The sequence below is a fragment of the Ziziphus jujuba genome, chromosome 1, assembly GCF_031755915.1.
Source record: "Ziziphus jujuba cultivar Dongzao chromosome 1, ASM3175591v1".
Taxonomy (NCBI): domain Eukaryota; kingdom Viridiplantae; phylum Streptophyta; class Magnoliopsida; order Rosales; family Rhamnaceae; genus Ziziphus; species Ziziphus jujuba.
In genome coordinates, this window is record NC_083379.1 from 1338164 (window position 1) to 1409013 (window position 70850).

General features: G+C 32.8%; 8 protein-coding genes and 1 long non-coding RNA gene across 14 annotated transcripts; 3 read left to right on the forward strand and 6 right to left on the reverse strand.

Moving 5' to 3' along the window:
- Positions 1-7292: 7292 nt before the first annotated feature.
- Positions 7293-10160, forward strand: LOC107423763 (LEAF RUST 10 DISEASE-RESISTANCE LOCUS RECEPTOR-LIKE PROTEIN KINASE-like 2.2). Its single transcript, XM_048467680.2, has 2 exons — positions 7293-7593; positions 7993-10160. The coding sequence occupies exons 1-2, from the start codon at positions 7479-7481 to the stop codon at positions 9303-9305; spliced, it is 1428 nt and encodes a 475-aa protein (XP_048323637.1). The 5' UTR covers positions 7293-7478; the 3' UTR covers positions 9306-10160.
- A 6-nt stretch (positions 10161-10166) lies between these two features.
- LOC107425178 (rust resistance kinase Lr10-like) lies at positions 10167-12042 on the reverse strand. Of its 3 annotated transcripts, none has more exons than XM_016035466.4 (2): positions 11601-12042; positions 10167-11461 (listed from the first exon to the last, which is right to left on the reverse strand). In XM_016035466.4, exons 1-2 carry the CDS (start codon positions 11746-11748, stop codon positions 10263-10265), a joined length of 1347 nt encoding a protein of 448 aa, XP_015890952.3. In that variant the 5' UTR covers positions 11749-12042; the 3' UTR covers positions 10167-10262. The 3 variants fall into 3 exon arrangements, with proteins under 3 accessions (XP_015890952.3, XP_015891625.3, XP_024931980.3); XM_016036139.3 differs by having other exon boundaries at positions 11591-12040; XM_025076212.3 differs by having other exon boundaries at positions 10167-11492; positions 11601-11618.
- Positions 12043-13942: 1900 nt separating this feature from the next.
- LOC132799223 (rust resistance kinase Lr10-like) lies at positions 13943-16618 on the reverse strand. The gene is made up of 2 exons (XM_060814661.1): positions 15469-16618; positions 13943-15346 (listed from the first exon to the last, which is right to left on the reverse strand). The coding sequence occupies exons 1-2, from the start codon at positions 15530-15532 to the stop codon at positions 14157-14159; spliced, it is 1254 nt and encodes a 417-aa protein (XP_060670644.1). The 5' UTR covers positions 15533-16618; the 3' UTR covers positions 13943-14156.
- Positions 16619-16771: 153 nt separating this feature from the next.
- LOC107413704 (uncharacterized) lies at positions 16772-20131 on the reverse strand. 2 transcript variants are annotated; one of them, XM_016022071.4, is made up of 4 exons: positions 19702-20121; positions 19062-19159; positions 17207-17277; positions 16772-17119 (listed from the first exon to the last, which is right to left on the reverse strand). In XM_016022071.4, the coding sequence occupies exons 1-3, from the start codon at positions 19949-19951 to the stop codon at positions 17224-17226; spliced, it is 402 nt and encodes a 133-aa protein (XP_015877557.1). In that variant the 5' UTR covers positions 19952-20121; the 3' UTR covers positions 16772-17119; positions 17207-17223. The 2 variants fall into 2 exon arrangements, with proteins under 2 accessions (XP_015877557.1, XP_060670646.1); XM_060814663.1 differs by lacking the exons at positions 16772-17119; positions 17207-17277 and adding an exon at positions 17693-18418 and having other exon boundaries at positions 19702-20131.
- Positions 20132-23978: 3847 nt separating this feature from the next.
- On the reverse strand, positions 23979-28368 carry LOC132800593 (uncharacterized). The gene is made up of 2 exons (XR_009635756.1): positions 28087-28368; positions 23979-24324 (listed from the first exon to the last, which is right to left on the reverse strand). It is a non-coding gene; the product is annotated as an uncharacterized LOC132800593 (long non-coding RNA).
- A 5752-nt stretch (positions 28369-34120) lies between these two features.
- Positions 34121-41592, reverse strand: LOC107426639 (adagio protein 1). The gene is given in 2 exon segments (NM_001323880.1): positions 34121-36351; positions 41226-41592. Coding segments are annotated over 2 exon segments (1842 nt in total). The 5' UTR covers positions 41459-41592; the 3' UTR covers positions 34121-34742.
- Positions 41593-42597: 1005 nt separating this feature from the next.
- On the reverse strand, positions 42598-45593 carry LOC107403650 (pentatricopeptide repeat-containing protein At2g18940, chloroplastic). The gene has a single exon (XM_016010557.4). It carries the CDS (start codon positions 45275-45277, stop codon positions 42758-42760), a length of 2520 nt encoding a protein of 839 aa, XP_015866043.3. The 5' UTR covers positions 45278-45593; the 3' UTR covers positions 42598-42757.
- Positions 45594-46969: 1376 nt separating this feature from the next.
- LOC107419713 (DNA-directed RNA polymerases II, IV and V subunit 11) lies at positions 46970-50889 on the forward strand. Of its 2 annotated transcripts, none has more exons than XM_016029586.4 (6): positions 46970-47129; positions 48296-48421; positions 48509-48598; positions 48713-48791; positions 49746-49841; positions 50632-50889. In XM_016029586.4, the coding sequence occupies exons 2-6, from the start codon at positions 48369-48371 to the stop codon at positions 50662-50664; spliced, it is 351 nt and encodes a 116-aa protein (XP_015885072.1). In that variant the 5' UTR covers positions 46970-47129; positions 48296-48368; the 3' UTR covers positions 50665-50889. The 2 variants fall into 2 exon arrangements, with proteins under 2 accessions (XP_015885072.1, XP_015884348.1); XM_016028862.4 differs by having other exon boundaries at positions 48327-48421.
- A 6590-nt stretch (positions 50890-57479) lies between these two features.
- LOC107403648 (homogentisate phytyltransferase 1, chloroplastic) lies at positions 57480-65426 on the forward strand. Of its 2 annotated transcripts, none has more exons than XM_048467402.2 (14): positions 57480-58091; positions 58623-58670; positions 59111-59211; positions 60058-60329; positions 60453-60536; positions 60625-60699; positions 61166-61249; positions 61992-62081; positions 62444-62545; positions 63274-63369; positions 63530-63601; positions 63754-63849; positions 64623-64727; positions 64975-65426. In XM_048467402.2, the coding sequence occupies exons 4-14, from the start codon at positions 60087-60089 to the stop codon at positions 65014-65016; spliced, it is 1089 nt and encodes a 362-aa protein (XP_048323359.1). In that variant the 5' UTR covers positions 57480-58091; positions 58623-58670; positions 59111-59211; positions 60058-60086; the 3' UTR covers positions 65017-65426. The 2 variants fall into 2 exon arrangements, with proteins under 2 accessions (XP_048323359.1, XP_024924092.1); XM_025068324.3 differs by lacking the exon at positions 59111-59211 and having other exon boundaries at positions 57521-57603; positions 58030-58091.
- The last annotated feature ends 5424 nt before the right edge of the window (positions 65427-70850 follow it).

Genomic DNA, 70850 nt, shown 5'->3' on the forward strand with positions numbered 1-70850 from the left:
GTTTTTTTTTTTTTTTTTTTTTTTTTTTTAATAATGTCTGCGAATCTAATTATTTTATTTTTCTAATTAAATTTAACCATAGCATTTGTAGCCAGTCAACTCTGAAATGGGGTTGTGGGGTTGGAAATTGCAGCAGCGTTGCTGGTTCAAATTGCAGAAAGCAAGCCACAGAAGCAACCATTGAAGTCAACGAGATTTGCAACCATTTTGAGAAGGAAAAGAATAATGGGTATGATATTCTTAATTATATATATGTAGGATTAATTTACAGTAAACATATATATATTATATTATGTTTCTAATATTTTATTCATTTTGTTTTAGCAGAAAATCAAATGACCATGTGTCTGACAAGTTTTAATAGTTTGAGGGCAGAAGATGATGATGTATCTGTGAGGTCCTTGCTTTCCGCTGGCAAAGCCAATGCAGATCAAATTAAGCAGATGATTATTGTGGTGCAAATTCTGCTGGCAAATGCAGAGACTCTTGGTATTTACATACAAAAAGAGAAAAGCTTCAACAAGAGTTTCAAAACGTTTTTTGTACCACGGGGAATTAATTAATTAGAATCGCTTGCTTTTCCATGGATATTATCATTCTCTGAAAAAAAAAAAAAAAAAAAACAAAACATATATAGGGGAAAAAATGTTTATCGCAAGAACTGATCAAATGAAAGAAAGAAAAATTAAGTTGTTGTTTTATGATCTCTCTTTGTGAAAAATAATAATCCAAAATCATATACAATATTCTTTTGTTTGTTTTCTTTTTTAAAAAATCGGGTTGAGGAAATATTCTTTTATCTCACTGTTTTTCTGCTACAATATTATTTGCAAATTGAAACATATCAATTTGAAGAAGTTAAGAAGGGCGACATCAATCAAACAATTAGACTCTTGTTTAGAAGGGAGAAAAAAAAAATTAAGAACTTTATATAATTTGAAGGAGTTGCTCTCGATGTGATGTGAGATCAGCAGCAAAAGAAAGAAGAGGAATTGGATGCCTGAGTTGATTTTGAACTCCAAAGTTAAAAGAATGAAAATAAGAAAAGTTAATGTTTTTTTTGAATGATTAAAAATAAATAAAATATAAGTCTAATTAGAATTATGCTGATTAAGATGATAATTCATTTGAAATTTGATTTCTTTTCTTCAGTTTGAATTAGTTACTTATTAGCTAGCTGACCAATGGCGGTTTTAGGGAAATTAAATCTCGACAACTTTTTAAAATTTTTTGTACAATTTTTTTTTTTAAAGATGTTTTTAGACTCTTGGTTGCTTTTGTAGAATCTCACATATATGGCATTTAAGTGGTAGATATAAAAAAAAAAAAAAAAATGTAGCATAAAAATTTATACAAAAGATTTTTTTTTTCCTCTTCCTATACCATCATTATTAATTAATCTTGAAATAATTTGTAATATCCTAATAAAAGATCAACCATATTCATGATATGAATTGACTGCTAAAATGAGTGTGATTCCCTCAAGAAAACTTTTGTAGAATATAGAATTTGAGAAAGATTTTTTGTAGATTAATAATTAGGTGGCTGATGGCATAGGGTTTATTTAGTTTTTAGCTAATAATTTATATATAAATACCCTTATTAATAATATTGTGAAAAATCATGAGTTTGACGTACATTTATGCATGGCCGGCATGCATAACGATACGCTTGTATTCGTATTCAAATGCATGTGAAATTACCTTTGACATACCTACTTACGTAAGTATATGCATGCATGCATAGCGCGACGAAGATATAGAAATTCTAAAATGTCGTATTTAGGCATATAATTATTTGTAGATTTTAAGTTTGAATCTCAATATTTTTAATGTTAACATAAATATATTTGTGTTGATTTTAAAATATCTTATTTTGGATTAGGATTTTTTTTCTATTAAGTTAAATTATTATTTTTTCAAAAAACTTAACCTGATAATAGGGGGATTATCAAATTAATTCTTTTTTTTTTTTTTTGGTTCAAAACTCTAACTTCATTGGTTGATAATCCTAAAATGGTATACAACACCTTAATCCTAAAATGGTATACAACACCTTACCTACCTATTACAGGTATGTAAGAAGTGGAAAATCCTTACACGATAAATTAAAATTATAGCTATCATTCATTATTAATTTGTTATAGAAATTTGTTTGCAAACATTATTCAGTAGTTTTATTGGCATTCATCCATGTCTATAAAAAGATGAAATAGACAGAGATTATTGTTCTTTTTTATTTGGATAAAATCATAGAATATTGTTGCAACGAGAAAAAAATATATAACTTTTTTTTTCTTAAATATCTATTAAAAAAGAGGTGAAAAAAAAAATGGAGGCCTTTATGGATAAGAATGGAGGGCAATATAAGGTAATTGGTGTTGGTGGAGACTCGAGGTGAAGAAAACTTATAACTCTAAAAACTTTAACGCACAAAATGTCATTGCTTTTGTCAGAATTTTAAAACCATAATTCATAAACCTGTTGCCTTTTTTCTTAAATAAATAGAGAAAGTCCCCTTGAGAAAAAACACACATCTATCTAGCTGTCCATCCCTTGGTACTATAAAATGATGTTGAAGAAGCAACTAGTAGAGATCCTAATTCAGTCGGATCAATGATTTATCATATTGATTCTCCAAGGTATTATGTTACCATGTCCTTTGTAGAAATTAAATTAGCCTTCTTTTAATTCCGTAAATACAAAATTAGGGTTTTTATGTTTTATTCTCAAATTATTATATTGATTTTTGGCTATATGGTATATTCTGACTTTGAATTTCTATGCAAAACCCCAGCTTTTGGAGCTAGCGTTATCCAAGATCGGCCTTTGGCGATAGAAGTTGCAGAAAAATAGATTTCGCCAAAGCCTAGAAGACTAGAAAGTCAAGCCTCCCTCAACTCCAATGAAGAGCTTGGAGTTGACAATGATTAAAATTGAGGGGTGAGAAACTCACCTAATTGATTTTATGCATATATAATTGGATACTTGGTTTTTGTTGATGAAATGGGGTTAATAGTAATGCACATTAATTCTCATGACTCCTTTTATATCTTTTACTGGAGGCTTGAATAATAAGTTGCAAAAAATTTCGAATCATTTTTTTCTCGTTACCCAAATGTACTCAAATTTTGAGCTCCACATGCTCAGAGAGATATGCACTGGGAAATCCCTGGTAATATCCCTCTTACAACAGTGAGATAAAAAAAAAATATATATATATATATATATATATATATTTATCATCCTCTTCGTCATCATCGACATCATTATCTTCATTGAAGAAGAGTTCGATAAACACCAATCCAACAAATTGTTGGTTTACATCTATATAATTTCTTTAAGAATGTTGGGTAATTAGTGTAATTAAATAATTTAAATGATATCAAACAATTTAAAAAAAAGTGGCTTCAAGCCTCCAACTTATTCTATATAATCCCCCTCTATCTTTGCAGTGAAATTGGCTAAGTGTGGTAAACTTATTCTCAAAATATCTTTTACTTGTACTTCAAATTTCTTTTTTTCAATTTGTTTATGAAAATTAATATCAGAAAACAGTGGGGGAAAAAAAAAAACTAAAATACAATATAAGGATGTTTTCAAGTTATTCCAACTTATTCCCCTAAATCTTTGTGGTGAAATCGGCTAAGTGCGGTAAAATAAGTTTCCAGAACAATTTTAAAAATAAGTGGCTCCAACTTATTCTCCAAACACATGAAAATATCTTTTACTTGTACTTCAAATTTCTTTTTTTCAATTTGTTTATAAAAATTAATATCAGAAAACAATGGAAAAAAATACTAAAATACAAGGATGTTTTCAAGTTATATGGTGAACTTACCCTCAGATTTTCTGTTGTGCAAATTAATCATCAACGAGGAAAATATTTCTTATCATCCATATTTTATTGAGAATTTTTTGATACTCTACAAATTGCTTTCAAATTCTATTCTGTACCTGATGATGGAAGAGTACAATGCTAAATATCAGGCACTAAAGAATCATGATATATATAATTATCTATGTTAGTTTGGCGAGTAGGTTTAATCTATGTAATTCAACTATCTACTGGTAATTTATTTCTTGGGACATCAATTATTTTACCTTCTGATGACCAAAAACAAATAATTCTTTATATTGATGGTCTGTATATTAGTATGAGAAATGCCATTAAAGTTAATGAGCAATTGAACATAAATTATTGATGAATCTTTGAGTTAGAAATGAAAGAGATAGCTAGCAAAAACATTAATTAGGTACTTCTTGAAACATTTTCTGGTAAATAGTTGATCCGACCATCAAGTCATTTTCATTACAAGAATTAAATGCAAAGTGACAAAGTATATATTATTCAAAATGAACAAGGAGGTTGCTATCATCCTTGTGCAATTTGTTATTATTGTTCAGAGATTTCAGGTGATGAGTTACTAATACAGAACTTGTCTGATCACTCTTCTTGGATCATAAACATATTATGATCCTATTGCTGTAAGAGTGACAGTACCAGGACTTTTCCCAGTGCCTATCACTCAACTTGTCGAAGTTGCCGGTTGTGTACTTATGGTAGCATGCATCTTCTGTTTCCTAACATCCATCGTTTAATAAGTTTTGCACATTTTTATGATAATAAAATAAAATAAACAAGTTAGAAAGCTAGCTTCTTCTTCTTCTTCTTCTTCTTTTATTTTTTTATGACTAACTAGTTAGAAATCTTGATATCTATATTTATCTCTCTCTCCAAAAAGTATATTAACCATCATTTTCAGTTTTGGATATCAAAATAATTGAATAAAGCATAAAAATCTACAAGGTAGTTAAAGATTTACTCACCACCCCTTTATTGGACCACAAGTGCCACTGCAACTTCCACCTCCAAATTACACACTTGGAGTATGTAAACTCCAAGTGCTAGGGTTTTGTCAAGAAATTTCAATCAGTATCAAATTCGATTCAAATTAAACAAAAATTAAGTAATATATAAATTATTACACCAAATAATTAAGAGGAATTGTACATGACCTAGCTAATAAAGAGCCAGTACCATATAATACATTGGAGAACCACTTCAGCTAAATTATTTATCCGGCAGATTTGAAGTTTCCTAGCTTCTTCTTCAGCATCATCTTCTTCCCGTTCCTCCTTGCATTGTTTACCAGCAGCCATGGAAATGACCACTGGTTAATAGCGCTAAGGAGTGGAAAGAGATCATGAGATGTATGTTCTTTTAAGGAAGCTGTGCCTCTATTTATATAAGAAAAGCAATTGGGGTTAGGTTGATTAGGGTTAGGGTTAGGGTTAGGGTTAGGGTTAGGGTTAGGGTTAGAGTTAGGGTTGGAACGTAGGATTAGGAAATTTATGACAAAAGTCGCGTGTGCGTTAAAGTTGTAAGAGTTATCCCCACTCAAAAATAAACTAAAATAAAAAAATCAAATAAAAAAAGTTGCAAAGTTATCCACCGACCACTAAGGCCGTGATTGGCAAATGATCTATTAGGCCCATGGCCTAACATATGTAGCGGTGCTTCTTTTTACACGCTAGCAATTTCTTCTTACACTGTATTTTATGTAGAAATTTGCCATGTCATGCTAATTTACCACTAAATTAATTAACTAATTATTATTATTTTTTTTTTTTGAAAGCAAGTTAAAAAGATCTCTTTTGTACTTCTTATTCCTGTTTTGACTATGGCTTCCATGGCCAAACAGACCCCTTTCATCTTAACACAAAAAGTACAGGATGAATTTACACACTGCGGATCAACATGTCAAAGATTTTTAAAAGTCAAAAAGGATATTTTGGCAATTTTATGTAAAATGCAGTGTAAAGAGCAATTTGGGTTGTGTAGAAAGAAGCACCCTATGGATGGAATCACAATGGGTCTCTGGATGATCAACATTTCTTATTTTCTCTTTTTTTCCTTCTTTATAAAAAAAATTTCATTTTATTTTTTCTTTTATTTCTAGTTGGAAAAAATATTCTCTGGTTGGTTTTAATGTTGTTCTGTAACTAGGCAGGTGGCATGCATGCAGGATTGCCACATAATATCACTATTTTTTTTAAGTAAATTATTTAATTACAAACTATCCAAAATTTTTTATATCCAAATTTTTTTATAGTTTTTGTAATTCGAATTTATGCTTGCGTAGGTGCTCGGCCACTTAAACTAATCCTCTTCATCACAAGTAATATCGGTATTGAACAATTAATTTTATATGGGAACCAAATTTCTATAACAATAATATATATAGAAAACCTTTTATAATTAACAATAACTGCAAAACCTAAACATGACATAATAATAGAATTTCCATGTCCCGATAGCGGATGACTACTATAGTTATATCTTCATATGTTATTTGCAATGATACAAATCTTTAAGTCTTTAATAATTTGCGTATGTTATTAATTATCACAAATTATGTCCCTTAGATATATATATATATATATATATATATATATATATATATATATATATATATATATATGTGTGTGTGTGTGTACACACATGGGTTATATAATGTATATGGATTAGGCATAGGCCCCTGTATCTTTTTCTAAGTAACCGGCAGTATCAAAACTATTTCTTTGACTTTTATTACTCCACTCACCCATGGTTTTGAACGACACAAGATCCTTTTTTTTATAGCATAAATTTCATTTAAATTTTTTTTTCAATTTTGCTACAATTATATTTATAATTTTTAAGTGTATAAATTAATTGATAAAAAATCTTATCAAGTTAATTGGTAAAAAAAATCTTATCAATGAATTCTAGGTATGATTTTTAAAAAGCATAGGATTAACTATAATTAGAATAAAATTGAAAGAATCTATGTGAAATTTTTTCCTTTTTTTATTATTCTTATTATTGAGTAAATTATAATTTTAAATTATAATAACAACAAATAATAAAGTAACTTATTTGAACAAATTTTTTAGCAGCTAACCCCCACCCTAATGCTAAATGCACAACGCGGAATTCCAAATAAATACGGCCCTTATTCTCTTGTTTGGCTTAAATATTTGTCATTTTCACAATAAAATTCTCAACTAAATATTTCAGTTTTGTTGGGTCAAACGAAAATTTAATTCTGATAACAAAGTTGGGGACGAAAATGCTTTTAAATGCAAAAGTCCAAGGTATGATTTTGCATGGAAATTTCATTCCCTTGAAACCAAAGCTCCTAGAAAAAAGAATTGAATCATCTTTGAACAGGACAAGTAGTAGTACTGAAGCAGAGAAAGAGTACAACATGAACAAACGCGTTATATGATAGAACCAAATAGCCACGGAACTAATATTCTAACAATTTTAAGTTTGAACAGAATAATCATGGAAAATCTTTCTTGGTGACCAAATATATAATATTTATTTACATATATATATATATACATGGATTCGATCAATATTGCTTTGTTCATTGACGTTCTTTTTTTTTTGAGTTGGATTGAATTTCTGTCCAACTAAACAGAGGAAACATGAGCTCTGCTATATTTCAGGACACCTACAATAGAGATCCCTTTTATGACTCGCAGCAAAAGGTTGAAGATGATTTCAGTTCTACAATGAGATGGGCAGTTGTTGGCTCTGTAGGTAAGCTTAACATTCTTCCATTTCTACTCCAATCACCCAACTTGTTTTCTATGATTTTGCTGTTTTTTCATTGCAAATTAAAGTTCATACATATGTTGATGAACTCCAAGAAATACTCAAATTCTTTATTTCCATCTGAGAGTTTAATGTATGTATTGATAGACTCCCCTTTCTTTCTTTCTTTTTTTATGTGTACATATTATAACTTCTTTGATCTATTGAGAAAATGACTGGATTGGATATTACAGTGTTCGAGAAGCTAATATTAAGATAATATAAATATAACGATGATCCACTTTCTAACAGCTTAAGCATTTTAGAAAGAGCGATAAATACAACAGGAAGCTATTATTCCTGGTCTTTGATTATCTTTTGCTTGACAATATATATTTTTTCCAGTTTCTGGCCTTGTGATGACCATTGCGATCGTAGCCATCGTATACGCCATCATCGACTGCTTGAAAAAGGCAGGAACTGCTATTCCATCTTATGCCAGAATTGCCACCAGGGACAGTGATATTACTGAAGAAAAAGCATCAAACCCAGTAAATTTCTCTTCCAACAACGAAGTGAAAATAGGCATAACACCAGATTTCCCAGTAATTTCTGAGTCACAGGTTGAGTTTGCAACGATGGAGAGGTTTCTTAGCAACATGGCAAGAGAGAAACCTGTAAGGTTCTCACCAGACCAGCTCTCGGCATTCACGGATAATTACTCTACAATTTTGGGATCCGGTGGTTTTGGTGTAGTATTCAAAGGGCTATTCCCAAATGGAGTCCAGGTGGCTGTCAAGGTTCTAACCAGCAATTGGGATAAGAGAGTGGAAGAGCAATTCATGGCAGAAGTTGGTACCTTGGGAAGAACTTACCATATAAACCTTGTTAGACTCTATGGCTTCTGCTTCGATCCCAGTATGAGAGCTCTTGTTTACGAATATATGGAAAATGGGTCTCTGGACAGGTTGTTGTTTGGTGAGAATAATCGTGATATAGAGTGGGATATGCTTCACAGAATTGCTGTCCAAACCGCAAAAGGATTAGCTTATTTGCATGAGGAATGTGAGAGAAGAATCATTCACTATGATATTAAACCCGGGAATGTACTTCTTGATAAGAATCTCGATCCAAAAGTTGCAGATTTTGGACTGGCAAAGCTTTTTAGTAGAGAAAGCAGTCAGAATAGCCTCATGGCAGATGGAAGAGGCACTCCTGGATATGCTGCACCAGAGATGTGGAAGCCTTACCCTGTTACTCACAAGTGTGACGTTTACAGTTTCGGTATGCTTCTCTTCGAGGTCGTGGGAAGGAGAAGAAATTTCGATGACAGCTTAAGTGAATCACGAACATGGCTTCCCAGATGGACTTGGGAGATGTATGAGAATAACGAACTACCGGTGATGCTTTCCCTTTGTGGGATAACAGAGAAGGACAGAGACAAAGCAGAGAAGATGGCAATGGTGGCTCTGTTGTGCATTCAGTATTTGCCAGAAGCAAGACCTCTCATGAGCAATGTGGTGCAGATGTTGGAGGGCAGCAAGGAAATCACTCCACCATCATTTCCTTTTCAGCAGCATTCTCCGATACCAAATATAACCGGAGGTAGTGAAACCAATTCCGAATGGAATACTTCGTCCGGCACAACAATTTCCAAACAAATTCAGTCCAACAGGGGATCTCAAGCAATATGTGAAATTGAGTTGGCTGGTTTGTAGATTGAAGAGAGACTTGTAAGGGAATATGATTAATTTTATTGTACTTCTTGGTTCTAATACCTCAATGAATGATTCCATGTATTTTTTGACAATGGAAGGTTTATGCAAATTGCTTGGAGATCTTCCTTTAGATCAAGATGTCAAGAATCCAATATTGTTCTGTCATTTGAGAAGAACAACAACTTCAAGAGTTGACATATTATAGTTTTTATCTTTCTTTAGTTCACAGAATGAATGTGGAAGATGAAGAATGAAGTTTAAAGAGACTCTCAAGCGAGGTCAGACCCTGAGGGCTATAGAAAACGCTGTTTACTAAATCATCTAAGTTTCAAGAAAATAGTTGAGAGTTGGGACAGCTATTACTTGGACTGCCAGAAATGAGACATATTCTTTCCTTTTAACACAGAAGTTTCTGTCTCACAATGCAAACGAAATATCATTCATCATATAATTCAGCAGCTTATACAAACTACATTAACATAGATCAAGCTTAAAGCAAGTTCTTTTCTGTTCTAATAAGAAAAATGTGAACAATCAACCGTGGTTAATTCAGATTTTTTCAGCAGTGACTAAGCTATTGTGCTGAAATCATGCTGTTTAAGATAAAATGGAGATTTTGCAGAAGGAACCACTAAACAAAAAGCCATTAGAAAAAAATGATGCTTAAACTTAAAGTGGTCTTAAACCCAAATTATCAGCTCTAAAAAATCTCCAATATCCTATCCAACAAATCTCAAGATGATGGAATTCAGACTTCATATTATTTCATGAGCAATTGATTTAGAGAAAAAGAAAAACAAAACTAAACCGAAAAACAAAAACAAAAACAAAGAAAAAAAAAAAAAAAAAACAGAATCAGTCTAAGAAAAACAAGATATTTCCTTTCTACATATATCGTAATATTTGATTTGTGTCTAGAGAATTATACAGGGAAATACCAGTATATTATTCAGGTTACTAGCATGAGGCTATTTCAATCTCATATTTCTTCATGATAGGTGTTGTTTCACATGCTAAGTTACATACTGTTGTCATTTGGGAGGAATCTGAATCCAAAAAGCTACTTGTCTGTGCCCCATGGGGAGGTAGAGCAGGACATGGATTCTCGGAAGTCAAATGCTCAAATGGGTTTAAAGGTGTAGGAATCTCCACACCTCCTTCCAACATTTTCACCACAACACTCATTAATGGTCTTGATTGTGGCTTATACTGAACACACCAAAGAGCCACTTTGACCATTCTCTCTGCCATGTCCTTATCTTTCTCCTCTATTTCACACGCAATGACCAAATCTCCCATTTCTTTGGATTCAAATCTTTTCCATACCCACTTTGGAAACCATTCTTGGCTCTCTGGGAGACTAATGTCAGTGTTCCTTCTTCTACCTACTATCTCAAACAGAAGCATACCGAAGCTGTAAACGTCGCACTTGTGCGTTATTTGAAATGGCAACCACATTTCTGGTGCTGCATAACCAGGAGTTCCCCTCCCTCCTGTCATGGTTACGTGAGTATTTTCTCTGTTGCACAGCTTGGCCAAACCGAAATCAGCTACTTTAGGAAAGAAACTCCCATCCAAGAGAATGTTACCGGGTTTTATATCATAATGGATAATTCTGTCTTGGCATTCTTCATGCAAGTAAGCAATTCCTTTGGCTGTCCCGACCGCAATTTGATGAAGAATTTCAAATTCTAACATCTTATTATCTTTGAATAAATACTTGTCAAGAGAGCCATTTCTCACGTACTCATAAACAAGCGCTCTCAGGTCGTACTCAAAGCAAAAACCATAGAGACGAACTAAATTAAAATGATGAAGTTTCCCAATCGTACTCACTTCTGCCATGAACTGTTGCTCAATTGTCTTATCAGAACTCCCATACAGAACCTTCACTGCAACAGGGGTTCCATCACTGAAAAGCCCCTTGTAAACTGCACCAAATCCTCCAGAACCCAACAAGTAGGTGAAGATATCGGTAGCAATCCGGAGTTGCTGAGAAGTAAACCTGATGGGTTTCTCTTTTTCCATATCATTGAGGAATTTATCCATTGTAAGTGTTAGAAAACGGGAGTCTTGAGTACTATCAGAGCTTTTTCCTATGATGGGTCTTTTATAGCACGCCATAAAGAAAATAGCAACCTTCACAATGAAGACCACTGCAAGATGATAAAGAAATCGACCAGATCACTGAAAATTAGTTGGTAAAAATCCATGAACATAAAAATAAAAGACAAAGGGGAAGAAAAACCGGAAGAAGATAGAGATAGAGATATTCACACACATACACAAGCTTACAATAATAATGGCAGCTACAGCTCCCGAAACCTCCCGAATCCCCATCTGGTGGACTGCTAGCCGGTGTTGATGTCCAATCCCCATCTGGTGGACTAGCCAGTGTAAATGTGAAATCCCCATCTGGACTGCTAGCCAGTGCAAATGACATTATTAAGCAAGGGATGGACAACAACAATATTGGATAGAAAAGCCTGACAAAATGTTCAGATTAGCAGCAAAAGTAAAGACCAATTTCTTTGCTTATGTCAAATTGAACCCAGGACGTGCAACATTTATACCATATAAAAGCCACTGCCCGATACCATTATTGTCAAAAGCTATAGCTTGTGAGAGGTGTAGACTGGAATTAGGTCCATATATTACATATTAGAACAGAAACAATTAATTTCTTTGACTTTTCTTAGGAGTAGCAGCTAACTCAGTGCTATAAAACGCATGGCTACAAATGCCTGATGACAACGCGGAATTCTAACTTGCTTAATAAACACGGCCTTCTCTTCTTTAGATTTTGTCATTTTCAAGCTATGATTTTGCATGGAAATTGCATCCCAATGAAACCAAATTATTAAGCTCTTAGACAAAGAATTGACTCAACTTTGATAAAAGACAGGTCGTGGTGGACCAGAGAAGAAAATAAACAAACGCGTTATGTATGCAATATGACAGAACCGACACAAAAAGAACTAAATATTTCAATAGTTTTGGAATATGTTTCAAATTAGATGTTGGAAGGCACCAAGGAAATTACTCCACCATCATTTCTTTTTAAGCATCATTCTCCGTCACCACATCTAACCGGAAGAGGTGAAACAAATTCCGGCTGGAATACTTCATTTGTCACAGTGGGTCTCAAGCAATCTGTGAAATTGAGCTAGCTGGTTTATAGATAAAGATAGGCTTGTTAAGGGGAATGATTAACTTTATAGTAACTTTTTACTTTTTGGTTGTAATTCTTCAAATAATGATTTCATTTACTGTTAGACAGTGAAATTCAATATATATATATATATACATATATGTACAAAGCTTGAAGATCGTTTTTCTGTCCAGAAAAATAAAAAAATTAAAAATAATAATAATAAAATAACAATCCACGATATCTCTGTCATTTGATGAGAACAAAGAAGAAGGCCATCTATCATTCAGGAAAAACAATGCTTGAAGATGCTTGAAGCTAGATTGGCCAACTCAAGGAATTGATGGGGCTCGTTTGCGTCTACATTCATCAGGGAAGGTGGCATTTTAGGTCCTCTGCGGTCTCAAGCATAACAATGCTGCTTCTGGTGTTGAATTTTGTTCTATTTCCTGTAAAAGTTCGAACTCTTTTATAGTTTTTGGAACAATTGGTCATTTCCATGCTATTGGACTTGGTCTAATGGCAAGCATCTTCTATGGTTAAAATTTACATGTAAGGAACACAACCAAGGGGTGACCAAGTCCTCACAAACTTGCTTTTCAAAATAAACTAATAAATTTATAGCGAGTACCACAGCAAGAAATTTTAAATCAAACTTAGTCAGCTGTAAATTATTTATCAGTAAATTTCAAATCACTACACCTTTAAAGGACTTCAAGTTTTAACATCATAGTTTTGTTCCTTCTTCTAATTCACAGAAAGAATGTGAAAAAAACAAAGAAAAGTTTATGGTAACTCTCAAGTGGGATCAGAAGCTGAGGGTTATAGAAAAACCATTTTACTAAATCATCTAATTTTTAAGAAAATAGTTGAGAGTTGAGATCACCAAACTTAAGCTACAGGAGATGAGTTTAGCATACTCCAAACATATTCAACCGAGCCTTCACATCCAACAGGGTACCTAAGTTTCTGTCTCACAGTGCAAACAAAATATCATCCTTTTAGCATGCTTTAAACATATTCAACTGAGCTTCCACATGCAAATAGAGCATCTAAGTTGCGGTCCCACAATGTAACGAAATACCATTCATCCCATAAACCAATAGCTTATGCAAACCACTTGAACATCAAACAAAGCTAAAAGCAATTTCTTTTCTCATCTAATAAGAACAGGCGACGGTGGTTGTTCAGATATTTTCAGCAGTTATTGAACTATTGTGCTTCATTCATATGCTGTTGGGATCAAATGGAGCTTTTCAGAAGTAACGACCAAACAAAAGTTGATAAAAGTAAAATTGGTGCTTAAAACTTAAAAGAGATCTCAAGTCCAGACTATCAGCCCTAGAAAATCTCTAATCTCCTATCCAACAAATATCAAGATGATTGACTTCAGACCTTATCTTATTTCATGAGCAGTATGTAGAGAAAACGAAAACAAAAGTAAAAACAAAACAAAAACAAACAGAATAAGCATAAGTAGGTCAATAGACTCAAAACAAAATGTTGTCCTTTGTACATACATAATAACATTTGATTCGTGTCTAAATAATTATACAGGAAAACACCAGTGTCGATTTTAGCATAGTTTCAATTGACGTATGATCAAAAAAACTTCAACAATCAAAAGTATTCTCATAAAAATTAAAAAATGAAATAAAAAAGGAAAACAAAAGAAACGAAGAAGATAGAAGAGAGATTCTTCAGGCTATTTCAATCTCATATTTCTTCATGATAGGAGTTGCATGCACTAAGTTAGATCCTGTTGTCATCTGGGAGGAATCCGAATCCAAAATGCTACTTGTCTGTGATGCATGCGGAGGTAGAGCAGGGCATGGAATCTCAGAAATCATATACTCAAATGGGTTTATAGGTGTAGGAATCTCCACAGCTCCTTCCAACATTTTCACCACAACACTCATTGATGGTCTCAATTGAGGCCTGTGCTGAACACACCAAAGAGCTACTTTAACCATTCTCTCTGCCATTTTCCTATCTTTCTCCTCTATTCCACACACAATGATCAAGTCTCCAACTTCTCCGGATTCAAATTTTTTCCATACCCACTTTGGAAACCATTTTTGGCTCTCTGGAAGACTAATGTCAAGGTTCCTTCTCCTACCTATAATCTCAAATAAAAGCATCCCAAAGCTGAAAACATCGCATTTATGGGTTATAGGAAATGGCATCCACAGTTCTGGTGCTGCATAACCAGGAGTTCCCCTCCCTCCTGTCATGGTTATGTGAGTATTTTCTCTGTTACACAACTTGGCCAAACCGAAATCAGCTACTTTAGGAGAGAAACTCCCATCCAATAGAATGTTACCAGGTTTTATATCATAATGTATAATTCGATGTTGGCATTCTTCATGCAAGTAGGCAATTCCTCTTGCTGTCCCCACTGCAATTTGATGAAGATTTTCAAATCCTAAGGTTTTATGATCGCGGAATAAATACTTGTCAAGAGAGCCATTTTTCATATACTCGTAAACAAGTGCTCTCAGGTTCCTCTCGAAGCAGAAACCATAAAGACGGACTAAATTAAAATGATAAAGTCTCCCAATTGTACTCACTTCTGCCATAAACTGCTCTTCAATTCTCTTGTTAGAATTCGCATACAAAACCTTCACTGCAACAATGGTTCCATTACTAAAAATCCCTTTATAAACTGCTCCAAATCCTCCAGAACCCAACAAGTTGGTGAAGTTATCAGTAGCAATCCGGAGTTGCTGAGAAGTGAACCTGATAGGCTTCTCTCTTTCCATATCATTGAGGAATTTATCCATTGTTAATGTCAGAAAACGAGAGTCCTGAGTATTATCAGAGGTTTTTCCTATTTCCGCTCTTTTGCGACATACCACAAACAAAATAATGATCTTCCCAACAATTAAAACTGCAAGACGATAAAGAATCAACCAGAAACTGAATTCTAAATTTGTGCAAATCCATGAACATATATAAGTAAAGACAAAGAAGAAGAAAAGGAAAAAGATAAAGATAGAGATTCACACATACCCAAGCTTACAATAATTGCAGCTGTCTCCGCAGCTGGTATACTGCTAGTCGGTGTAATTGACATTAATCAAGAAATTGGCTACAAAGAAAAGCTTGACAACGTTTCTGATCAGCAGCAGAAATAAGACCATTTACAACATAAACTTGCATGAAAGGGTAGAGAATATGAAAATTGGATTTCCATGAGTGATGGATTTTGATGTGTGGGACGGTTGACCGTTGATTCCTATTATAGTATTTTATTTCCTTTTCCTTATACCATGGGCATACTTTGAAACCGTGTGGTGTTTGTTTGGTTTCCATGATGATGAATATAAGATGACAAGGCCGGCCATGGAGTGAGTGAATGTGTGTGTATGTGTATTTATATGCATAAGTTAGAGCAGTGCGAGAATACCAAAGCTCCTATAAAGAATTTACCTGGCTGCGGCCGTCAACCTTTTTAGTTTGATTTTGGAAGAAAATACTATCTGCCATTAGTATAACAGATGAGACCAGTGATATAATTATCCCAAACGTAAAATTAATAAAGTTTCACGTTTTATTTATTATTTATTTATTTATTTACTTTTATGTATAACAAACTCTAGAATGTTGACATTATATAACAATATTCTAAAGAATGGAAAATCCTTAGGCATGAAACGAGATCGAGGTAGAGTGCCGTGCAAATTCAAGCAGGAAAAAAGCAACATAAATATAAATGTTCATTTTAAGGTATAAAAGTTGGTATATATACATACACATATATATATTTATATACATACACATATATATATATGTATCAGCGCTGAAGTCCACAAGACATCTAACAAGACGATTTGCATAATGACAACCGAAAAGGACTATCATGTATGAAAATGCTGGTAACCACAAGTTTACTGATCAGTCTGTCATACTGGGTTTTTTCTTGTTCCTTTGTTGTATTTTACACCTACTTGGTAGGAGAAAGAAATTTTCAATATGGATTCCTTTTTTTGTTTTATTAACTTTTCCGTTAACATTTTTTATTTTCTCTAACTAACTGCTCAAGGGACGTCTCAAAAACAGAATAAATTAATTTTGTGCAATTTCTTGATTAAGAAGCTGGCCAGCTAAACATTGTAAGAGTCGAAATTTTGTCTTCCTTTCTTTAGGTTCTGAGAGTTGTTTAGCATACAAGAAACCTTCTGTCTATTATACGATAAAAGGAATTAGCTGGATTTTGGACCCTGAAACCATATTTTCTGAGTTTTGTTGCCCAAGACTGACTTCCTAACATATAATTCTGCAGAATCATTAACAATCTTAAAGACTTCACCCATAATCAGAAGTTGCAAATTATGGATTTACTAAAAGTACAAGTACAACAACAATACAAAGGTACTGAAGCCGCAAGATGACCCAAAATAAATCATAAGCAAGATAAAAAAGCATAAAAGGACAAACATTTGGCTCAAAATTATAATTAAATGAGATACATGACTCAGATTGGTACACAACCAAACTTGGTTAGCTGCTGCAGGAAGTAGTAGCTTGCATTAACCAGATTCCCAGAAGTTGTTCAAAGGATTCTCCACATATTTCAAATGCATTCTGCAATTCCATACTTAGTATATAGATATAGTATATACTCAAAAGAAGCCAGCACGTGCCCTCTTGCAATTCAATACTGCAAACCAACATCAAACTTACATTTGAAGAAGTTCAAGCAAACATTTTCAGTGAACTACAAGTTTGACAGCAAACATTATGCTACCTGTTTTAGCAAGCATGTTAAACGCTCTGCATTTTAGTTGACATCTCTTTAGTTTTTGTGCCTCCCTTTTCCTGCAGTCCGGTAAAACAAATAAGTAATCAGTAAATAAACCAAGCCAGCTAAACATTCTCCACATATTGAAGTTGATAGTGTTATTTTGTTTCCCATAATATGAAAAGGCATCTAAATAGTTTCCATCAAGAAAGATCGAATTAAACATAGTTACTTCATTTCCAAACAAGTTGAAAGTCCTGTGGAACAGTCTATACTATGTTTGAGCAGTACATTCATATGAACTACTTTAAGAGGTAGCTGAAGTCCAGAATCAAGAGAAAATTATTTGCAGCTCAAGGACTAAAATTAGAGGTAGCAGTTACTTGTCCCTGCAGCGACAGCCCAGTGGTAAAAGCCATTGTTTCCTTAGAAAATGACCCGAGTTTGAATCCCCCCAACCCCCAATATCACCCAAAAAAAAAAAAAAAAAAAAAAAAAGGTAGCAGTTAATTCAAAAATTTAGTTATCCCTTGAAAGGAGAAATCATATAAACAGATCCAAATGGTTCACAAATGAAATGGAAATAAAATAAACATATAGAACTCAAGCCTGGAACTGTTTCACCCTAAACTTGGCTTCAAGCCTGGAATCAGGGCCCAAAACAAAACTCACCATCTCAGAATTGTGCTTCACTCATAAGTCATAACGAAAAAGATGCAGCCTAATAAGACATAATTAATTATTTTAGAACATTGAAGAATTTACAACATAATACTCATAGATCCTAATATTTCTTCCTTAGTCACATCAAGAAATCCACATAGAATCTCTTATAAATCTGAAGCTTAGCTTCTAATGTAAGATTTAGCCTCATGGCAGGCACAATTAAGAACTCTGTTCTATATACCAACCCCCTAAAAAAATATGTTGCTTCAGATTCACCACAACATAGGAAAAGTAGATATCAAGTATTCAATTGCAAATGATCACTTTTAAGCTTTCCTCATTTAAATGAGAAAAACAAACATAAGAATGTTATTATTAGATTCTCACTGTTGTTCACAAATCTTTTTTACAATTTAAGTATGATGCAGCCACATTATTACAGTACATCATTTTAGGTAAACTACTGTTCCAGCTGTGTGTCAAACTACTCTTCCCACCCACTACCCAACCCTGAACCCGCAGCTCCTACACCATTATCTCCCCCTCTCCTCCCTACCATCATGAAGAAATTGATTGTTAAGAACATTACAACTAACAATGCTAATATACTATACAACATACAATTACAAAAGAGAAACATAGCAAAAGAAAAAAGGCAAAAAGAGATGTAATAATAGCATCTAAGCTGTCTACCTAGCTCTCTAAACTAAGATTGTGCAACTATTAGGAAACAAAAAGATATTTGAATAAAAAATAAAATAAAAAATAAAATAAAAAACACCAACAATATCCAAATATTGAAGGCATGTTACGTAGTTGATCCTAAGAAGCAACCAATACATTCAAAATAGGATTTAAAAGGAATCAAAATTGAAAAGATAATTTAAGGGTATAAAGATCTATAATCCAGCAAGGACCAGGAAAACAATATAATAATAACTGCGAGCAAATGCTTCTATCAATGAATTTTCATATCTACATATTGCATCTGTATTCCACCTAATTAATGGAACTGATCAAGTAAAGCCATTATATATCACAAAATAATAACGTCATAAACGAAAGAAACGCATCCTCTTAGATCCCCTTCCCCATCCCACAACACTAAATTACAATGCCAATTGCTAGAATTCCATACAAACAGAGAATGTGCAACAAACACAGCAGTACGGAAACTTAAATCCAATATGCTTACCAATCCCTTGCTCTCATAATAGTCATCCAGTGCCCACTGATACTTTGACTGATTTAATCCAAACCAGCGAGCCAGATGGTCATCAAGACTTGAGTGTGCTGCAAAACAAAAGTAGCAAATCTACATATACACTTTAAAAAAAAATGCATATTTCTTTTTGCCGAGCAGAAAAATATCAATTAAGATGACCCCAAAAAAAAAAAAAAAAAAAGGAAAAAAAGAATTGATCATTTTCAGTATACAGGACTTTTAAGACGCTAAAATGGAAATTCATATTTGCCTGAATGACAAGGTGACTATCCCATTTCAGTCTATCCAAACATAATATTTTTCTAATTAATATATTTCCTCAGCAACCGAACAGGGGTAACATGCATTTTGAAAACCCAAAACTGACTTTGACAGAGTAAAAAATAGAGCTATCAAAAAATAAATAAATAAATTCAAGCTGATCTCTTCTTTTTTTTTTTTTTCATATTTTCTTACTGAACATAAGTCCATTCCTTTTTTTTTGTTTTTTTGTTTTTTTTTTTTTCCCCTCTTCTACTCCACTACCAACCAAATAGTAAATTAATTGGGACCCAATAAAAAAACGAAGAAATAAAAATAAGCAAAAACCCATATCACCTTTCACACCTACCATTCTGAACCTTATTGACAGCATTCTTGAAAAATCCCAAAACAGACCCATCAGCTACAGAATCCGAAACAGCAATGGACTTATCGAATTGCTGAGGAGGAGGCTGAACAGGAGGCGGTACAACTTTCTTAGGGGAATCGAAGACAGGCTGGGCAGCAGGCTTCGGGGTAGAAGGTGGGGTCATGAAGACGGTGTAGGGTCCAATCTTGCCGATCACCGGCGGGGGAGTGGAATTGCCGTTGATAGGCATTCTGGGGTTTTGTGGGCGGAGAGAAAATGAAAGAGAAAGTGAAGGGAAAGTGAAGGAAAATGTAGGGATCTTTGGTGGGTTTTTGAGTATGAAAGCGAAAGTGAAGAGTGTGAGTAGTGAGAGATTTTACTTTTTTTTTTTTTTTTTTTTTTTTGGGTGAGTTGGTAAACAACACTTTGGGGGAGAGAGAGAGTAGAGAGAGAAAGAGGAGAGAGAAAGGGATATATGTGAAGAGAAGACAGCACGCAACCCGAAAGTCCAAGTTGGTCTTAAACACTCGTTTAGATCTTTGTCTTTTGGACTGTACTTTTACTGTTGCTTTTTTTACTTCGTATTTTACTTTCGTTTAAGAAATGCCAATTTATAAGAACTCAAAATTAATTCAATTTTTTTTTTTTTTTGATAAGTAAAAATTTAAAAGAAATCAACCAAGCCTTTGTGCGGTGCAAACAAATTCCACCCCACCTTCCTCTCTGCGTACTCAATTATAATAAAGAATAAAAGAGAATTTTTTGGTTTGTTTAGCTGGGGTTGAAATTATCTAAAAGATTATTTTATATAAGTTTTTATTCATTTCATTGTTGAATGTATGAATATTTTGTACCAAATGCAGCCCAATTTTACTAATTTTTAAATTGGAGCCTTGACTGAAAATTCAAGCTACATTCTGGTTGGGTGGTAGCAATTATAAGGTAAGATGTTGATGTTATTTTATTTTTTATTATTTTTTTAATAAATGAATGGTCTTATTGGAAGTGTTTCTATTATCTAAATCCAAAACATATATATATATATATATACATAATTTTTTTATACATCATGATGTATATGTGGTATAATAAAATTATTATTGTGGATAAAATTAGATACCATGATAAATGATAATTATCCATAACTATATAATTTACATAATTTAATGGTTATAAATAATTGTTACAACTTTCTTCACAATAGTAATTTTATATATATGATTTTTTTTTTTTTAGAACTTTCAATGATTTTGTCAATCATATTACATTTTGATCCATCATTTACATCAACAACCCATCAACATTAGTATTTTGCCTTTATAAATAAATTAAATTAAATTAAAAAGGGGCAAAAGCAATGAATCTTCAAATATAAGATTATTGCTTTTGCAACTTTTATCACAAAGGATTTTCCTGACATAAATTCTGTCGTTGACACCTACCTCGTTTATAGATTTTTTTTTTTTTTTTTTTTGGGGGGGGGGGGGGGGCGGCAATACCATTCTAGTTTGAAATAACCAGTATTTATCCTCAGACGATGTATAGTCGGTATCAAATCTAATATCAATATTTTGTTTAAAAAAAATAATAAAATCTAGTTTATAATTATAACAAATATAACAATGTCTACAAAATGTATTTAATCAATAATGTGATGAAAAATTAATAATATTTAATTAAAATATTTTTTATTTAATTATTTATATTTTAATTATATAATATATGTTAATTAATTATATATTAATATATGCCATTTGCGGATTAAAGAAAAGTTTGATTTGGACACCTAGTCTCTGAAAAATCTCTTAGGAAATGAAACTACGTAAAAAGGCGACCCATCTGCACCTCTCATTTTGACCACCTCAGCTGTAGGAAAAGATAGTTAAATTTAAATATCAAAATTTCACTTTTGTTGGTGAATAATATTTTAAACAAATTATATTCCGCCAAAAAACAAAAAAAAAAAAATTGAATCAATTAGTAGTATAATTATATCCATTTTCTCATTAAGATTATCATCCAAAATAGTATCCAAAAATTTAAATGAAGTTTCTCATTGGCTAAAAGTGAAAATGCTTTTTGTCAAATAGTTTTATTTTAGGTAGGTGGCTTTATCATGTTCTTGAATTTCCATCAAAAAGTCATCAAAACCAGCTTCACTTTTATTAAAATCTTCCAAAATGGACAACCAAACCAAACAAGAAGACAAGATGAAAGTCTTGTCAATCTCATCTTTTTTCATTCCACCAATGTGATTTTTATCAAGAAGAATTTAACATTAGAAACAAATTGATGTAATTAAGTTTACAGCACAATTTAGGAAACCATCTCAAAATGGTAAAACTTTCTCCAACTCGATAAATAAAGCAAATTTCATTTGGACGTAATGGTGGCTAATTAATGATATATTTTAAAAAAAGAAATAATGCAAGAAAAACATTATTACTATTCACATTAACAATATTTTATTTATTATGGTTTGGATATAATAAAATGGTAAAAATATCTCATATGCTGAAGTACCAACCACAAAATAGAAAATATAAATAAAAGAAAGACCTCTTCAACAAGTGAGCTTTGCATGGCATTTTAAGCTGGTCACTTTTCATAAATTATTATTAAGTCAGCAATTCTATTGCTTTAACGGTCAATTTAACTTGAGGAGTAACCGTAGAAGTTGTATATTTATTGCTAAATAAAAATCAGCATTAATATTAAAAAAGGGATTAATTTTATCCCTCTAAATTATTTTGATCTCAAAACCACTCACCAATTTGCTCTTCATAAGAGCAATAAACAAAAATTATAAAAGAATAAAAGAATACCGAAGATGCTCCAAAAAGTTTTATGCTTTCAAAAGGACAAAAGGGAAACTTATTTATATAATATTTTTTTTAAAAATACAACGAAAATCATTTAGGGGCCTTGCCCTGGGACCAAGAAATTGCACAACCATTTTTACTACAGAGTTGGGGTGCAAAGCTTCTTATGCCTGCCTAAAGATTGCTTGAATATATCCTTTTGAGTAGAGCTGGATGATATATTTTGCAGTGAGTGGAGGACTGCTGAACCATGTTTTCAGTAGGCAAAAATCAAGAAACTAAGCCTACGTATAAAAACCTACCTGTATATCAGGATACTACTAACCTGACAAGGAAGAATAATTCATTGTGTGTCCTGAAGGGCAGACTCACACAAACCTCACAAAAAAACAAACCTGGTCTCAAGTCACTCTTGAAACTTAATTAAAAATTTTCCATCTCGAGCCAAGGAAAATCCCATGTAAGAAACATTCCCAAATCAAATCCCCAACTCAGAGTATTATCTCATCTCATCAAGAGTTATAAGTAACAACCGGAACAACATTCTGTGCCAGCTGATTCCCTCAGAATGATCTCACATGTGCGGTTGAATACTCCTAATGAACCCCCCTTTTGCTAGAGCTCGTTACTACATACATATAACTCTGAAATCAGACGACAGAGCTTACCAGCGATAGCTCATGGAGCTCACTTAGCATCCACTCTTCCCTACTTTGACCGCCGAGCACAATAGCCCTTGTGACTCCGACAACACAGGTACTATGTCCCCAAGCAAATCTTGGGGGTCTTCCAGGTGTGTTTAAGTCCTCCATGTAGGCTTTTCATCTGCTGGATCAAGGAGATCAGTTATGCTAGACATGCACACCTATGGGCATTACTGCACAAGCTAGAAGTACATGCATTTATTAGGACTTTCTGCATAAAGGTCCCATGCTGGTAGAAAAACAACTTAAGAAATGGAGAAGAACAACAAATAGAACAGCCGTTAAATTTTCACATAACGATATTACTGCTCCTAAAAAAAACTTTAAATTATTATTATTATTTTTTTTTTTCTTTTTTCTATAAGGTACAAATGCTTCCAGTTGAATGGAGAAAACTGAAAAGTGCCACCATTACAATGCTAAATATACAATACAACATATAATTACAACAAAGAAACATAGCAAAAGAAAGTCTTAAAGGCAAAAAGAGATGTAATAATTGCATCTAAGCTGTCTACCTAGCTCTCTAAACTAAGATTATCCAACTATTAAGAAACAAAAAGAAATTTGGAAAAAGATAAAAATTAAAATTAAAAAATAAACACACCAACAATATCCGTATATTGAAGGCATGTTATCCCAAGAAGCAACCAATACATTCAAAATAGGATTTCAAAGTAATAAAAATTGAAAAGATAATTTATATTAGAGTAAGAAGATTTGTAATCCAGTAAGTACCAAGAAAACAACATAATAATAATTGTGCCCAACTGCTTATATCAATGAATTTTCACATCTACATATTGCAATCTGTATTCCACCTAATTAATGGAAAGAGTCAAGTAAAAGCCACTATATATGACAGAATATTAACGTCATAAACAAAAGAAACACATTCTCTTAGATCGCCTTCCCCATACCCACAACACAAATTACAATGCCAATTGCTAGAATGTGAAACAAACATGCAGTATCGAAACTCAAGCCCAATATGCTGACCAATCCCTTGCTCTCATAACAGTCATCCAGTGCCCACTGATACTTTGGCTGATTTAATCCAAACCAGCAAACCAGATGGTCATCTAGACTTGAGTGTGCTGCAAAACAAAATTAACAAATCTAAATATATACTTAAAAAAAAAAAATTGCATATTCCTTTTCACAGTGCAGAAAATATCAATAAAGATGATAAACAAAAGCAGAATTGGATCATTTTCACTATATAGGACATTTAAGACACTAAAATGGAAATTCAGGTTTGTCTGAATGGCAAGGTGACTATCCCAATTCAGTCTACCTAAACATAATATATTTTTAATGTAATAAATTTCCTCAGCAACCAAACCGGGGTAAGATGCATTTAGAAAACCAAAAACCACCTTTGACAGAGTAAAACTGAGCTATCAAAAAAGATAAATTCAACCGGATCTTTTTCTTTTTCTCTTTTTTTTTTTCTTTTTTTTTTTTTTCCCCTCTACCAACCAAACAGTACTAAGAAATTATTGGGACCCAATAAAGAACTAAATAAAAATAAGCAAAACGTGTATCACCTTCACACCTACCATTCTGAACCTTATTGACAACATGCTTAAAAAACCCCAAAACAGACCCATCAGCTACAGAATCTGAAACAGGAATAAACATTGTACCTTGCTAATATAAAAACATATTTATAGTATCACCAACACCACAACTCTATACCAGTATTACTAACAAGCTTATAGATAGGTTATGTACCAAACCAGGCTGGATTATCCATACCTTATCTTTTGTAGTGCAGAAAATACATCTTTTATCAGAAGTGGTGAAGGAGGAGCAAGATTACCCACTAAAAAATTTTGTCTTGAACCACTAAAAAAATTTGTATGCAAAAACATTCATCAAAGCAGAACAAAATTATAACAATAACATGTTCCTAACAAGACCATCCAAATCATTGTACATCTCCTTATTTTGGACCTGTTTGTCCCCCATGCCTCTTTCCACCAATGTTTAACTCCTGTATCAGATATTTGAGGACTTATGCTTTTCAGGTTATATGAGATACAGGTAGCACTCTTAAATCAGAAAGACTCAAAAAAGTAAAAAACACAAAGAAATTATGTCTCACGTTGCAATACTCATGGTCAATTAAGTACATGGAGCAACATATCTAAGACAATGTAACAACACATGACCCAGAAACATAGCTCCAAATCTCCCTAATCTCCATCTTTAGTAATCTAATTATAATATCTACAGCTAAAGATTTCATTTCAGAATATGTACACATGAAAAGGAGACCTCAAGTGTGAATTTTCCCGCATTGGTATGTCATAAGTAGAAATCCTAGACAAACTATAATCATTTATACTCCATTACAAACGTTTGTTTCAAGATGTTGTGTATTAATTAATGTTAAGGAGCATTCAGTGCTTCCTTACATAGTTTTCCAACACATGAGATCTCTTCATTTTCATAAATCTCAATTACTATCTTTTTGGGTGGAAGGAGGGGCCTCGATGATCAAGCATGGAAATCCTTGATACATAAGGTATATAATTCCACACACACACCCATATATATATATATATATATATATATATATATGTATATACAGAGAGAGAGAGAGAGAGAGAGAGTAGTGAGGAACTACAGCACACATACGCATATTGCATATAAAGCGTCTTTTATTATTTGTGTATATGAGTGAGTTGATGTATTGATTAAAATGTCAATTGCACAAGGATTTGAAACAATACACAATGATCAGAAAAGGGGTTTGACTAACCACATTTTCATAATCAGCAGCAATCTTATTAGTGCACAAATACATTGCAGGCAGCACACCATCAGATGATAAGGCCAGCACATCCTCAGGTGCAAAGTATAGATGTATGTACCCTTAATCTTTGCTTTTTCATCCTCAAGTAGGTCAAAAGTTCGAGCAAGATGTAAAATTTGGAGCAGGCAGGCCCTCCCTCCAGCATGCTGTACATGAATATCATCATTGCTAGCAATGCAAGAGGAGATCCTCTGCATTGGAAAAAAGACACCAATCATGCTCTACAGGATTGTCTTTTTGTGGTGGCAGAGTTACAGAAGATGCATCCACATCCTCTGAAGATAATCTCTACACAGCAAGGTCAACTGTCTTTTTCTCTAACAGAATTTCCTTTTGGCCTGAAGACCATTTACTGATGCCATAGTGGGATTAAAGTGACTTCTTACCAAATTCCACCTCCCCTTTATTCTCATCGAGTCTATGTTCAAGATTATTGTAATATACATCGAGCACCCTATTAATTTCACCATTTGTCTTCTCCATGATGGTGGCAGCATATATTTTCAACAATTTAATGCCATTTGGTATATGAATAAGCTGATTGATCTTATTCTTGTACAAGTCAGTGGCATCACAGTGGAAATTTTCATCTTTAGGGATTTTCTTATGCATATGACCAACTTCTGCACCGTGTGATACATCAGGCAAAACTTTACTGAAGAACTTTGTAACTGTAGATTGCTTGGACCCACTTGCTTCTAATTTGGAGTTCATTTTGACTTGCCAGAAGAAACAGCACTCTTAAATGAATGTCCTGGGTTGCCAGACTTGAAGTCTTTACTTTCCTCACTTACAGGAGTGCCAATTTTCACATAAGGCACACTCTTAATGGTATCAGGTTTCAGAATTGATGCAGACTCATCTAGCGAACTAATCTCATACGCGGAAGTTGTACCACCAGAGACTTGGTCATGAAATTCTGTTTCATGTTGATAGAATATAGAAAATGCTTCAACAATGTCCCTGCTGGATCTGCTAATCAGTTCTAACATCTTGGCACGTATGACCCATGTGGGCAAAAACTCATGAAGTTCCTGAAGAATTGTCTCAGCTTCATCATTGACCGTTGAAAGAGGTGACGATGGTTTTAAATCAAAGCAAACATCATTATTTCCCACAGCCTTCATATTATATGATTTTGCCTTTATCTCCAGGTGCAAATATTGGCTTGTGGCATTGCTAGAATCCCTTTCAACCATCACACCCACATCATCACAACCTCAACTTCAAAAGTTCTTGCTTGTTGGCCATTTCATTAACTATCCCACCAAAATGCTTTTTCATCTTATCAACATGCTTGCTATAAAGTTTCTCAACATCCAAGCTCACTATATAAGCATTACGCTGTGGTTTCAAAAACATAACATATTCCCTAAGCTTATTAAAATAAGAATGTTCACTATATGGTACAAGATGGATCTCAAATGAATATTTTTGTTCTCACCGAGAACTTATTGCGCTTCATTTCATATGTCCACCCAGTTGGAACAAAACCCAGAGTCCTAGTACACCCTTTCTCAACCATAATCTCCTTCATTTTCACAAAATTAGGCCTAAAATATGGTCAAGTCTCACCCAAGAATTTCCACCCAACAACATGCACATCACTTCCACATTGATCCTCTGTGAACACCCCACTCTCCTCGCACCCAAAAGTGCGCAGGTCAGCCAGCCATATTTCTAGCATCCAAATGTAACTTTCGTTTACACCTCCTTGCAATTTCTAGCAAGAATTTTCTCCTTCCTTGTAGCATAAGCCGCTACAAGAAACAATGCATGCGAATTGAACAATCATATTTAGCTCCTAGTTTTTCTATCACGCTAAAAATACAATCTATAAACTCTTCTTGCGATGGAAACAAAAACTTCGGATTACAACAAGAGGTGCCCAATAAAATTGCACGAGTACCCACAAATTGGCGAAAAAAAAAAAGATCAGATTTCATGGAATCACAAAACCGAAAATACCCCTATGAAAATACTCGTCATACTTCCCAATTCAAACCCGGAATTTTGAAAAGGAATTGAACAGCACCTGAGCAAGGAATGGCGTCGATCAGTGTAACCTCAGACCCATCAAACACAAACGGTTTCGAAGAGCGGCAATGGCACCAAAATAAAAAAATAAAAAAAGAAAAAGAAAAAAAGAGAAAGAACCTTAAAGCACTTGGATAAGCAGCCAAGCGGTCGTCACCGATGTAATGATCGGAGTGAAAGTGAGAGAAAGTAAGCGGGTTCAAGGCAGCATTGTTTGAGAGATAGCAAGGAAATGGGCGGTTAATCGAAGGATGTGTACTTGTACGTGTATCTTATTATTCTGGGGATTTATTTATTTATTTATTTATTTTGAATAAATTTATTTTTTTATTTTTACTTTTAAGTAATGTGCGAATATAATAAGATAACAATATTTTATACTTTTATAATATATATATATATATATTCTATATGAATCCCAAGTGTAATATTTTTGTGAAGGCATATATATATACATATATTTGGTAAAATCTTGTGAAGGCATATGGACTATGCTTCTGTTTGGCAGAGTTTTTTTATTTAAAAGCTCTATTTGAGGATTAAAAAATTTTTTATAAAAAAATAAAGATGTTCGGTAAAAATTAATAAGTATTTATTGACAAAAAATAAACTTTTTTTAAGCGTTTTTAAAGAAATCTAAATTTTGAATTTTTCTAAAAAAATTTATTTTTTTATTTTATATGGAAATTTAATGAGTATTTAATACAGCTTAATGAATATTTAATACAGTTTTTTTATTTATAATCAAATACTTATTAGCTTTTTTAATAAAAGTTTTTTTTCAAAAAGATCTATTATATAAAATTTTACAGACTAAAACTCTACTTTCATCAGCTATATCAAATAGATTCTATATGGACTACACTTTAACTGGTATTAAATACTTTCGAGCCTACCCTCCTCTTAGCCATCTTTGGTCTTGCCACAAAACAAAAGCTAGTTTTAGTCATAGTCATCTCATCTGCTAAAAAACCTTCACTGATCTTGTGCTCATCTCATTCAAATTGTGAAATTTTTTTTAAAATGAGATAGAAAAATGAGATTTTGGTTATAAAGGAACAATTCTGCAACATGGCGGAAATATAAGAGAATGAAGAGCAAAACAAAGAGCTATAAAACACCCTGCTATAGAACATAACAGCGGTGACACATTGAATAGAGGTGCAAAGAGAGATGCGATTCTACAACAAAAGTGAACAGCAAAGGTAATCGAAGTGAACAATTTCTGTGTTTCGATTTATTTAGCATTAAATTAGAATTGGTACAAATCTGTGAAATTTAGGTTTAGGGTTAAATTAGATTTGATACAGATCTATGAAATTTAGGGCTAAACTAGAATTTAATATTATTTGGGAAGATTAGTAGATATGAGAAGAGGTACCGCGTATAGGAATCTATAAAGATATGTATGTGTATGAATTTTCTGATTTCTGCATTAAAAAATGATTTAAAAAAAAGAAAAAGGCACACATTGCTTGATCGAAAACTAAAATTTATCCTAGTTGAAAGGGAGGGTTTAAATTGACAGTCTATATCAAACTGATGGTTGATTTGTAAAAATTTAAAAGGCAATGCACTTCAAATAAGGCTGATATCTTGAAAAGTCAGGAAATCAATGATTTAAAAGATTATTAAACTTGAAAGAGTTTTGGATGCAACAAATTTAGGGAATTTGACAAATAAATACTCTGCTTATATTGCAAGTTACCACGAAAAAATTGGATTTTTGTGAGAAATAATGTGATAGCTTAGACCACTAGCATGCGATATTGTTCTCTTTGGGTCTAGGGAATCCTCTTACAACCCAACTCTTAAGGTTTTAAAAGGCCTCGTAAGGGAAAGGTATCCACACCACATGTATGGAGTATTTCGTTTTCCTTTCCAACCGATGTGGGACTTCACAATCCTCCCCCCTTGGGCCCAGCGCCAGCGTCCTCGCTAGCACACCGATCACACCGATCCGGGTACTAGCTCTGATACCATCTGTAACAACCTAGACCATCCGCATGCGATATTGTCCTCTTTGGGCCTAAGAAATCCTCTTACAACCCAGTCTTTAAGGTTTTAAAATGCCTCGCAAGGGAAAAGTATCCACACCCATTTATATGGAGTGTTTCGTTCCCTTTTCTAACCGATGTGAGACTTCACAAATAAAGAGGTTGAGAAATTTTAAAAAAGATTTAGAAAAAGAAAAGGAATGGATTGAAGCTCTTTAGAAAAGATGTAATGATAGCGAGAAATTAAATTATGGTTAATAGAAATCAAATGATATCCTACTATATGAGAATAAGGATTTAAATGGTAAGTATACAGAAATTGTTGTGTTGAGAAGTTTAAGACTAAGTTTTGAGGATTATGAGAACCTGATGCGAGAAATTAGGAACTTATGTAGTTTGGAAAAGATTTAGTTGGAGAAAAGGTACTGACAAAAGCTTTTCAAAAGAAGTGTGATGATTTTGAAAAATCAGTTGTTATCCTAGAATAAAATATGCAAACAACTAAAAAGGAAAAGCGAAAGTCTGAGAAATTTTTTAATAATATGAAAGATGAGTTAAAAAGTTTAAGTTGGAAAAACAATTCAAAAAGGGTTCTTAACGAGGAGAGAATCTACAAGTAAAGAATATAAAAAATGATTTAGCTCAAGAAGTCTTTAACTAAAACAGCTTATGAAAAATTGAAAAAATGGATTGCTCAAATTGTAGAACTTATGGTGAAGTACAATGAACCACACGAGCAGGTTCAAAACTATTTTCTTTTTCTTTTTTTCGAAATTGAAAAGTTGAAGAAAGAATGCAAAGAGAAAGACACCAAGGTATGTACTCTTCGTACGAAGGAGAAAATTTTGGATCTCTTCAAAGGTGATTGGAAAAATATATAAATTAAAGTGGATGAGATGAAAATGGATTTGAAGTACATTAAGAATAAAGGTTCTAAAAGAAAGATTGAAGCTTAGAAGATGTGAGACATAACAAGCAAAATGGGCTCATCATGCTATACTAGCAGGGAAGGAAAAACGAGCAGTTTATGCTTTAGTAGCTATCGTTTCACTGGCTCTAGTATTCGCTGGCTTTCAAGGAATGGAATATTATCAAGCACCCTTCACTATTTCGGATGGTATTTCATTTTGCTTGTTATGTCTTACGTCTTATAAGCTTCAAGATCTCTTAGAACCTTTATTCTCAATGTACTTCAACTCTATTTTCATCTCATCCGCTTTAATTTCTATATTTTTCCAATCGCCTTTCAAGATATCCAAATTTTTCTCCTTCTTAGGAAGAGTACATAGCTTGGTGTCTTTCTCTTTGCATTCTTTCTTCAACTTTTCAATTTCCAAAAAAAAGAGAAAATAGTTTTGAACCTACTCATGTTGTTCATTGCACTTCACTGTAAGTTCTACAATTTGGGCAGTCCATTCTTTCAATTCCTCATTAGTTGTCTTAGTCAAAGACTTCTGTTAAGTTCAATCATCTTTTAAATTCTTTATTTGTAAATTTTTCTCCTTAATAAGAGCCCTTTTTAAACTATCTTGCTAGGTTAAACTTTTCAACTTATCCTTCATATCGTTATGAAACACCTCAAACTTTGTTTTTCCTTTTCAGTTGTTTGCACATTTTGTTATTGGATAATAATTGATTTCTCAAGATCATCACACTTCTTCTGAAAAGCTTCCATTTGTATCTTTTCTTTTGCTGCTAAATCTTTTTGTAACTCCATAACTTCCTTATTTATCACATCAATCACAAATTCTTGAACCTGGCACTTTCTTGTAAGGTACTTATCATTCTAAGAATTCTTAGTTTTAAGCTTCTAAAAAATTTCTGTATACTTGCTATTTAAATCATTATTATCATATAATAGGAAATCATTTGATTTCTGAAGACCATAAATTGATTTCTCAAGATCATTGTACCTCTTCTTAATAGGTTCAACCTATTTCTTTTCTTTTTATAAATATTTTTAAAATTGTCAATCTCCTTGTTTCTCATAGAGATCTCAGAATTTTTACGTTGCACTTCATTGTAAGTTGTGCAATTTGAGTAGAGTACTTATTTTTCAAATTTTCTAAATCTGTCTTAGCTAAAGACTCCTTTTGAGCTTGATAATCTTTTAAATTATTAATTTCTTGAGTTTTATTAAGAATATCAGCCTCATTTGAACTACAATACTTCTTAAATTTTGCCAAATTAGCCTTCAGTTTGTTATGTGATTTCTGAAACTTTTTGTCATTAAACTGGCAATTGAAACCCGCCCTTTCATCTAGGATAGAATTTTAGTCTTTGATCAAGTTCTTAAACGTGTGCGTTTCTTTTTCTAAATCTTCGTTTAATGCAAACATAAGAAATTCTACATATCTCTAAGTTCTTGTAATACAGAAATCACAGATTCCTGTACGCGGCACATCTTCTCAAGTCTAGTAATTGTATCTTGCTTGTTGTATTTAGTTATTTGAAAAAAACCAAGAACATCTGACTGACAGTTATAGGCTTTTCTCAAATAAAGTGATAAGTATGTAACCTCGTCATTCACTAAAGTTGTCTCACAAACTATCAAGTTATAGTTGTTGTGAACATTATTAATGGAGAACAATTTTAAAATTAATTGTATATTTATACCATTTAAATTTAAACAATATCAGTTTATATACTATATAAAACGCAATACATATTTACCATTAAAGATGATTTTAAATGAAAAAAGGGATTTGAATCCATAATAGATACCTACCTGCATTATAGTATTTTTCTTTTCCAATGCCAATATTTATTCTCGTACCATATAAAGTTGGTAGCAAATCTAAAATCTATATTTTATTAAAAAAATCTAATTTCCATATAATCATAGAAAATACAATAATAAAACAACAATAATATTAGAGTTATCAAAATATAAATCAAAATTATTTATCAAATGATTTAATATGTAATTTTTAATTGATTTAATTTTTTATTCATTTATTCGTATTTTTAAATTATATAATGTGTATATACTAATTAATTATATATTAAAATGTGTCATTTAATAAATGTTTTTAACAAACATTTTGAAAAATCTTTTAGATAATGAAATTATTTAAAAAGGCAACCTATCTGCGTCTCTCATTTCACCACCTCAGCTCCAGAAAATGGTGGTTAAATTTGAATATCAAATTTCTACTATTTAAACCTATTGGTACTAAAATTATATCTATTTTCTTATTGTTGTCGAAAATAATATCCAAAGATTTAAATGAAGATTTCTCATGTGGTGAAAGTGTAAATGCATTTTGTCAAATAGTTTTATTTTTGGTCGGTTTCTTTATCACGGTCACTTCTTCTTTGGTGCTTTCCCCCCCCCCAAAGTAACTCACTTTCATTAAAATCTTCCAAACTTGACAACCAAAGCAAACTAGAAGGCGCGATGAAAGTCGTCTTGTCAAGCTCATCTTTTTAATTGCATCAGTGATTTTTTTTTTTTTTCCCCAACTTACAATTGATCCCAAGCAGAGAACATCCATCAAGAAGAATTTAACATTAGGGACAAATTGATATAATTATGTTTGTAGCAAAATTTAGAATATCATATCCAAATAGTGAAACTTTCTCCAACTTGATAGATAAAGCAAATTCATTTCCACGAAATGATGGCAAATAAATGATTTTTTTTATTTTTTATCTTTAAAAAAAAAAAAAGGGAAAACATTAATACCATACACATGCAATATTCATTTGTCATGGTTTGGATATATGTAATACGGTAACATTTGAAAGATATCTCGTGAGTACAAACAACAAAACAGAAAATAGAAATTAGTTTTTTCTCTCTTTTTAACTTATTTCGATCTCAAAACCACTCACCAATTTGCTTTTCGCAAAAGCAATAAATAAAAGATAAAAAAAGAGTAGTGAAGATGCTCTGAAAAGTTTTACGCTTTCAAAAGGAAAAAGGAAAACTTATTTATATAATAAATAAATATTAAAAAATCATACAATGAAAATCTTTTAGAGGCCTTGCCCTGGAACCAAGAAATGGCACCACCATTTTTACTGCAGATTCGGGGTGCTAAGCTTCTTAGTCCTGCCTCAAGATCCTTGCTTGAATATATCCTTTGAATCAAGCTGGATAACATATTTTGCAATGAGTGAAGGAGAGCTGAACCAAGTTTTCATTACATATAGAATGGCTAGCAGCAGTTCATCACTATAAACAGGCAAATATTTTTATTTTACTTTTTTGGGGTTTTTTCTTGCTTTTGGCTCAAATTACAGAACCTGAATTTAGAAAAGCAACATATGGGCATAGAATAAGAAACTAAACCTACATATAAAAACCTACCTGTCTATCAGAATACAACTAACCTGACAAGGAGGAATAATTCATTGTGCGTACTCAAGGGCAGTCTCACATAAACCTCACAAAAAACAAAGACGGTCTCAAGTCACTCTTGAAAATTAATTAAAAATTTTCCATCTCGAGCCAAGGACAATCCAATATAAGAAAAATGCCCAAAACAAATCCCCAACTCGAGCACATTATCTTATCCCATCAAGAGTTATAAGTGATGACCGGAACAACATTCTCTCCCAGCTGATCTCCTCAGAATGATCTCACATGTGCAGTTGAATACTCCCAGTGACCCCCTTTTGGTAGAGCTTGTTATTATATGCAACTCTGAAATCAGATGACAGAGCTTGCCAGCGATAGCTCATGGAGCTCACTTAACATCCACTCTTCCCCAGTTTGACCGCCAAGCACAATAGCCCTTGTGCCCCCGACAACACAGGTACTATGCCCCCAAGCAAATCTTGGGGGTCTTCCAGGTACGTTTAATATCCTCCATGTAGGCTTTTCGTCTGTAGGATCCAGGATATAAAGTTGCGAGGCAGAGTGAAGCCCAGCTACAGAACCACCAAAGATTAGGATTCTCCCACCTGGGAGGCTCACAGCCACATGATCAAGTCTAGGAGGAGGTGCTATGCCCCCCGGATTTCCAGCACCTGGCATTCCACTCCCAGTTACACATCTCCAGCATGGCTCTTCCTCACTTAGATCCATCGTGAACACATCGCTAGATCGAAACCGGAGTGGTCCGCTCTTGGCTAGGCCCCCAAACATCAAAATTTTCCTACCACCATATACAGAAAGTGTGTGACCCAATCGAGATGGGGGCGTCCATGCTACTGGTATTTCTCTCCAGATCGGTTTCTCCATTGAGAGATCAAGTAGAAAAGTATCACTCAGTAATACTCCAGAATCTGCACAGCCACCAGAAACTATTAACTTGGTCCCGTCAAGGGTGCAGGAACTGTGCCATGATCTGGGAAGTGGAGGAGCCAATCCAGATATTTCACGCCAAGTTGGAGGTTTTGCATCCAAATCCAACACAAATACATCGTTCAGTAAGCCTTGCCTTCCACAGCCTCCAAATACCACCAAATGGGAACCATTCACACATGAAAGAGTATGGCCCCAACGACCAGGAGGAGGGGAGCTCACTTGGACGTGTTGCCACTCTGGATTACTGGCATTTAGATCCAACACGAAAGTGTCATTCATTGGCTGCATGTTTACCCCTTCCCCACCAAAAAGGACAACACGGTTCCCTACGGCGCAGGCGCTAAAATTGCAGCGTGAGGGTTCCACAGCACCTCCAACAGTGAGCTTCCTCCATGCTGCTGCTTCAAGAGTGGTCAACTCCCGTGCCAGTCGACCCCACCCTAGTCTCTTTGCACCAGGCACAGTCTCCAGGACACTAGTTGTTTCACGACCCCATGCATTTTGGCACACCATTCTCCATAGATCTTCATTCTTTGTCAGCTCGTACAGTCGTCTACAAACAGACCCAATTGATGCAATATCTCTGGGTGTCAATCTTGAAAGTATCTTGAGAGACAGTACCTCATCACTTAGTTGCAATATTCCACAAACCCCACGACAAATATTTCTGTCTCCCACAGGTAAAGCACGGAAAGAGGAAAGGCCAGAGCGAAACCGATCTGAAGCTTTAACAGGCACTTTGACTGATGAGCCTGGCACTGGACCGAGATCAATATTTGCTTCTGTGAAGAACTGGATTCCAATCACATGAGTAATTGTATCATCATCTCCATATATAGGAGTTAGCCGCAATCTGTTCATCAGTGGAGACCCATCCTTTCTAAAGTTTAATAACTCCCCTTGAAATTCAATGCCTTCCTCAAGACATCTCCTAATTTCTGTAACTACCGTAGAGTCCACCAATGGATGCCTCCTTTTAGCAAAAGGGCCTCTACACTGCAAAAAACGACTGCAACAGAAGTACACTATCAGAACAAAGTAGTAGTCAAACCAATCAATACCTGGTCATATGATGCATAAATACTTTTCATTATCATGAAAATAACAATCAGTTTCAAGCTCAAATAATTATGTAATCTGGTTATCCAAGAATATATACTAAGAAGAACAATCCAGAAACTCAAGCTAAAATAGAAGCCAAACCTTTCTAACACTTCAACAAATCCAGATTAATTATAACAAAAGATATGGGAAACACACAATGAACTCCCCTTTAACTAGAGTAAAATACAGCAATTTCCATAGGTCATTAACACTTTACCCTTTGAAGTATCACCCTATTGCACTCTGCCTTCCAGGAATCTTGTTTCAAGAGCATGCCTTACAGGGAGCAGAGTTTCTAAGCGAAGGCAAGAAAACCATCTGTACAAGACTATATTGCCTCCTAATTTACTCATTTCCAATCAAACGAGTCCATTTCCTACCAATGAGTCCAAATATTATCAAATCACCATCAGCTTGTTCCTTGCACCTTCTATTTCATTTTTCTAACAACTATTTTCTCAAATCATCCACCCACACATGAGAAGTCATGGATAACTGAGCCTAAAACCCGGTGCCAACTATCAATTACAGCCAAGTCTATAGATTTAATAGGAAGCTAAATAATCATGAAATAATGGGCCAATTTTTCTATATTGGGAGCCCGTGTTAATTGCAATGATAGTCACAATGATAGTCTCTCATATTTAGTCAACACATTAACTTTCCTGGCTAGAGTTATGTCAGCATCATATATCAACAATTCTTGTCAATTTCACCTGCACTGTTACAAATATCATTAACTATATGGTAAAGATCATAGGAATTTAGATATATTATGGTTAGTCATAGTTTATGATCTACTTATTATTTAGATGACTTTCATATCAACTTAGGTATGTTATGTTATATCCTAAATATTTGGTTATTTCTTATTTTGGCTTGGACTACATCCATTAACAGGACATTTTTTCCACACCTGACTATTGATTGACATTACAGATCAAAATCCAGCGTCCCTTCTAGTTCTATGTTCCACTTTTCTCTTTGTCTCTCTTCCCCCTCTCATATAGGTGCTACATCATATATCAATACTATCAAAACTATGCATCTTTAACATCACTATTCCTTGATAACACTAAAAATTAAAAATCAGCACTCCAAAAATAACACGCTCCTATTACCTGCTTTAAAATTTTCAAGTTTTTACTCATCAGGAAAATCGTCTGAATTCCTTTAGGGGGGAGGTTGATGTATCTCTAGAAACATTTGAACGAAGTTAAATGCTAATATTTTAAGGAGGTTAGTGTGATCTTCCAAGAATATAATACTAAAAGAGAGTGGCAACGAAAACTATGCCAAATAGAGTTGCACAGTTAATCATCAAAACATTAAATTGGGATTAAAAGTAAAGAAAGCTGACTAGGCGACTACCTAACTGCATAAGGCAGGTAAATTACTAACCTAGGATTCATATTGCAAAAGATAGCATAGCTAATGTTATAACCACACAACTTTGTTAGAGGATACATATGGAAAAGCCAATTCAGTACACACACCAGCCCTTGAGCATCAAGCTATCTGCAGTGCTAAACATGCATACCTACGAGCATAATCGCATAAGCTGTACATGCCTTTATTATGACTTCCTCCATAAAGGTCCAATACTGGTAGAAAAACAACTTGAGGGAAAACAACAACAAATAGAGTAAAATTTAAATTTTCACATAATGATATTACTGCTCCTAAAAAAGAAAAAAACTTTAAATTATTATTTTAACTTTAATTTTTTTTTTTTCTTTCTTTCTATAATCTACAGATGCTACCAGCTGACTGGGGAAAAGTGCCACCATTACGAAGGTTCATTGGCCAGTTTCATGTCTTTTCTACCAAGTTCAATTCTAAGCCGAGGTACTCATTTGCCTAATTTGTATTACTGAAATATTCAACCCAAACATATTTACACTAATACATATTACCAAGTGCAAAGACCAATTTGGATGAGCTTTCCAAAGGTCCAAAAGCTCTACCAAGTACCAACTGGTAAAAAAACTCTACTGAAATAAAATAAGTTTGTTAGTTATTCATTATAAAGTGATTTTGTAAGACCATAAAAGCCTTCTAAGGCTTCTTTGTAAAAGCCCAAACTTTTAACTTCTTCCAGATTTACGTAGAAATCTCATCTTCCCTCTTTGTAAAGTTTTTGGTTTTCCAATAATAATAATCTCTAAGATTCCCAACCAAAACAGTAAACATCTTCTTATTATACATTTGAAACCTCTTTTTACAAAAGATTTACTAACAGAAGCTCTATTGGAAAAGCCCTACCGATAACAGACCAAACAGCACTAAGCTTAAGTTTTGGTATTACAATTGTATAATAACTTGTGGAGAACAGTAAAACTATAATTCCTAATCAAAGTAATTCATTTTTAGGATAAACAGCACTGAACATCTAGATTAAACAAGCTTCAGAATATTGAAATATCAGCCTTTTAATAGCTTATGCATTATTTTATTGACTTTAAAAAAACACCAAGCATGTGTGAATTAAGATAAAAAGGATTGGGGAAAAAAAAAAGAAATAAATACTAGCAAAGGAAGTGAAAATTTGAAATTAGTACTAGACAACTGTTCATTTTCAAGTCACTACACATATTAAACAGCTCAGGAAAATGAACTAATGGATCATAACAGTGATAAATGAAACTTATCTGGCTGACACTTGATCAATGTTGCCAAAATCACAGTAACTAAAAAATCTAGTATTTTTTTCTTACTTTAAGCACAACGGGAATAATTGCTTGTATAGCCAATGGCATCACGTTAGCAATCCTCACATAAAGAATGCATTCACACACTCATACAGCGGCAATAGCAAGAACAGGAGAAAGAGGAAAATGGAAATTGAATATTATCCTATTCAAACCAAATAAACGCAACACAAAATAAATGGTCTTATCACACTTTCTTCAGGATTTCACCATGGGGTCATGAAAAACAGGACTATACAGCCTATATAAGTACTTTGGACCATACCAACATTATCCCACTAAGTTTATCTTGTCTCCAATCGATTTAAGTTACTTATACATATATTTGTATCCATTCTTATACAACAAATATAAGCAATCTGAGGAAAAGTGTAAAAGGTTCTGAACAAACATAACCCTTTTCCTGACTCCTTTTAGTACAATTACCATATAGAAATTCTTCTTTTCTAAGGTACACAACTTCTATAATTAATAAAAAATTTACAAGGCAAGAACAGTGAACTAGCTGCCCAACATAACACAACAAGAACAGAAAGACAAATACATGCTCAAGGGACCTAAACAACTTTAGATAATATTTTACCAGAATGTTAAAATACCGTCTATAATTTCCTTCATAGACCATGAGTTTGATGCCAACACAGAAGCAATAAACTGAATACAAAGAGTAAAATGCAGTAGTTGGCCCGTCTAACTTGAACAAAAAATTACACTAGCAAAGTAAACCTAAATACCACAAAAAATAGCATACATGAAATAGCAGATAGATTGTTATGCCTAGGAAGCAGTTTGAATTTTGCCTAATCAGTTCTTAGTATCTCTAACTGATTTTGAAAAGTTGGGAAGACAATAGGAACTTAATATTATGGACATGTGATTGCCATCCACTTTCCCTCTTTTCATTTTTTCCCCCCTTAGAAAACAACATATGGTAGATGCAAAACATTCCCTCATACTCCATCTTCAATATTGATTCCCACATGGTAAATGCTAAAAGGATGCCTCGTTAAAATAATTTTCACCCAGATACTACATAAATTAAACCATAAGCTTATGATTCATATGTAATAATAGCAAGGGGCAAGGCCAAAAGCCCAAGGATTAGCTACTTATAAATTTTAGGACAGATTACTACAAGTTTTTTTCACAGAGTACTAACTCCAAAAATAGTTCAAGCCTTTACAAAATTGAAATGTGTAAATATGACAATATGATCAGCAGAAGTAATACAATTAATGTTCAGAAGGATGGTAAGGTACAAAAAGCACAACCACCATCCCCAAAATCTAATTATGATTAAACAGCGTTGTCTCTCAATCATAGTATTGCTTCCGCCGTGCCCGATAAATAGCTGAATTGGATCTAAATAAAAGTTTCTAATCTGGCAGATGAAGGAAAATCGGTGAAATGTGTTTTTTATTTCGCCTTCTTGTCTTAGGTACAGTAAGCTTATAGAAACTCAACTTAGTTAGGACCATGAGGCTAAATAGATGGATCAAATCAGGCATTATACTGCTATTAGTATTGAAGTTCAATATTGTCTAGTCTAGCTATAGAATAGGAGCCAACAAGATTCTTAAATTTTGTAATTTGGAATCTTACAGAGAAGCCTTGTTGCTATAGTTGCTAGAGTCAGATATCAACACTAGGGTTTCAGTTACAGACTACAGCCTAAACCGGGAACTGAAGTTTGACTTTTAGCAACCAAACCTAATTCATACTCCAAAATATGCAGCTCCTCGGAAATCATGAACATATGACAATTTCGCTTGCTAAACGAATTGCAAAAACATTTCCAAACAAAATAAACTTCAGGAAGGATAGTATTTTTCCTTGAACTAACCTTGCATACAAAGCTACCAAAAAAAATCCACTTAAAATTCCCAATCGAAACCCCTAATTAAGAAATCCTAAACCCGAATTAACCTCTAGAAGCAAGAAATCCCCAACAAAAATGCACCCTAAAACTATCGATTACTAGTTCAGTTAACCAAAAACAAAATTCAAAGCAAAATAAAAGAAACATTAAAATTGCATTTCATAAAACAGATTAAGAGAAGGAACTGACCAATTGCGACCAAGTACGTCCTCGGCACGGTACCCAGTAACAGCCTCGAAGACGGTATTGACATAGATGATAGGATGATCAGGCTCGAGAGCATCAGTGACGACGAAGCCACAAGGAGCCCTTTGAAGCAGGTTCTCAACAGGGAAAGGAAGTGGACCAGGGCCACCATCGTCGTTGAGCAAGAAAGCGTCGTCCTCGTCCCCGCTCAGATCCGAATTGCTATCCCACTCCATTTTTTTTATTTTTGATACCTTTATTCTCCCAATCAACTAGGAGCACAATACTCTCTTCAACCCATTTAAATCAAAGAAAAAGAAAAGAAAATAAAATAAAATCTTTCAAAACCAAACCAAAAAAGAAAAAAAACCCTAAAAGAAGTTCTCAAAAAAAAAAAGATCAAAGAAACAGCGTATGAATGTATGTAGAAGCTTTTTTTTTTTTTTTTTTTTGTTTCAGAAATGGAGGTGCGAGAGAGAGAGAGAGAGACGAGTGGTTGGCAGCGTTTGGCAATTTAGCTAAGAAGTGGTTTTATTTTCAGAGAGAGAAAGAGAGAAACTCAGGGGGGTGGGGTGGGGCTAATCCATATATATATTTCTCATTTTCCATATTTTATTTTTTATTTTATTTATTTATTTATTTTTTTGTTTACGTGTTGTGCTGTTTTGGACACCGCCTTCAATCTGTTTGAAGAAAAACCCAAACGAAATAAAAATCTGAAATCCGGGTCGGGTTTCTCTTTTCTCGGTTTTGGTCGTGTGGGACTCTGTATGGTGGAGGGAGGGATTAACATGATACGCACCGTTTTGTTCTACTTACTAGTTGCTTCCATTTCTCGCTTTGTGCGTACGCTAAACTTTGTCATCATCATCAACGTCGTGGCGGTTTAATGACCCAATTTAATAAATTTTATGTTTTTTGGACAAATAACAAAAATTTAATTGCGCAAATGTAAATTTAAAACCCAATTTAATAGGTTTTATCAACAAGCATCTGGAAACTAGTTTTTTATAGATCAAATTCACTAGAAAAAGTTTACTCCACTGCCTGAAGGAAAATGTAACAAAACTTAGAACCTCCTTCAAATAGCTTTAAATTCAATGTGGCAGTTGCACATATACATCACTGGAAATCATGGCAAACCCCCTTCCATTTTTATAGATCCTGGAGTTTTCACCCCTCACCAAAAAAGAAGATCACTTCCAGAAAACTACAAAATTTTACAGTCTACTGGTCTTGAATCTCATGGAAATAAATTACTCAAATTGGTCAGGATATCAATTTTCAACACCAACAATTTCAAACAATAAAATGTAGCAATTATTAATTCTTGATAGATCTATTTTTACATCTACTAAAAAACACACGGAGAAAATGAGACCAAATGTATATCCTCCTCCTCTATATTAATGTATATAATTCTGATTACAAGATTTACCATGATATTACAGAGTACCAAAGCAAATTGGCCTTGACTATTTCTTCTCAAGATTGACCTACCACAGCTGTACCCAAGCAACAAGCAAAAGAATTCACTACTCCAAATTCCTAATGCGTGAAGCAAGTCTTTGCAAAGATTGATCATCAAAAGAATTGTCAATCTCCTTGATATTTAAGACAAGGTTCAAGGCTTCTTGATATCTTCCTGCCTTACAATAACCATCCACCACGATCTTGTATGTTAGCTCGTTGGGTTTGCAATTGTTTTGGATCATATATCTAATCACTTCATCTACTTCTGAAAACATTCCCTTCCCAACATAGCCTGTAACAAAAGTATTGTAGGTGAAAATACATGGCCGAATCCCTCTAGTTGTCATCTCTGAGAGAATTCGAATAGCCTCCTGCATAAGTCCTTCCCTGCAAAATCCTTTAATAACTGTGTTATAGGATACAAGGTCTGGGTCTGGTTTCCCACGAGCTTTTTGTAGTCCTTTAAGGATTTCTTCTGCTTTCCAACACTCTCCACGTCTAGCATACATGTCCATCAAGCTATTGTAGGTGACAAGGTCCGGCTGCAGGCCATTTTCATGAATCAAGTGCAGCATCTCATGGGCCCGGTTGCACATGTTGTTTCTTGCAAAAATTGAAAGCATAGAATTGAACAGAACTAGATCGGGTTTATATCCGTTCTCTTGCAATTTCTGAAATGCCCTTTCCATACCCTTCAGTGATCTACACTTGAAATTTGCAAGAACAAGGGTTCTCAAAAGAACCCAGCTAGGAAAAATATGACCATTATAAATTTCTTTTTCAATGCTCTGTATCCCTTTTATATTTCCTCCCTTTGCATAGCAGTTGAGCATCAATGAATACGAAGTTTCATTAGGCTTGAACCCTTTGTTTTTCATGTCTTGAATAACAGATTCTGCTGCTTTCCAGTCTCCTTGACGGGCCAGAGCATTCAGAAGTGCATTGTAAGTTGCAACACATGGAGTAAACCCTACTTTAGTCATCTCATCATACATCTGTGAAGCATCCATTTCCGACCCACACCGTCCATATGCACTAATCAAAGTATTGAATGTGTCTCTATCAGGCTCAAAACCACAGTTCTTCATTTCCCGAAACACCCGGCTCACATACTTGCACTTACCCTTATGACCACACACGGCGAGCATTGTGTTCCATGTAATACGGTTAGGGGCACATCCATTCAACTTCATGTCGCAGAGTATTCTTATCATCTCTTCCGATCGTGACTTCTTCCCTAGCATCCCAAGGACAGCATTGTATGTGCAAACATTAGGAACACAACCAGTCTCCTTCATCTGGTAGAATAACCTTAGAGCCTTATCCTCCCTTCCTGCTTTGCCATATGCATTTATTACAGTTGTGTATGTAATAGCATTTGGCATTACTCCATTCTGGGTCATTGTGTCTATAACCGCAGCGCCCTCTTCATAAAATCCTGCCCTCACATAAGCTGTCACAAGTTCATTGTAAGTTACCAAGTCAGGTGGACACTTGTTATCCTCCATTTCTTTTAAGATGCTTAAGGCCTCGGAGTATATCCCTGCCTTACCAAAAACTTGTAACAATGAATTATAAGTAACCGTTCCTGGGACATAGCCACGCAACTTCAATCCAGCAAAGAACTCTTTTGCCTCCTTTAACATACCCTCTCTCCCACAAGCAGATATCACAGTACTACATGTAAACTCATCGAACTCTAGTCCTTTACTTCTCATCTCATCCAGGAGAGCTAAAATATTATCCCAGGACCGTCCCATCTTTCCATAAACGTCAAGCATGACATTGTAAGTAACCAAAGTTGGAGAGAGACCCGTCTCCTTCATTTGCTCAAACATCGCAATCGCCTTCTCATACTTGCCAGTGCGAGAAAATGCATGAATTATAGTGGTAGAGGCTCGGATATCGAGTGAAAATTCCTCAACAGGAATTACATCGAACAGCTTTGATGCAATAGTATGCTGTGACTCTCTTCCAAGAATCCTAACCATCAGTTCAATAATCTGATTGTTCAGTTTCAAATTTTCAGGGTACGAGTTCAACGCAACCCATTCAAACAACAAAAGGGATTTCTCCCAATTGCCCGAGAGGTCTAATGCTTTCAATAGACTAATCAAATCAACTTCAAGCAACTCATGCTTGGCGGAATCAAAGAAAGCATTCAAACCATGCAAAGGCAACTCCAAAATCGAATTGAACATCATCTTACCCTTGATCGTAAGAAACTCAAGAAAACCATCCTCAGATTGATCCTCTTCTTGGCTCTCCATGACTAAAACAGAGGTGGGTTTCTCGAGGTCGGCACGCCGTTGCTGTTGCTGAGAAGAATCAGCAGAAATCTGAAGAGAATCGAAATGGGCATTGCTGAACTGAGGTGGGTTTATAGGCTTCAACCTGTGGATAACGCTGGGAGGCGAGGAAAGGTGATGGAGGAGGGAGTCAATGGGGAATGAAGGAGGAGATGGGGACTGTGGAGGGTGTGGAAGTGTAGTGGAACTGAATTTCAAAGGAGGGTTTGGTTGTGTGGGTCTGTTGACTGGGAGTGGATACACTGGCCTAGAAGGAAAAAGGGTACCTTCCATTGGAGGTAAGAAGAAACTGAATTTGAAGAAATGGAGAGCTTTGGGTTTCCTTTTTTAGTGAGCAGAAATGGAGAGAGAGTTGAAGAAAAGCATTTTGTGGAAATGGTTTTGGTAGCGAGAGAGAAGACGATTGGTGATTATTATTAGAGGAATAAGAAAGAATTGGATAGAAAGATTGGTCATTTGGAAACACAGAGACAAAGATGAAAGGCCTTTATTCAATCAAGATGGCATTTTTATTTTTCAAAGGATAAATGTTGGGCCTTTTGAAACGGAGTCGCTCTGTAACATCTTGCTGTGTAACCAAATGTTTTCCGGATAACACCTCTTCTTGTTGTAGCAGTGCCTTTATGAGATTTTTTAGCACTTTTTTTATATTACAAAATATGCTTATTTTATTATTATTACTATTATTATTTGCATATGATAATATTAAATTTACCCATGTTTCAATTTAAAAATGCCAACTAAATTAGGAATTTTCGAATTTGTAGCACTTTAGGAGGCGTTTTAATAAGGTGAAATAGTACATTTTATTAAAAACAAAAAACTCCAAACTAGATTTTTTTTTTGAAAAAATGCATGTACATGATAAAGAAAATAATTATTGTATAAAAAATATATAAGCATAGAAAATGTAAAATGTGTTATTTGGGAAAAAAATTATATAAGTTGACCAAATAATATTTTGGTTTATAAAGGATATTAAACTTAAATAAATAAATAAAGGATATATGGTGAAAAATAAAAATAGAAAATATAATTTTATATGGTTTAGAGTATAAAGTATATGCTTTTTATTAAAAATAAAAAGTTAATGAAAAACAATAACTTTTTTATTAAAGATAATTATTATTTGTTTAATACCTTAGAAAAGTATTAAAAAATGAAAAAATAAATTTTCAAAAGAAATAATAACAATATACACATATCATAGATTTTCAAAATAAGTAAACGAAAAAAATAAAGACCCATAAAAAATATTGATCAAGTATTTATTAAATCTGAAAGAAAATTTTGAAAATTTATTTTTAGAAATTATTTTTCTATTTATTACATGCATTTTTTATGTTTTATATTTATTTTTTAAAAAAAATACTATTAAGATTTAAAATATGTATTTTTCTTTTATAAATTTTTTATTTTTCAAAAAAAAATATTACAAGAATATTTTTTTATCTATATAAAAAAATTCTATAATATGTATCGGCTTATTACTTTTATCTTTTGAAAAATTACATTTGTATTTTAATATTTTACTGATGTATTAAAAGAATAATAATTTTCATTAATAAAAAAAGTTTATTACTTCTTTATTAATTTTTTATTTTAAAATTGTTATATTTTATATTTTAAATTATATAGAATTGTATTTTACATTTTTAATTTTTTATTCCATATATCACTCATATGATAATTCTGTTAAAAAATTAATAGAACATTACAAAAGATATAATTGCTGAAAAAAAAAATAATGAAACTCAAAATTCAAAATGGTAAAAAAATATTTAGAGTACAATAATATCAACATTCCTAATTTTTTTTGTATAAAAATATATTTTTGCAAATAAATAAAACCACCGTAATAAAAATGAAATTTGAGGTTGCATTGTAATTTTCAAAAATAAGCATACACTTCCACAAAAAGAACAAAACAGAAGCACTATATATTTATTTTTATTTATTTTATGTTCAATTGCAGTTTATTTGAACACAATTCCGGTTTCTTTCAGTGAGCGCACTCTCATTTCTTTAGGGGTTGTCGCTCTCTCATCAAGTGTTTCATTCACATACTCTTCTCTGCAATTCTCGCCACAACCTACCTGACCCATTTCCTATTTCTAGGTTTCAGGTAACGTTATTTCAAACCGGTGATTCCGGGACTTTAGGTTTTTTTTTTTTTTTTTTTTTATTTTTTTTTTTTATAAGATTGCATATGAAGTGATTTTGCTGATAAATTTTTTTTTTTTCATTTCTTTGCATATTGATTATGGCATTTGGTTATGGTTTATGCAATATTGGATTGTAGTGGGTTTCAGACAATTTTGGATTTATTTAAATTTTTGAAGATTGGGTTTTTAGTTCTTCGAATCCGTATGACTTGCTGTTTTCCTTTGTTTGCTGTCACTTCAATCTTGAACTTCCATTAAACCTTCTTCTGTTTCTTTGTTTTTGGCTGTCTAAACGGTGTATAATAAGTTTGAATAAAATGGAAGAGTATGGGATTGGGATTGAATGGTTAATTGAAACTTATAATGGCTGTGGCAAATTGAGTGTTAATGGGGGTTAGGCTTTTGAGGTGTCTATTTGATGCAGAGGGGTTTGAACGTGGGTGGAGGAGCATATAGCCATGTGGATGATTTCCTTTTAATTTCATTGCTTTTTTTTTTTTTTTTTGGGTCATATCTTCACTTTTCCTAGTCTATGATTCGGGAGTTTTGACATTAACCAGCTGTTACCGGACCTTTTATAAGTCTTGTCAAGTAAAAAACCCGTCAAAACATTGTTGCCCTTGCCTTACCGACTTAGTCAAATACCAGTTGCGGAGCTTTAGTAATCCAATATGGTTTCTCTTCTGGTATCAATGTCGGAGGATTTAGGGGATCCCTCAATACTGCTACAGGCACTCCTGTGTGGAGGAAATAGTAGAAGAACCCATCGAAAGTAGTTAAGTGGTTTATAGTCGTGGAATGTTTGACCTTAGAGTTTCCCAAATATGCTATTAAATGTTTTCTCTTGCTTTCTATGTTAATAGACATTCATGTGAGTGCAACCGTCTGTAACACATAATCCAAACCAATCTCAATTGAATTGGGTTTCATTTGTTTTTCTTGATCATTTTGCATTGCATTAAAAATCCTGAAATCCAACGTAATTGGTAGCATTTTGAATATCCAGTGCCTACTTCAATCATTTTCTTATTTCAATTAGGGGAAAAAGAGAGAGAGAGAGAGATGTTATTGTTAAATTTTATATTTTATCAGTGGATCATTTCCTTATGGCAACCTATTTTACCAGAAGTAGAGCTGAAATTCAAATGTTCATGCAGTTGTTTGGTCCACAAGTGTTTGAGAGGGAGGAGTAACCCACCATGAATGCCCCAGACCGATATGAGCGCTTTGTTGTCCCAGAAGGCACTAAGAAGTAGTTTACCCTTGCTCTGTTTATCATTTGAATTCTTATTTTACTTCTTTTTTTTCCTTGGATAAATGATTGAATTATAAAACTCAGGGTCTCCTATGAGAGGGACACCAAGATCATAAATGCAGCATCATTCACTGTGGAGAGAGAGGACCACACAATTGGCAACATCCTTCGCATGTATTTATTGATTTTTCAATAATATTCTTAATTATTTTATCAAGGATCATTTCTCATTGTTTAGCTCACTTATTTCGGTTGATGCTACCCTCTCTCTCTCTTCCCAACAATCAGGCAGTTGCACAGGGATGAAAATGTACTTTTTGCTGGTTACAAGCTTCCTCACCCCCTTCAGTACAAGATAATTGTCAGGGTTAGTATTCATGTTGTTATAGTATGATTATTTGTTTATTGGTTTAATTTGTTATTTTTGTTTGTGGTTCATTAGCTATATACTCATATATTAGTTATATAAGGTTTAACTTTATTGCTACAAAATGGAAAGCTGAAGTTGCTGTACCCCTATTTAATTGTGGTATAGACACAAATATAGTATATTTATTCATATTTGTATTCAAGTATCTGTTCAGATTGTTTTATGCGCATGTCTATCAGCGTATATGTATGCAATAAGGATAGATACATGCACAATAGACATGCACAGCCCATGCACACATGTACATGTTAACACTCTTTAAAGAAAATGATCCTGTCAGCGCTGAATATAAAGAGCATAAACCTTTTGAAAAGGGATGTTTCTTATTTTTTTGGGTTTTGAATAATGAGAAAGTGATGACTCCTTTTGCCTGGGGAGAACTGTTGTAGAATTTGGGGACATGGGAAGAAAATTATGTTGGTTATGGCCTTTAATTGTGTTTCTTCCCTATTTAAATATGGAAGTTCTGGATGTGACAATCTCCTACTCTGCAGTGGGATGATCTAGTGTAGAAGGCACTTTTGAACCAATGTAATATATAGTGGAGAACCCAACAGACAGAATACACACATATGAACCTTGAAAAAATGGGGTTTTTTTTTGCATGCGAAAAGTTTTAAAGTTTATATAACAGCCCATTTGCAATCCAATATAATATGGATAATGCACTTACAGAATGCAGGACACATGATGTGCAGTTAATAAACTAATAAGACTCCCATTCTTCTTCTCTTAAACAACGTATTTTCAGTACTATCCACAAGTCAAGTATTATATAGACAGTCATATGGAAAAATGTACAGAAACACATAACCCATGTCATTATCTTAGAATGTTGTACCCATCTTTCATTCTTGTTTGTCTGGTTCTAATCAAATTATTGTTCTGTAGATTCACACCACCAGCCAGTCTTCTCCAATGCAAGCATATAACCAGGCTATCAATGATCTGGATAAAGAACTTGACCATTTGAAGAATGCTTTTGAAGTATGATATCTTCCTTGTTGCTTTTTTTTTTATTTTTATATATATATAATAAATCTTAAATTACTCTTATTATTTTGAATTGAGAGTTTGATAAGAAAGTAGTTGTTGTGATTTTTTTAATTACTTTTATTATTTTGAGTTGAGAGTTTGATAATAATAATTATTACTTCTACTACCCCTTGTTAATTTTATCATGAATGATCTGCTATAGAGATTACTAGGCACTTGCTGTAAAGATTGGAATTTTCTTTTTTTCTTGCCCAGCACCTAAGTTTTTTTATTTGAGCATGTATAATAAACTGACCTTTTATATTATTTTTCGTTTCTTTGCATTAATCTTGCATATCTGACTGAACTAAAAATAGTTTTGAGAGATTTGGGTTGAACATATACCCTTTTTAGGAGTAAATTTTTTTGGCTTGAAAGTAAATCTGCTTTCATAATTGAATATTTTTGGTTATTATGAATGTTAGAAGTCATGCTGTACTTGGTCATAATTTTGAAATAATTGCATTGTACTTTATCTTGGCCATATATTTTAGACTGTAAGTCATAAAATTAAATAAAAATCCCTGAAACAGCACTTAAATTTTTAGTATCAGGAAATTATATTTAAAAGGTCGCAACTTTTCCTTGGTAATTAGGTAGGTTTGGAATTAGACAACTGGTTTAATAGAATAAATTGCATATGTGCTAATATTTATCTCCATAATATAAAATTGTTCATATCCTTGCCTGTAACACGACTGACCGAGTTGTGTAATTGACATTCTGAAATTCCTCCATGCAGACTGAGATAGCAAAGTTTTCCAGGGAGTATTAATAAGCATGCAAAAAATCTCTCGAGAAGCATGTATACTATTGGGACGATATGCTCAGACGATGGTTTTTGTTGCTAGTTGGAGTTAGAAAACTCGACTGTTTTCTAGGTTGAAAATGATGGATGTTATGGACTGATGACTTGTGTGTTTTTTTCATGGTCATGAAGCATGTTGAAAATGTGTAGCAGGAGTTTTATTAATGAAAAACTTATCATAGATTTATTCCATTGCTGGCTTAAGACTATCTCCAATTCATACTTTATAATTTGGTGATATGGTAATGTGATAAGTCGCTTGTGTGATAATTAACGATTTCAAACTAAAAAAAATCTAGTTTTTAAACAAATAAAATAAAATAAAATATAATAATTGTTTTTGGGGATGTGACATCTTGAGCAATTGTCAAGTTACTATATTTTCTATTTATTTATTCCAGAACAGACTAATGATAAAAATCCATTAAATCAATGGTAATCACTTACTGGATTGAAGAACAAATATAAGTGAGACAAAAAATACAAAGTATATAGAGAAAAAGGAAAGGGAACTTATTTAAGTGAAAACAGAACACATACAATAACCGTAAGCAAGAAAGAAAGAGAGATGAAGAAGCCTACAGTTATATTCCTTTGGACTTGAAGAGTGGTTAAATATGCCGACTGATTGATTTGTAGCATATTGATAAATAAAATTCAAATGAGAATTATTTTATTTTATTAAAGTAAAATTTATTTTTGATAACCATTAAATTTTTATTTAAAAAATAAAATCTAATTCATTAATAGAATCTAATGATCATCAAATATAAATTTTAATTTATTAAAATAAAATCCATCTTAGTTGAAACGACTGAGTAAAAGATGATGCAGTTCATATTCCCAAGAGATCTACTGTTAGCTGTTGGATTGACAGCTTTAATGCTTGCCGAGTGTAGAGGGGTTTGTTTCCTTCGTGAAGTTTGGGGTTAGGTTCTTTTGTTTTGGGCATGGCCCTAGTTGTTAAGCCCAAAAAGATTAAAATAATAATAATAATAATAATAATAACAAGATATTATTAAAAGTATTCAACGTACTACAAATAACAATATTTTATTAACACAACCTTAAGCCTCCTCGATTGAGGCCAAATTGGGAACTACCTAAATAATTTTCCTTTTTTTTCTCCACCCCCGGTTAAGACACCAATTAAGGATAAACAAAATAAATGCATCTACTAAGTGTCTTTTCGGTGAGTAAATACATGACTACTAAGTACTAAAAAATGAAGTGTACAAGTTGATTTTGTCAAATGGTCTAATTAATTGGTAGGGCACAGTGGCTCAATTAAGAGGTGTTGACTTTGATTTGTGGCCGAATGAGTTGACCACAGTAGGACACAAATTGCAACCAGTACATCAAATATGCAGAATAGTATTTTTTGATGTTTACTTCTTTTTGATGTAGCCAAATGAATTGGTTTTTCTCTTAAAACCAATTGGCTTTGAATTAATATTTCTACGATATATTAATTTTTTTAAAAATGAAATATAAAAAGTCGGATGGATATCAATTCATGTTTGTTTATTACCAAAAAAATTCATGTTTGTTAGGATTATAAAAAGCAGACAGACAAGACAACTCTTTATCTCAAAAAGATTTATAGGAAAAGAGAGGCTTCGACAACTTTTTTTTCTTCTTTTGACAATGAGGACTCGACAACTATGGCTGGTGTGTAAGTGTACCTGTCTGTATGCATCAATAGTCTTTGTCTATCAGTCTATGATCTCTCTTTATCAAGTTGAAATTTGAAAACACCTCAAATTTTCATAAGTTTTTTTCCTTTAATATTAGATATTTTAAAAGCAAATCTTTGCATATCATTAATTAGCCAGCCTTAGTAGGCAAAACCTTATTCGACTAATGACATATTACCATGGATAATATTATTCTTAGCTCCTTAATTTCCAACTTCCACCAACTGGAAATATATATATATATATATTTATATATATGGATATTGGCATTATTACATCCTATATTATATATGAAGTTTTGTATTCTACATTTTTAACTTTTATTTTTTCTGACATTTTATATTTTAAACTAATTAAAATTTTACACGGTTAGTGTTCTCACCAATATTTCATTAAAAGCTAAATAGAATAAACATTTGAGAGGCATATTATTTTCAAAAAAAGGTAAATTTAGTCTTTTGATATGTGATAATAACAAGAAAGTATATATATATATATATATATATATATATCCATCCTCAATTGGATTGGGTTTTATTTGTTTTCTTGATCAGTTGCATTGCATTAAAAATCCTGAAATCCAATGTAATTAGTAACAGTTGGAATATCTATAGCCTACTTCAATCACTTTCCAATTTTAATAAATGAAGAGAGAGAGAGAGAGAGAGAGAGAGAGAGAGAGAGAGAGAGAGAGAGAGAGACATATTGCTAAATTTAATTTATATTGTATCAGTGGTTCCTTCCCTTATTTCAACCTATCTATTTTACCTGATGTAAAGCTGAAAAAATTCAAATGTTCATGTTCATGCAGTTGTTTGGTCATTAAGTATAATTGCATCTTAATTTAGTTAATGCTATTTTCTCTATCTTCCTCTTTCTCTATTCCCGACAATCAGGTGGCGGCACAGGATGATCAAAACTTACTTTTTGCGGGTTGCAACTTACAAGCTTCCTCATCCCCTTCAGTATAAGATAATTGTTAGGGTTATTATTATTGTTTGTTCTTATTAGTATTTACTATATTCTTATTATTATTTACTAGCTATTTATTTTCTCTCTTCCCAACAATCAAGCAGTTGCACAGAATGACGATCAAAATGTACTTTTTGCTGGTTACAACTTACAAGCTTCCTCATCTATAATTGTTAGGGCAACTATCATTGTCTATTCTTCTTCTTCTTATTATTATTACTATTTTATTGTTATTTACTAGCTATTTATTTTTAATTTTGTTTGTGGTCTATTAGCTATATACTTATATATTTGTGGTTTAGCTTTATTATTAAAAGGTGAGAAGGTTGAAGCTGCACTACCACTGAATTATGGTACACGCTCAATCACTTTATATTTATCCATATATGTGTTTACATACACCCGTGCGCAGTTTGTTTTATCCATATGTGATCATCAACTCCTTTATATTTACCCATATATATGTTTACATCTACCCGTGCGCAGTTTGTTTTATGCAATGCATATGTGTATCATTGTATGCATAGTTACACAACATGCATGATAGCCATTATTACCAAAATATATATATATATATATATATATATATATATATATGCATGATAGCCAAGCACGGCGCATACACACAAGCACGTTCACATCGTTTGAAGAAACCTTATGGGATCTTTTTCTTTCTTTTTTTTTTGTGTGTGTGTGTGTGTGTGTGTGTGTGTGTGTGTGTGTGAATTCTTATCCTTTTTGGTTTTGTAAAAAGAAAGAGAGCTATATCAACAACAATCCATTTTGATTTTGGCTGATTAATCCCAAAAATTTAAACTATTATTAAAAAATAAACTTGATATGTTGATCAAAATATGTTAACAATCGATTTGGATCCTCTTCTAATTTAAATTTTTCTTAAACTTATAAAAATTCAATAATACGTGACTAGTTTCATATTTACTTTCTGTTTCTATTGCAAAACAACTTGGGTGAACGATTAGGATAGATCTTTTTTTTTTTTTTTTTTTCCTTTTCATCTTTTTCAGATGGCATAAAGATGAATTTTATTTTTAAGAGCTAATGAAATAAAATTGAAAAATGAATGAAAAGATAAATATTAACTATTTGTATGTTAATTGCCACATGTCATAAGATTATGGAAAGACTAAAGGAAAAAAAGGAAGAATAAATGAAAGAATAATTATTGACCACCAACATATTAGTTACCATGTCTCATTATATCTTCAAAAGTTTAGTAAGGACTTAGATTAGCAGAGGATCCATATTCATTGAAAATATGTGCAGAATCTTAGATTGGTTATTATGGCTTTTAATTGCTACGCTCTTCCCTAAATATGGTAGCTTTCTTTGTATGTTAAAATCTCCTACTCATCCCATTAATTATCTTAATTAGTATCTATGTTGCATCCAATGTTGCTTTCTTCTGTGTCTAGCTCTAATCAGATTATTATTCTGTAGATTCACACACCACCAGCCACCTAATTTTGAAATACACGTAGATTCTTTCTTTAGCTTAATTAATTTAGAAAATATAAAAATTAAGTAAAAGTCCCTAATTGCCCTTAACGTTTTAGTATCAGTTAAAAACTATTTATAGGTAATAACTTTTCCTTGGTAATTGGGTAGTTTTGGAATCCTAACAACTAGGTTTAATAGAATAAAATTGTTTCCATATATATATATATATATATAAACAGAAGTATAGTGCGGATGATCCGCATGCAGATTAACATCAAAATTAATATTTTTTTTAAAGCCAATATTTTTTTTAAAACAACGTTGGCTTTGATATTATACACCATAACCTTATTTTATATATATATATATATATATATTATAAAATTATTTATATCCTTAGCTATGAAAGAGTAAAATAATTAAGTAATTGGTTGTATGAAAGCTTGACTATATTCTGTATTGATACCTTGGTATTTATACATGATGAATAGGCAATTGATAAAAGCCTTTATAAATTATTGCATAATGAATAAAAATACAAAAATATAACTAACATTGAAAATAAAGGAACTGAAACTATAAAACATTTATAATTAGACAATTTAAATTGATTATTGATATTAACTTTTAGATTCAAATTCAATTAAATTTTTAATTCAAATTCAATCAAATTTTAGATTCAAATTCAATTAAATTTGTTGATAATAATTTTTCATTGTTGACATTTCTTGTCAAAATTTTCCTTCCTAATTATAAGGAAAAAAAAAACTAAATAAAAACTATACATATTTTGTTTGTTTTAATTTATCTTATTTGTGTAAGGCTACTAAGCCAGCCATAAATTTTGGAGAAGGGACCCACGCCAAATGGCAGTGGCTTATTGTCTTTGGATAACACCACCGACTTCCTTCACGTAAAAATTTCCACAGCCGACATACGGCGGCCCTACTTGCTCACGTGCTCCACGTGGCACTCAACACCACAACACGTGCTTCTTCTTTTTTTCTTTTCTTTTTTTTTTGTATTTTTTTTGTGACTGGAACAAAGAATCTGCCAAAGAATGTCTTGTTTGTCATAAAAAGTGCCCACTTCACTAAAACACCAAAAAAAGAAAAAAAAAAAAAAGAAGCCAAAAATTCAAAAGCATCAATTAATGTCCAATCTCTCATCTTCTATCACTAAAATACACCACCCAACAAACTTGAGTTGAAATAATAAAAGCATGCATTTCTCATGAAAGCATTATTTTTAATTAAACCCCCAAAAAAAAGTTAAAAATGATTTTCATTTACTTAATTTTTTGAACTCTTTTCTTGAAAATCTCTGTAGCAGCAGCAATAACACAACGACAATTACCGTACTATCCTTTTCGAAAGAGAAATGGACATTAAACTTTTCCAAACCTAAAATGGGCTACAACTATAAATAATTAAAACCACTTATTAAGTGAGAACAAATAGCATTTTTCAATATAAAATATAAAATTTATTAGATCACATAAATGGTATTTTTTCCCATATGAATTCGATAAAAGTACTATATAATCTATACAACTTTATTTATTAGTTTTTTTTTTATTTTTAGGATTTTATGCACCTATACTCTTGAAGTTTGCAATAATTTGCCATTTGTTCTTGTACTTTATAGCCATCGCCCATGCCCCTAAACTATCAAACTTATCATATTAACAACACTATTGAAAGAGAAAAGATAGCTTTTCTCCCTTTCTTAAGTTTTTCTTTCTTTCTTTCTTTTTTTTTTTTTAATAGAATTATTTATGAATGAGACAGTTTTCTGTTTGAGTGAAACAGGTGGTCAATTTGCACATGGGGAAATTATTGGTTCCCTCATGGTAAGAGGAAGAAGAAGAAGATATTCATGTGTTTTGTACATTATATCTTTGAAAACAGGTCATGTGCGCTCCATATGTGCAATCTAAAGAAAAAATAAATGATTTTAATTAAAGTGTAACAATATTGTTGCAACAATTTTGATAGTTTAAAACCCATAAATGTTGAATGTGGAGAGTAAAAGACAAATTTGTAAATGGGTGTAAAATTCGAAAGACATAGGTGCAGAAAAAAACCCTTTGTTTTGTCATTATAATTTATAATATGAATTTAATAAATAATTTTTTTGAATTAATAAATAAATTTGTTGGCCATAGCAATAAGCTCAGGAACGGAGAGAAGGTTATAACCAAATAAAGTTTTTAACATGGAATTTTTTTTAATTATCTAATTGCATAAAAATTTAAAATTTAAAATTATATTTATTAATTATCATATTCTAGCTGTTATTAAATTTATAAATTTATATTTGATGTTATTTTGAATTTTGAATTTTAATTTTTAATATAATTAAATAATTATTAATAATAAATTTTAATTTAATAAAGTAAACTGAAAGTTGTTTGAAATTGATTATATGTACATGTATATTTGGACTTTTCAACCATGGGAATAAGATATTATTCGGACTGATTATGGGAGGTTCAATATATGATATTACTTTTTGATAATATTCATTTACGGGTATATAATTTCGACCTCTGAGTCTGCAGGCAAAAGAATAATATAATAATAATAATAATAATAATAATAATAACAATATGATTGCTCTGACATATGAAAAAAAGTCAGTGTGGTTAACATCTGATTCTTTGAATATCTTGGCCTCAGAAAAATGAAAAAAACATAAAATAAACGTCGTTTGACTAAAATACCCAGACCTGAAAGACAACGTGCGGTTCTTTGGAGAGGAACGAGGCAGAGAGGTAGTGCGCCGAGGCCTGTTGTTTATTGTTCAAGTGTCATCGCCCATTGCCCATCGCACACCTTCTTCTTCTTCTTCTTCTTCTTCTTTGTTTTTGGTAGCTTTTTGTCAAAAACTATTTTTGACAACCTCAGTATTCTTATTCCACTCTCAAGTGCTCTTTTCTTTGAAAGTTTTCTGCAGAACAATATACCAGTGCTATTTTCTGCAAAATTTAAGAAACTCCCCCTTTGATTTATTGTTCATGCTGCATGTGCTGATAACAAAGCAAGCACATTTCAGCTCAATCAATCTTCTTTCTTTTACCTATCAAAGCCTTTTTGATTTATAGTAAAAAAGTTGAGGAGAAGTGGGATTTTTTATTTTATTTCTTTTTCTCTGTGTTGGGTAAATGAATTGAAGTACGATTCGATTGCTTTGGTTGAAGCTAACTTCGAATGGATTCTTTGCTTCTTGGGTCTTTTCATAAACCTTCTTTACTTACTCAAGGTATGTTTTTTTTTTTTTTTTAATTTTTTTTTAATTTATTTTTTTCAGTTCAATCCTTGTGTTTCTGGTTCTTGGTTTGAGGTCTTCACTTGCTGGTTTTTTATTCTTTTATTTGGTTATTATCATGGGTTTTGATGGTTTTGTATGCTTAAGCTGCTGATTGTGAACCATTGAATATCTTTTCATCATCCTGTTTCTGTAACTCTTTCATATTTTCTATTAAAAAAATTAAAAAATTCCCATATTTGGTATCAATGGTTTGCTTCGTTGGCTATCTTGTGCTAGTGGACTTGTATATTTCTGGTTATTTCTGCTCTGATAAAAAGGTTTATTGTCTTAATTTCCCTTTTTTGTCATTTATATGCATCATTTTGTTATACTTCTAATCATGAGCACTTGATTTGGCATTGTGGACCTGCTTTTAATTATTCAATTAACATAATTTGGGGAGTATTTAATTCCTTCAGCGTTGAATTATTGCTGATTGGGACTGCTTGGTATATCCATCTAATGCTATTTAGAAATTCGCAGGCGAGAATGGTTGGAGGAAGGAAAATATCAACAGGGGTTGCTTTTTTGGTATGGATGACCTGGACCACATTCCCTATCAGCTGTTTCATATTTACTTTTCATTTATTTTTTCAAATATGAATTTGCATTTCTTTGAGCAACCACAGGTTTCTATTAGTATCACACACATACAGGCACATGCATATAGTAGTCCATTGACTTATGGGATTCACGATGGCATTATGCTTATTATAATTATTGTAAATTCTGTTTAAATATTGTCATTACTAACCAAGATCATTCTTTAAGGAGTGAATTACTGGTAGAATATTGAGAATGGTGGAATGGAGTGGTGAGTACTTACTCAGGCAAAGGCTTGAAATGATTAGTATTCACTACCAATTTCACCAAAACTCAGTATGTTTCTGAGAAATACAATAACTTATAGGCATACTGAATCCCTTGTCAGTAGGTTTGAAATGTAACCTTATGTTGCTGTCAACAAACAGTTATGTCCTTATCTCTTCTACACAAAGACCCAAGTCACTTGACTAACACCAAAAGTTAAGAGGATTCTTCAGGCCTGCAACATGATGATTTGCACTTCAAGGTTTTCCTTTTCATAGCCTTTTGAATACTGATCAAATTTTAGCTTTCTTTGTTTCATTCTTTCCTTGACTAGGGAACCCCGTTAGTCTCAATGGTATATTTGTCTCTTATCTCTTACTCTTTTAAGTTGGTAACTAATCCATCAATATAACCTTCCTTGTCAGTTGTCATATTTTGTGGACATGTTCTTAACTGTGTTCTTTGTACCATGATTTTATAGCAGGATGTGATGGTGCTGTTGAATTTTCTATGCATGACAGCAAAATGTGGTCCATCTTGTTTTGGAATCGCTTGATCAGTTGTAATATCGAATGCTTGAAAATATTTTTTTATACCCTGTCTATTATGAGCTATAAACCTATGGTTCTTTCATGATGGCTTATCAAATGTTTTGCATTTTTTCTTTTTCTTTTTTTTCCTTTTTTTTTTTAGTGGCAACTGTTTTCCATGTTACCCATCAAACATCAGTATGACCATAAATAGAATATACTTGCCAAGCACTCCTACTACTGTTACTAAACCAAAATATGTTATTATGTATAGCCATGTCATATACATACATTTTTATTTTTCATTATTGTTCTATACAATGCATTGCAAATGATTATAGTAATTCCTTTATGTTGATTATTTTTATCAACCACCATACCTGAATGAGCATTAAGTTTCTGTTGCTGGCTTAGTCAAGAGTAGATTTTCAGGAATTTGGACACAAGTTTGGTAATGTGTTATTTACAGATTTTTCTTAATGTATTACATTTTAAATGGTTAGTAACTAATACTTTTCAAGCTATGGTAACAACTCATTATCATTCTAGTCTTTGAAATATTGGTTTGTATATGGTAGGCGATGTATCAAGGTGCAGAACCAGGAAAATGGTTGAAAAATACTGCATTGAAAGGTCTCAACAGCATCTTTTGAAGCATCATGTGAAAGGCATCGGGAAAAGATCTACATTCTACCAGTGGCAAGATAAAACGTGCCTGGTTAATGCAGCCACTGGACACCCTTTTGAATCTGACCCTGGCGCCTATAATAAAAAAAGTATTTGGTACTCAGTCAAGAATGGCTTGGATGCTTTCTATAGGTTTTCAAGGCCACACACTGTCATAGGCACAGTTAAGTTTCAATTTGGTAGTGTGATTCCCTTTAAGCTGTTTATCGTGGATCTGATTAATTTGAATTTCATTTTTTCTTTTCAATTTATTTAGTGGTCTCACCTTACTTTTGTGTGTAAGCAGGCATTGAGCATAGTCTCAGTTTCCCTCCTCGCAGTTGAAAAGCTGTCAGATTTTTCTCCATTATTTTTCACTGGGGTTCTTGAGGTGATGCCTCAAATATGTCAGCCAATTTTAAAAACTGCATTCTGGCATTTATAAGTACTATTCTTACACTTATTCTTCTACTTTTCAGGCTGTAGCTGCTGCCCTCTTTATGAATATTTACATTGTTGGTTTAAATCAGTTGTATGACATTGATATAGACAAGGTAGCCTTCTTATAGAACATAGTGATAATTTGGATTAAAAAGCATGGATAGTTTATTGACTTGATGTACATAGTTGAGTCCAATTTTTAACACAAAAATTTGGGTATTGATGTAACTTAACAACTACATTATACGTATAGGAAGACCATTCAAGTTGTTAAACTGTGATATTATCTTGCCGACCAAAAAGACCCTGGTTAAGGTGTCTAATTGTCCCACCTGGTAACCCCACCACCACCCCCCCCCCCCCCCCCCCCCCCCCCGGCGCTGCACATCTCAAAACATCAGATTAACTATGCCTTTACCAATTAACAAGTCATACCCTTTTGTAGGCTTGTAGCTGAAAGCACCTTTTGGATTTTTTGTAAGTTATACATAAGGAAACTGTGACTGTAAAGACTATTCTGATTATGGAGTGTAAGGAGATTGTCTAATTGCTGGTCTTTATCTGCTTGTTGCATTACAGGTTAACAAGCCATATCTTCCATTGGCATCAGGGGAATATTCAGTTCGAACTGGCATCATGATCGTTTCTTCCTTCTCTATTATGGTATTAGGCGCAGCTTTCAATGCAAATATCTTACTTAAATCATTTTTCACTTTTTATTGTGGTATTTAACTATTAACTTCATGTATTTGTGTGCAAAAGATAATCTGGTCTGTTTATTTTGCCTCTTAATCTTGTTATCCAGTTGCACTTGCTGTAAATGAAGGGGAGTGTACCTGTGGCATGTTTCATATGCTCATAATAGTATAGAGATAAATGAAGGATAATAATCTCTCTTTTTTTATTTATCTGAATTTCCAATATTGCTGTGGATATTCACATTACATAGGTATATAAAAAGCAATGGTACTTTCTCAGTTTTGTCTACTTCTATCCTAACCAATTCTTTTTCAGGCCAAAAAGTTTTTGCATATCTATTTTCACCTTCTGTTTCTATTTTGCCTTCATGAGCTTCCCCCCACCTCTTAAGAAAATGTTGTTGTTGTGTAGAATGTTTGATCCATCTAAATAGATCTTTTATCACCCAGATCTAACTGTATTTATATTTGGTTCATCAACCTTGCATGATTTGTTCATTTTATTTTGGAAGCAAAGGAAATTTTGCTTGGAGACTCAGTGCTTGCTTACAAATACTAAACCAAGTCTGCTGCACTATTTGTTAGAACACTCTGGTTTTTTAATAATTTGCTTCATCTGACTTTACATTTTCCCTCAGTTTGAAGTTTTGAGCATTGCATCTGGATTCTTGTTTGAAGGTATTCTAATTATCACTCTCCTTTTCCAGAGTTTTTTCCTTGGATGGATTGTTGGTTCATGGCCATTATTTTGGGCTCTCTTCATCAGTTTTATGCTAGGAACTGCTTATTCAATCAAAGTGAGTTGGTTAGCTTATAAATCCCCATTTATGTTACTCTCAATTCATTACCAGTATAAACTACTCGTATACTGTAGTCTAGATTCAATATGGTTCAATTATACCACCAGCAATAAATGTTGCCAAAGGCAGTCAGTGGCAAGAGGCTTTTGTTAATAAGCAGTCTGTTTGTGTACTTGTAAACATGATGTTTAATTTAGTTTGAGGATATGTTACATGGATACAATTTTTCAGCTTGGGTTTTCAAATTCTCCATTGATTTAGATCATAATCAAATATTAATGATGATTAACATGAACAATTTAATGATGATAGTTAGACACAGTTTTCTCACTTCTTGCTTTTTGATTCTTTGATGTAAGCTGCCTATGCTGAGATGGAAGAGATTTGCATTAGTTGCGGCAATGTGCATCCTAGCTGTACGGGCAGTGATTGTGCAACTAGCTTTTTTTCTGCATATGCAGGTTATGCTTTCAATTGTTCTGTCAATTGTTTTGTTATTGAAAGTCAAAAAGCATCTATAATATCATCGATAGTGATGTTTGTATGCCAGAGCAACCTCAAAACATGATATACTTTGTCAGTTTTCAATGCCCAAAACAGTGCCTAGCAGACACAAGCTGATGGTTGCCTATGTCTCAGCTTGCTATATAATTGGGTCTAATTCAAGGAGTTAAAAGCTTTTGCATTGATGGTGACTTAACATGATATTAAAGGCTCAATGAAGGGGAGTGTTGACTGTTTATTTTGTTAGTTTGATGTGCATATTTGGTAGTAGTTTCTAGCACGCCCAAATTTCTTTCCCATTATTGGACAGACTTACATGTAGGAAGGGTGTTGACTTTCTATTATGTGAGCCAATTTCTGTCCTGTTATTAGACAGGTTTACACATAGGGATACTGTTGACTGTCTACTTTGTGTACTTGATATATAGAGTTGGATGCATTTCTTAATAGCTCAAATTTTTGAATTGTATACCATCTTGGCAAAAGTCCATAAAAAAATGTTCATGATGACTAAATAGTTGCACTTTGTCTTGTAGACGACCTGAAAGGGTAATAAATGGAATTCTCTCACTGTAACATGGGGGTTGGGGCCAAAAGCAGTGTTAACATGTATTATAAACCTCGCAAATATATAATTTGGTGCACTTTCATTTTCCTTTGTGCTAATGTATTCGCAAATTTTCAGATGCATGTGTACAAAAGACCAGCTGCCTTCTCGAGGCCTCTAATTTTTGCAACTGCATTTATGAGCTTCTTCTCAGTTGTTATAGCATTGTTTAAGGTAACAAAATATGTATGCCATCCTACAAAAGGTTTGATAGTTTTAATGTCAAAAGCTGTACATATCTTTTGTCAGCTGTGCATGCTTTTGGTTGAAAATGTGCTATTGTTACAAAATTGAAGAGATTTTTCATTTTTAGCCAATGCTGGATTACATATAGGATATACCTGATATTGATGGAGACAAGATATACGGGATCCAATCTTTTACAGTACGCTTGGGTCAAAAGCGGGTTAGTTTTCTAGATTTTCATTCTCTTTATGTGCAACATCTCCTGCATCCTTTCAATTTTTGTGTCTAAATCACATTAGTTTCAAGATTTTCATTCTTTTTATTTTGTCCTATGCGTACATCATTTAGTTGTAACTAAATTACATTGGGCAGGTATTTTGGATCTGTATTTCACTACTTGAAATGGCTTATGGTGTTGCCATTATGGTGGGAGCATCGTCTGGCTACTTCTGGAGTAAAATCATTACTGTAATGTTGACGTTCTTTTCTGTTGGAATTGATGATCTTCACTTCATTGTCTCATTTCTATGAAAATGAATAGTTAGAGAAATTGCTGAAGCTGAAAGTATGATGTAGATATGAATGAAAACTAAATAATAAATATGTACGTATGAATGAAAACTAAATAGTAAATATGGTCTAGGAACTATCTCCTTTCTTGCTATGCTTTTGATGTCTACCTGACTAAATAGCAAATATGGTCTAGGAACTATCTCCTCTTTCTTGCTATGCTTTTGATGTCTACCTGACTGAATAGTAAATATGGTCTTCGAGCTATCTCCTCTTTCTTGCTATGCTTTTGATGTGTACCTATATGTTTTATTGGAGTAAGTGTTAGTGATCTGCCTGTGTCTAAACCTTATTGGCTCTCCTACAAATACAAATACAATGGATGCTTAATAAGGTTGCTTCACCCATTGGACAGGTAATAACTTTAGCATTAGGGGTAAAATGGCCTTAGATGAACTAAAATGATTGGTTTTAGTATGGCATTCGAGTAATTGATTTATGCCATTACCATGTAGAAAAGTTGATATTTTGAGAATTTGAGAGCTTGATGAATTGTTTAGAAACCTCAGGTGGCAGTTTTGATATCTCCTATCAATACAACACTAGGAAGTTCTTATGGCTCTTTTCCTTTTTTTTTTTTTTTTTTTTTTGGTTTTCTCTCTTGACCAAGTAACTCAATGATCCACCAAATACTAATGCGGTCATGTAATCTCTTGTTTGTGCTGGTTTAGGTTTTGGGACACATAATTTTGGCTTCGATTCTCTGGAATCAGGCAAAATCTGTTGATCTGAACAGCAAAGCTGCAATAACATCCTATTACATGTTTATATGGAAGGTAAACCACCTACTTTTTAGGTTATTGTGTCAATGCAAATGGTGCAAATATATATATGCTAGAGGTTTACCCAACCTATGCAAGTTGTCGATTTTGTGTTTTACATGATACAAAATATAAAATGTGTCGCAATTATATTTGATGTTGTCGAATCCTACCACAGCTGCTTTGAGCATGATTCAGTTTCTTTACATTTCAGCATTAATTGTGTACAAAACTGCTCACTTTTTCTTGTTTGCTCATGCAGCTCTTTTACGCTGAGTATCTACTTATACCACTTGTTAGGTGAAAATGGGGGGATGCAGGACTACAGGAGAAGAGGTTTAGCCTTTTTGATTGTTTCTTTGGGAAGGAGATATGTTTTAGGTTGCTGACTTGCTAGAAATGATGTATGACTTAAAATAATTGCCAGGGAGGAAAGCCAACTGCTGCCTTTGGGCTCAGTTTATTTGAAAAATATTGTTAAAAAATATATTTGTTTGAGGAACTCATTAAATAGCCTGAAGACCGCCCGTTATACTGTGATTTGTAGCCTGTTTTACCATTATCTGTCTGCTTTGTAGTAGGAAAACCAGCAACATCTTTGTATTGACCAAATGTTTTATCTGTGCACTTGTATTCCTTGTATGTTATGGCTCCTTCTATTGAGCTAATTTCTCGAATAATTTTAGATAAACAGAGAACTTTGACTTTATTTTATGTATCAGTTTGCTCATCTTAACTTGAACGAATATAATTTGCATTGAATGGGTTTTAATAAATCCAAAGAGGTTATTCCAAAAGTCGTTATTCCAAGTCTATGATTTTTGGTTCTTATAAATGGCATTATCTGGATGTCATCCTTATAAATACTTGACCATTTCACTATATTTTGACCTCTTGACATTAGAATATTTTTTACTCAGAAACCTACTCTGTGAACAATGTTTATTAGATAGAGGGTCCAACTCACAACTTTTCAGAGAATAAACAAATTTGGGTCTCCTTTTAAATACTCCTACTCAATCAAATTCTTCAACCAATTGTCAAGCAGTGACCTGCTTCTGCTTTAGGCCTGGGTTTCCATGCAATCAGCCGGTCAAAAAAAAGAAATTTTTTCTAAGTGGAAAATGGATTCCAATTGCCCTCCACTTTGACCTATAAACTACAAGTTTCTTAAAGTTGAAGATTCTAAATGATCTGGACCTACTAAAGTGCCGTACAAGATTTTCTGTACAGCATATTACAATATATTATGAAATAATTATATCCAATGGCATTTTGTGGATTGGATTCATATGATAATTGTCAATTCATCTTCGCCGTTTGTGGACCAGTTTTGAAATCTCATCAGCATATTTAAATAAAATTTTCTTGGTAATCAAACAGATGGGTAAAACAGATCCTTATTGTACGGGATGATGGGTCAGTCATCTAGAACCTCCAACAACCCAACTTTGGTTTTTGTGAATGAGAGTATGTATACCATTATTATATATTCCTAAAAATATTAAACAAACGGTCACTTAGTTGATAACAAAAAGACGAAATTATTCTAATACCATATAAAATTATCATCTAAATTTCAAAACCTTAAACTGATATTGAAGTAAATCCAACTAATTAAGTCCAATTAATTAAGTATATTTCAAATCAATTACCAATACTTTTTAAAATTTTCTAATGGGGCTATTCCAAGGCAAATCCGTTACTAGTTGGTTAAAAAAATAATGTATACAAATTGATAACATTGTGTTTGTTTGTGAGAAAGGGGCCTGAGGGAGAATGGAAAAAAAGAGCTTAATGAGAAAGACGGGCAAGAAGAGGACAAAGCCACTTGGTGAGTGGATCTTGTCTACTTTACCATATTCCCCAAAAATTAGAAGAGCCTAACCTTATTCAAAGTATCCTACATCCCAAAAGACCCCAACACATCCAAGCTTTTCAGTGCAAGTAAAAGACCACATGATTTCAAAGCATAATATATAGCTTCTCTCTCTCTCTTCTTGTCATATGCCTCATTATTTATTATTATTATTTGTTTTCAAACAAAATCATTTCCTACTTTTTTCAAAGAATCTTTATGATGAGGTATGACTTGGAAACTTTTACTGCCAAAATAGCATAATTGGGAGACAGAAAGGGTGGTTCATATCTGGTTTTATTTAGTGTCAATAATAGGTTAGATAGTAGTGGCATATAATTGATATACAGCTTTTAGGGTTGAAGAGGGTTCCAATGGGGAAAAAGTTGTCATGGTTGAAAATATATATATATATATATATATGTATATTATATGATAGGCATCGGATTTGGAAGACAACATACCATTTGCTGAGTCTTTCCCATTCTTTTTCCCCATCTGCTTGTCTTCTATAGGGTTCTAAGTTCTAATCCCTCAATCCTTAGACTGTTCTTCTACTGTCCTAAGACTAATGACCCTGCTCACATGCTCAAACCTTTATATAATACACGTATAAATAGATTTAAATTTGTACTATCCTCTAGAAAACTTGGTTTTTTAATTGACTTCAAGTTCTGCTATAGCATCAATTATGCACAGCCTCGTACTTGGTGATAAATACAATTGGTTCACAAATTATGTTTCTGAAGTGGGATCGTTCTTTTAGTTAAGAAATATGGCTAATTGGTGTACAGGCAATGAAAACATCTTGGACTTGATATCATATCTTATGAAAAGGGAAGGCAAAAATCTGAACCACCAATTTTTCTCCTACTCATTTCCCCGATTTGCTGTCAATTTCATTGGTCATTACAGGAATTAGGCATATGAGTAAAACTTTTGAAAATGAAGTAAAAAAGAAACTAAAGTGGAATTCTCTTTTTGATTGCTAAAATCTAACAAAAAGTAGCCTCTCAGGTTGTCCCTGTCTCATTTCCTTACACTACCTAACTAGCCAAGATGTTATTTGTCATTACCATCGCCTTTAGAGACTGGTCACCGACCATATTATTTGTTATTAATATCTAGATGGTAGGTAATTAAGGGCTATAAATGGAACTTGAAAACTACTAGCAAAAGATTTCAAAAAAATAAAAAAAAAATTAATCATGAAGTTTTATGTTTTTATTGTCTGCTCAAAAGAAAAATATCTCTTAGAGGTATTTTCCATGTTTTTTTAAAAAAAGAAAAAAAAAAGAAAAAGAAAAAAAAAAAAAGCACAACTCTCCCATCATCAAGTGTTGCAAATTAATTTTTTTTTTCTTTGATCTAATCAAAGCCAACGATTACACTAAATGCTGCTAGTAAAGGTACAAATATATAAAGATTTTAATTTATGTATGAATTTCAATTTTTCTTGTTTGTTTTTTTTTTTAGCAGAATCAGATTCTAAAGATGTATATATATAGGATTATTCTATTTTTCTAGAGGTTAATTTCTTTTTATGTTAGGATTTTATAGATTATTGTTAGTCACTTTTTTTGTTTTAAAAAAAAAATTAATCCTAGCAAATTTCATATTTAAAATATATGGATATATAAGATTCCAACTCATAACTTTTACACGATGGAAATTAAAATTTGTGAAAAGCCGCCTTTAGAGAATATATACTGTTTTTTTTTTAATTTTTTTTTTCAAAGTTACATTAACTTTATTAAGAGAGGAAATAAATCTCAAACTCCTATTTCATGGCATGGTTGTGAGAAATTTACCACTAAATCAAATTCATCTTAAATATAAATGCTTTATCAATTAAATTAACCTTAATTAGACAACTTTTTAACCTTTTGAGTTCACCTTTTTCTCACTGGACCAAAAAAGATTGTAGATGTGGACCATGACAACTTGTTCCTTCCCACCAAAAACTAAAAAAAAGGATCTTCCACAACTTGTTAGAACACCGAAACGTACAAGTACCCTACAATTCTGTACCTTTTTTCCCTTTTAACGAATAAGGTGAAATTACAAAAGACGCAAAATTGACCTAAAAAATAATGAATGGACGTCAGTCTCCCTTTGGATAAAACCAAATCTATACTATGATTACCAAATAATTAATGAAAATTTTATGCCTTGATAAGCTTATTATTAGGGCCGGAATTTCCTTTATAAACCAGTACACAAATGTTCAAAGACTACCAAAAATGTGGTAGCTTTTCTTCAGTGGAATGATGGAATTCACTTTATCACGCTTACATGTATATTATTATTATTTTTTTTAAAAAAAGGAAGATAATTCTAGTTCTCTATTTCCCCATTATAGGACCACCCAACTTAGACAAATAATAAAAAAAACAAACCAAAAAAAAAAAAAATCGTCATCTCACATATCAAACTTTTGTGCACAACATATAAAAATAGAGAAAGAAAAAAAACCCATTTCAAAAAAGGAAGAAAATAAAGGTTAAAAGGGTTGTCCCCTATCTTGATGGAAAAGAGGCAAATATGTGGGTGTGGAAGCATGACTCATGTATATGCTTGAATTAGAAAATACTTTTGTGTTTATATTATATAAATAAATGAAATAATATATATAGCTCCAAACTCTTCAAAAACATCATTCCTTGTTTAGCGTATGCAACCAAGTAAGGGGGTTAGGTATTTAATGTGCATTAGAATCAATCAACATTTCACATGTGACATGTTATTTCCTGGAACATGTTGTGCTTCTAGTTTCCCATTGTCAATGAAACAATATAAATATAATATGTACATATTATATAAGTGTGGTTTTGCCTCTTTACTAATCAAAGGGCCACACTCTGTACATACAATCATGTCATGATCTTTAGAGGGGGGTCAAGGAAAGGTTTTGGTTGATTGAGCACTAGCAAACTCAATTATACATCTTGGTTCAATATTTCTCTGGTTCAGAGAGAGAGAGAGCTTCGAATGTATATATGAATAATTCATTTCATGTTTATATATTATATTATATATACCATTTTAGCCTAAAAATTGAAGTGGAATGCTTGAATTTGAGTAGCTCACTGGCCGGCCCAGTACATTTGAGTTGTCAAATTAGTGATATTCTTTCTCAATTGGTTGTTCTTCATATGTTTAGATGATGACCTCTGCTTAATTTTGTTTTTATATCTTTCTATGTCAAATGCTATCCATGAATAACACCCCAAATACAAAGGACGGACTGGACCAGTATATATGACTTTTTTCATAAAACAGCCCAAGTTCTCTCTCTCTCTCATTTTAATTTATGTAATTAAATTTTGATATATTCTTCTTGAAGCTCTATGTATAATTACTCCTTTTTCTTTCTTCACAAATTACATAGAAAAAAGAAAAGAAAAGCGTGTTCTTGTCTAATGTTTATGTGTATTGAAGGACAAAATAGAAGATTTTATACTCTGCTACAAATAAATAAATAAATATAAATGCCCACCCAATCAAAATCCTAGAACCCAATTAATCTCAAAAAGCAACTGATCAGAAAAGAGTGTGTGTTTACACATTTGTATCATCACAAGGTCAATAATTGAGCCCCCCAACTTGTCCGAAAACAGCAGAAAAGTCATATTAAAGATAAAAGGGTATATTTTACCAGATGTTTTTTCTTTTTGTTTAAAAAAAAGGGATATTCTTTGAAATCTTCAAAACGCAAAAATGCTATAAGAAGAAAGAAACAGGACGAAGACTTTATTTTGTGATTATGAGGTGGTGAAAGCAAAAGCATAATTAAATAAATAAATAAATAATCAATCTACCTTTTTTTTTTTTTTTTTTTCTTTTGGTAATCAATGTACCATGTTTTTTTTTTATAAATGTACACTGTTAAGCTCGTGAACCAGATTATTTATTTGCTTTAATAAACCCCCAATAATTTGAACAAAAACTGCGAAATTAATATGAATATACATAGCAAATAAGGTTAAAAGAATGGTACTTAATAGTACATTTATAAATGTTAATATTTCACATGCATAGCAATTTACCAAACCAAAAAACAACAAAAGAGCGTTACGGAAGCTCTTGTTTGTTGAATTGTGATTACGGCTAGCAACTTACATGATGGTGATAACAATTGATTAAGAAATGGAAGGCGTGCCGTATTGCTTTGTTTGGAACTAGCTAGCATGCTTATTGTCTTTTGGTTTTTTATAATATTAAAGATGTTTTTGTCTTAATATGACATCGATTTTTATTTGACTATTTGATATATGGGA

Coding starts and splice junctions, on each gene's coding strand:
- LOC107423763 (XM_048467680.2), top strand. CDS start 7,479: ATGAGCTCTGCTATATTTCAGGACACCTACAATAGAGATCCCTTTTAT. Junction 7,594..7,992: donor GGCAGTTGTTGGCTCTGTAG/GTAAGCTTAACA, acceptor TATTTTTTCCAG/TTTCTGGCCTTGTGATGACC.
- LOC107425178 (XM_016035466.4), bottom strand. CDS start 11,748: ATGTCATTTGCACTGGCTAGCAGTCCAGATGGGGATTTCACATTTACA. Junction 11,462..11,600: donor CTGTAGCTGCCATTATTATT/GTAAGCTTGTGT, acceptor ATCATCTTGCAG/TGGTCTTCATTGTGAAGGTT.
- LOC132799223 (XM_060814661.1), bottom strand. CDS start 15,532: ATGTCAATTACACCGACTAGCAGTATACCAGCTGCGGAGACAGCTGCA. Junction 15,347..15,468: donor TGCAATTATTGTAAGCTTGG/GTATGTGTGAAT, acceptor ATCGTCTTGCAG/TTTTAATTGTTGGGAAGATC.
- LOC107413704 (XM_016022071.4), bottom strand. CDS start 19,951: ATGCCTATCAACGGCAATTCCACTCCCCCGCCGGTGATCGGCAAGATT. Junction 19,160..19,701: donor TGTCAATAAGGTTCAGAATG/GTAGGTGTGAAA, acceptor TTTGTTTTGCAG/CACACTCAAGTCTTGATGAC. Junction 17,278..19,061: donor ATTATGAGAGCAAGGGATTG/GTAAGCATATTG, acceptor ACCGGACTGCAG/GAAAAGGGAGGCACAAAAAC.
- LOC107403650 (XM_016010557.4), bottom strand. CDS start 45,277: ATGGAAGGTACCCTTTTTCCTTCTAGGCCAGTGTATCCACTCCCAGTC.
- LOC107419713 (XM_016029586.4), top strand. CDS start 48,369: ATGAATGCCCCAGACCGATATGAGCGCTTTGTTGTCCCAGAAGGCACT. Junction 48,422..48,508: donor GTCCCAGAAGGCACTAAGAA/GTAGTTTACCCT, acceptor TATAAAACTCAG/GGTCTCCTATGAGAGGGACA. Junction 48,792..49,745: donor AGTACAAGATAATTGTCAGG/GTTAGTATTCAT, acceptor ATTGTTCTGTAG/ATTCACACCACCAGCCAGTC.
- LOC107403648 (XM_025068324.3), top strand. CDS start 58,040: ATGGATTCTTTGCTTCTTGGGTCTTTTCATAAACCTTCTTTACTTACT. Junction 63,850..64,622: donor TCTGGAGTAAAATCATTACT/GTAATGTTGACG, acceptor GTGCTGGTTTAG/GTTTTGGGACACATAATTTT. Junction 64,728..64,974: donor ATTACATGTTTATATGGAAG/GTAAACCACCTA, acceptor TTGCTCATGCAG/CTCTTTTACGCTGAGTATCT.